The sequence below is a fragment of the Stenella coeruleoalba genome (genome assembly GCF_951394435.1).
Source record: "Stenella coeruleoalba genome assembly, chromosome: 4".
NCBI classification, from domain to species: domain Eukaryota; kingdom Metazoa; phylum Chordata; class Mammalia; order Artiodactyla; family Delphinidae; genus Stenella; species Stenella coeruleoalba.
In genome coordinates, this window is record NC_137149.1 from 59,130,084 (window position 1) to 59,202,172 (window position 72,089).

The 72,089-nt window shown below is 35.2% G+C and overlaps 1 long non-coding RNA gene and 1 pseudogene across 2 annotated transcripts in view; both read right to left on the minus strand.

Moving 5' to 3' along the window:
- The window catches only part of LOC307185915, a 12,008-nt gene extending 11,717 nt beyond the window's left edge, over positions 1–291 (minus strand). The window contains exon 1 of the long non-coding RNA XR_013828208.1: positions 232–291. This is a non-coding gene — a long non-coding RNA (uncharacterized lncRNA). The remainder of the gene's footprint in view (positions 1–231) is intronic.
- Positions 292–7,895: 7,604 nt separating this feature from the next.
- On the minus strand, positions 7,896–41,759 carry LOC307185482 (small nuclear ribonucleoprotein Sm D3-like; annotated as a pseudogene). Its single transcript has 3 exons — positions 41,347–41,759; positions 14,169–14,283; positions 7,896–7,972 (listed from the first exon to the last, which is right to left on the minus strand). The product of its transcript is annotated as a small nuclear ribonucleoprotein Sm D3-like (transcript).
- Positions 41,760–72,089: the final 30,330 nt, after the last annotated feature.

The following is a 72,089-nucleotide window of genomic DNA, read 5'->3' on the forward strand; positions in this document are numbered from 1 at the left end:
TACAGCATACCCTTCATTATATTATCAATGATGTGCTTTTGATTTTTTTTTAAACATCTTTATTGGAGTATAATTGCTTTACACGTGCTTTTGATTTTGAGGATTTGTTAAATACTTTAGGCCAATGATACATTTGTTTAGTTAGGACCGTGTATATCCTGCTTCAATATGCATTTCATGGCTTTGGATTTATAACACAACTCAATGTATAGCACTGAGGCTTTGACTTACCAGAGAGTTGTCCCAGTTATTTACTTTCCATGTTTCACCAGTTTCTTCCACAAAGCTGTTTCTTCTATTACCTAGTTAAAGGAGAGACGATGTAATGAGGATATCCATGAAGACTGCTGATTTTCAGATTTGAAGCTATTCATCAGAATTTTGTTCTCTATACCAAAGTGACTTCTAGGTATAGGGATATGATCAGGAGCCTTTCCACAGTATTTATACTGCCTCATTCATTTCTCTCCTCTCTCTCTCTCTCTCTCTCTCTCTCTCCTACCACCACTGACTGAAGTTGATGTGACCCTTCTTTGTTTAAGTACCAGTGGTGACAAACTCTGTGTGTGTGTGTGTGTGCACGCATGCATAGGTGTTTTAGTTCATTAAGTCTCAAATGAGTACAATTTGCTTCTGTAGTTTCATCCTTTTAAGAATATTCACACGTTATGTTAATCATTATTGGTTGTACCTTAAAGTGTTTTTCAAGTATGCACGTGTATATAATTTTTAATATGCTCGTTTGTTGATGCCAATCATATACAACTACCTTAAGAGATGTATCTGTTACACTTTATATCTTTATGTAGTATTTAATTGAGTTCAGGATATTTTATTTTTTCTCTCAGAATAAGCTATGTTACGTTTTGGTAGCAAGCAATACCAGAATCTCGGTGACATTAGAGCCAAAGTTTATTTCTTGCTCATGCTTTGCCGTGTCAAGTTTGAGTGACTCTCCAGGACAGCTGAATTCCATTTTATGGCACAGAATTCTGGACTGATTTAACCATATGCCAACTCTCTATCAACTACTATGATTACTGCAAAAGTGGAAGAGGGAGGGCTGTAACTTGTAGGCAGACATCATTGCTCAAAGGAAAATATTTGGCAATACTCAAGAATATGGGTATAAGTAATATCCACTTGTGCCCAGGAGGAGAGGAGGATGAGAATTAATGGTGAACAGCATTAAATAACAGAAATATAATATTATTAAATTTTAAAATATATTCATATCATTTTCATCTTATAACTGGAACAACAAAGAAAATGCAGTAGGACTATAGCACTTTCAAATGTACATCTCTTCTCCAAAGGGAAAGAATGAGACTAGTCCAACTTCTTTCTAATACATTTCCTTTGTAAACATGGAAGCTTAAAATACAATCTGAATTTTACTACCCCTGAAAAAGGTAATGCATTTTTCTCAAATGAAAACTGACTAGCTGCTTTATTAAAAAACTGATATTGATTGCTTTATTATTTTCTGAAATTTGCCTTGTTTAGTACAATGAAGGTCAGTAGATGTTAAAGATTTTTTTTCCAGTTTCAAAAAGTTAGTCTTCTCTTAGTTAATAAATCACAAAGTAAAACATGAGGCATGATTTAGAAAGTGCTTAAGTGCTGAGCAAAAATTTAGATTAAAGGTCTATAATTTGGCTGTCTATTAATTATAAATGGAAAAACCTGACAAAATATGTCAAAATTATAAGTAAATTGAAACTAAAAAATTAACAGTGATTTTTCAAGGAGAAACGGATGCTTTATTAAAAAATCTTAGATATGTATATATGTGTCTTCTTCAGGTTTCATGACATGAAATGTAAACTGAAGGGTTAAGCACCACACTAAGAAAGAGAATAGAAATAGAAAGCTAAGGGGAAGAGGAGGAAAAGAAGAGAAGCAAAGGTAATCCCCGGGGATGCAGTGAATGCCAGATGTCATTTTCAGTGTTGTCTTAAAATGCTCTACCTTTTTTGGTTTTCTTTGTTTTAGAAAATATCGTGTACCAGGAGCTGCAGCTTTGTTCTAGTTTCACGGCCTGTCATAGTCACAGTTGACAAACCTGGTCTTTTTACCACCAGTCTGAGTTCAACTATACTGCTGACTTCCTCAGTGAGTATGGAAAATTTATTGCAAAGCTAGGTGCACTTTATGCTTACAGCTATTGCAGCAGTGCTGGTAATAATACACTGACAGAACCCCAAGCAACTGCTATATGTGACAGAGGAGAGTAAATTCCTAAACACAATGTATCCCATATTGTATGTGAGGATACGGTTTAGTAAACAGCCCTGTACTGCTACTGTGAGGTCCTCCATTAGCAGCCATCATTTCCAATGCTTGAATTATTTAGTATTTATTATTCATTCATTTTAACAATGAAGCAAACCAAGATTTTGTGCATGTACCATTTGGAATGCATATCTAGATGTTAAAAACATGATTAGAGTAAAAAATGTCTTCCAAGGTTTAGAGCTTACACAGTAAATGGAAATATCAGGCTTCGATTTTAGGAAGAAAAGAAAGAGTTTGCTTTTATGCAAAGGAGTGAAACTTCTGTTTTTAATTTTAATATTTCAGGGTTTTCATTAACAAAGACAAAGGTAGTTTAAAGTTTCTTCCACTTGCAGCAAGGATCAGGATTCAAAAGTACAGTGTTTTCAGACTCTTCACTTACTACCTGTATGAACTTGAGCCAGTTGCTCATCAGCTGGTACTAAATCTTCTAATCAGTAAAATGGAAGAAATCAAAATACCTATTCCCTAGCACTGTGGGAAGTATGAAAGGAATTAATATGCATAAGATAAGTGAATGCATGTCATGTAGTAAATGCCAAGTAAGCTTAGCTATTGTTACCAGAAGAGTTTATCTTATCTCTTCCTTGAATGCCCTGTAAAGTCTGACCCTATATTTCCTATTCAAAGACATTTGAGTCAAAGTCCATCATTCTGGCACTTAATACCTTCTGTGACTTGACACTATTAATTCTTGAACATTAAAGGATTGAATCACTTTGGGGAAATCTGAGGTCAGTCCCAAACATATCTTCTACCTTGTATCCCACGCCATTAAGAAAAGGAAAGCACCATCTTCCCTTACTTCAGTTCAGTATCTTTATCTCACCACCTGACTGCCCAGATTTATTCAGCCCTGGTTCATTGACCATTAATGCTCACTCCTATCCCTTTTTGCTGTGCCCTCTGGAAACCTCAGCAGTTTTGTAGAAGGCTTTCTCCACTTTATGGATGTATCTGAAACCTAATCACCTTAGAACAGACTACTCAGATACCCTTCTTCTATATTGACTCCTCTTTCTCTAGCAGTTCCTAAACTAAATGTACTCTTTGGTTTGGCACACGGTATCAGTGGTATGCTTCCTATCTTCCTCTCCAGCCTGATCCCTGCCAGAATCTGCCCAGCAAATTATATCTTCTCATCAGAACATGGCTTCAAGTTCTTTGCATATGCTGTCACCTCATTGATTTATTCACTCATCCATGCAGGACTTCGTTCATCACACAGTAATTGAGTATCCTCTATGGAAGATGTCAGCTATTTAGCTCTGAACAGAGGCAGAATTTTACCCTGTACTCATGTTGTTCCTAAGGTATGCTGTCCCAAACTTTCATTCCTTTACTTATGCTTTCTTCTGTCACCTAAAAAAATAATAAGCATCTTTTAAAAATTAGGTAAGGAATTATCCAATCAGGGTACTTTTTCTTACACTTTTCTACCCCTAATCTGAGATAGATACCCCTACTCTTCATGTAAAGACCATGTTTCCCTATATGTCTACTGTTATGTTTATCAAATTATTTTGAATTATTTGTTCCCAGGTTAAAGGATTTCGTCAAGAAGGGATTATATTCATATGTCCAGCTCCTAGAACCGTGGCTGATATAATATCTCCACCTCCTAGCACTGTGGCTGATATATACTAGAAACTCAGTAATTGATTGGGTGCAAATGATATATTAACTAAAGGGAGAGACCCAATGCTCCTTTTATCATAGGAACTCATTAGCCTGAAGCATTTCATATTTGACTCCCTTCTACATCTATCACAACATATAATCCTGTAGTTCAATACTTAATATGTCTTGGATAAGTAAACATTAGCCATTTTTTGAGCACAGTTAAAAGCTTGTAGGAAAAGATCAGTATAAGGTAGAGATTTGTCATTATTTAATATCCCTTAATGTCCTGTATCAGTGCTGGGAACATAATAGGTACTCAGTGAATATTTGATATCTCTCTGTGTAAAAATATAAGATGCCAGGCCTTACACTGGTGCTTTGCAAATTTCAGATTAAAAATACTTCAAGGTAATTTTATTAAATATGACTATTTACAGCCAAAGGTGAAACTGAGGCATTATGACTAATGTAAAATACAAAGTTAGGGCTCAGAGTGCCTCATGGTTTTGTGCAATAGATATTTCTGACAACAAAACAACTGTCACTTGCCATCTGTTTCTGCAAGAATGAAGTCACTAGCCACTGAAGTCACTGACCTTCAACACACCCTGAAATGTGTTCAGGGCAGAGATCACAAATGAAGGACTCGGTGCTCTGGAAAAACTGGCAGAACAGGCCTTCAGTTAGATATTTTCAGGAGAAAATATTATGAACCCAGTTTCTTGCATCTTCTCATAACTAGAAAAGCACTAAAATCATTAACAGAGATATCTTCTCCTGACTAGAAGCAACCTTCTACTGAGATGTGTGCTTGATTGCAAATACCCCCTTCACCAAAAGCACACATATACCAACCTCCCCCCTTACCTCTTTGGAGCAGTTCCTCAGAGCTATCCAATAGGCTGTCTCCCAGGCCATAGTCCTAAGTAAGTCCTCAGATAAAACTGAAACTCACAGCTCTCACATTGTATGTGGGTTTTTTTGTATTTATTTATTTACTTATTTTCAGTTGACAGTTCTGATCTAACCTTGTCTGAAATCTGAAAGTTAAAATCATGGTCTAATTTAGAGTAAAATTTTCCCAGGTATGGAACAACATGCTCATTTATCTTTGAGATTCCTTTGTGAATGATATCTATATTAGGGACTTTTTCTGTAGTGTAACCATTTCTTTTAATTATAAATGTTTATTTTCAAAATTTATGAAGGCTTTAGTTTGTGTCCTTTTAGTGAAATATGTGTCTGCTGTGTTTTCTTGACAAATGGTTTTATCATGAGAGGTTTACTGTAGTGTGTCTTTATTTTTCACATCTATTCATAAACAGCCACCCAAGTAATAAAAAATAGAGGATACTGCTAGAGTTGAGGACACAGGCAGGGTGAGCAAAAGATGATCTGGAAACTTATAAAGGGAAGCTATTTTAGGAGATGGTCTCAAAATGTGGAGAGAGTTAAAATAATATAAAAATATTAAATAGTGGGACTTCCCTGGTGGTCCAGTGGTTAAGACTCCAAGCTTCATCTGCAGGGGGCACAGGTTCTATTCCTGGTGGGGGAACTAAGATCCCACATGCCATGTAGCCAAAAAAAAAATAAAAATTAAATAGTACTTTGAGTATGTGATTGTATGATTATATGCATTTGTTGATTCCTTTTACCCTTCTATTTGTCTGGTTCATCAGAGAAGGAAGGTAAGGCAATGTGAAACCATGAACACTTAGTGTAATATTTAAACACACTACCAGTAGGTCTGACCAAGATAATCTTACAGTCCCCTTGGCTTGACTAAACTTCAGGCAGGCTTCTTCTTGACCTTGCTTTTCTTAGAGTTTTAGAACACTTACAATTATAGATTCTTTTTCTACCTCTTTGAGATATAAATCTTCTGCAGTCCAGAAATGTCTTTCTCAAGGACCTGGGAGCCTTCTCTTTGAAATGTAATCAAGAAAGGTTCCCTGTCTCTAGGTTCTGTGGGAGGGTAGGAGCTTAACTTCAATAAGTGACAATTAGCAAACACAGATGGCCTAAGCACATTGACTAACCTCCCATTTAATATCCTCCAGTACTCTTCCATTATCTCACTCTACCTTTTAAAAATCACTCCGCCTTCTGCTTTAGTGGCTTTGAATGTAATCTCTCTCCCTGATTGCAATAATCTTGAAAAATGTCTTCCTTGTCTGTTTAACTGATCTGATGAAATTTTTCTTTTAGAGTTCTTAGGAGGTACAAGGCCAGTTGTCCAAAGATATGCAAAATTCTGTTACTATTTATATGCTTCTTTTCACTTTATCTTACTTCGTATTTTCCTAATTTGTGATCATTAGTATTCATATTGTCGGTTTCAAGTAAAATAAATGGAGCATCTCTTTCTCTCTCTCTCTCTCTTTCCTTTTTTTTTCTTCACCATTATTTTAAACCAAGTTCTTTTTTTTTAAATTTTTTTTATCTTTAAATAAGGCCATGGGAAGTATAAGTTTATCAGGAAATACATATGAGTGCATGCCTGAAGGCAGTTTAAATGAGGAAAGCAATTTGAGTTCCTCAGACCTGACCTAAAATGTGTTGCATAAAATACAAATTAGTTAACCCACTTAGAAAAGAACTCATTCAAACACTGAGTCTAAGATTCATGAATCTGGAAGTGTATAAGGTGAGGCCTGGCCTTAGAGTCAGATTGGTCAGAGAGTTGCTAACCAAATCCAGGATCTGTTCTAGGTTAAATTGTGAAGTGGTAGAGGTGGTCTTCAAACTCTCTTATCTCAAGATTATTCTTTTACCTTCCTCCCTCTTTTTTTGATCCCTGATTGAAGCCTTTATTTCAAGATCTCTCACATGAGCACCTTTACTGAACTTACCCCTTCATAAACTCACTGCTCTGTATTTTTACCAAGCATCTCTACACCAGATCAAGGCTTGCCTATTCTAAATTCTATTTCTTCTGGGTTCTGCTCACTGACAAGTCAATCTGATAAGTTACGTGAACAAATTAGGTTTCCCCTTACAGGTACCATATTTGTGTTTTAACAGGGACCTCTGGAGAGAGATTTAATCCTAGTGTGACCATACCTTATGCATTGATTTTCCCAGTACAGTTATTCATAATATGCTCCTTTACTCACAAAAGTGCTCCAGTTTGGACATAAAATTAAATAGTCATCCTGTGTGTTAAAATATTAGAATGGTCACCCACTCTAATGATGGAAGTTTCAGATACAACGGCAAATTGTTTTTAGAGAGAAGACTGCCAGATTCTGGGGCCTTAAAAATCATAACATAAGGGGACATCTTCACATGATTTATAGTCCCAGGGAATCCAACATTCTGGTGGTTAATTGCCTTAAAGTCACCAGGCCCTAGGCAGCATTGCTTCTTACCTGGGATGACTGTTCAGGCAGGAGATTTGAGAGGACTTGTCACAAATACTCAGAAATTCCAAATATGTAGGGGAGGATAACAAAACCTGGACAAGCAAATGTGTGAAATAATAATTATAATTAAAATTTTTATAATGCTTATAAGTACCAGGCATTGTTCTAAATATTTTACTAGTATTAACTCATTTAATCACAGCAAGAACCCTATGAGTATGAGATTATCATTCTACCCATTTTATGGATGAGAAAACTGAGGCAAAGAGAGGTTATGTATTTACCCAAGTCACTAAGAAGTAGTCAAACTGGCAACACAGTTTTATATTAAATTTTCATGATCTAATACATAATTCTGTACTTCCTCTCAGGAAAAGAAGAGAGGGAACAAGAAGGAGAGAGAGAGAAGAAGAAAGAGAGAGTGATATATTCTGCTTTCATCCACAGTAGATATTAGGCCTATGCATGATCCTTTGTATCTCGTGATATCTACTCTATTTATGTGCTACACTTCTTCTCCTACCCTTGAGATCCACCAGTCTGTTCTACCCTTGAATTGCCTATTCCCGTTCCCCACTCAACCCTACTTTCTATCTTATCTTGTTCTCAGCCTCCAGGGAAGGATGTTGGACTGTCAATTCCTTCATGTTCCACTGTTGCATGGCAGTCATTGATTCCAGATCCTAAGGAGGAAGAAAGAGAGATAAAGACATCATAAGGAGATAGTATCACAGTAGACTATTATGATGAAAGTGCATGTCAATTATCACTATTTCTGTGCCTTATTTTAATAAGAATTTTGTTATCTGCTCTGCCATAAGTTGCATTTTCAAAGCCCTTTTCTGTCTATCTTGAGAATCTGGAAGCTTCTTGGACAGAGTGGTGTGTGCATGGGTAGGGGGCTGCTATGCAAGGATCTATGTGATGAGAAGCAAAGACACTCAGAGTAAGCATATGACAAATGCAAACCCTTAGAAGCCACTTCATGAACTCTGTGTTGAGCCAAAATATAACAATCTATCTGCTTCTAGAATGAGTGAGCTTGTTTCATGTAGCTCTCCCTATTTGATACTTCTATTGTATTTTCAGTATGTATTAAGAGTCCATTCTATTAATACACTATCAGGATATATCTGGATCTATATAAGATATGCAAATGCTGTACTCTATGAACAAACTGAAGTCAAGGAAACCTCAAGGTAAAATATTCCTAAGAATATACTTCTATAAATCACACATTAGTGGCCTATATTTCTCTAATTTGACATGATTATAAAAATAGATGTGTCACCTCATTCATTGGCATCTTTGCTCTTTAGTTAATCTACCAAAGTGCAAACTGTAAAAGTAGAGAATTTTTGCCCTCTTGTACCTAATTGCAAATGACACCAGAATTTCCAGCCAAATGAATCATGACTGGTCACTGCATGTAACTGCTTCTAAAGTTGTCAGGTTCTCCAAGACACCATGAGGATGCCAGAAAAGTTTGAGGGCAATGCCTGTTAGAAGGAGGGTCACCTATTGAAGGATGGCAGTGATTAGAAGTCTCTCTAATTTTAAAAGTAGAAAAATGATGAACTCTAGAGCAATGATACTGAAATCATAAACTAGTCCAAGAAGTTCAGAAGGAAACAACATTAAGACACAAGAAAAGGAATTATCAATATATAGACCAAAAGCAAACACAAAAATCCTATTGACTTGATGACATTTTTGATGACTTTCTATATTCTCAAAATGTATTTGTGCTCAAAAACGTAGACTGTAGAAATATAATCTGATTTGATAATACTAGAGTTTTACTGATCAGTGAATAACAAATAGAAATTAATTAGAATTTGAGTTTTTCACCTTTGAATTTTAAACTCATCATAAAAAATTTGAATGGAGTCTAATGCAGAGGCAGCAACATAGGAGTTAAGAATTCAAGCTCTGAAAATGTAAAAAATTGGAGGTTGAATTCTAGTTCCATCGTTACTAGCTTGTTAAACACTAATTTTGTATTTTTAGAATAGAGTTAATAATCCTCTTTCACAGCGTCTTTGCAGGCATTAAATAACATACTACCTTCTACTGAGAGTAATATAAGTAATAGTATTTGTATTACTATAATAATGTATTTAAGTATTTTAATGAATAATTTTAAGGTATTGATAAAATAATATTGCTTTTGCTATAAAAATATTTAGGTTTGTAGAACACTGTCATTGACTCAGCCTCAAGGGAGTAATTTGTTCTTTGTGTTTCTATGAATTCTTGCGGCCCCTCTTCAATATATAACATCTTTATCTACACTGTGGTAGTTTCATATTTATTTTATTTTGTTTCTCATCAAAAATTTATAAGTGATTTTTAAACTTGTCTCCCTGACCAACCCCCATGCCCATCTTTCCTCACTAACAGCTTATCCTCATTTTCCTTAAATGATAATTGCATTGCTTTTGATTAGAAAACATGTTTGGTTTACAACTGTAAATTGTGCTAGCATTTTAGTGGCACATACCCAACTTTCTGGTAGAAATTAAATATTTTATCTCTATTTCATTCTCAGAATAATCTTATAAGTTTCATAATATTACCTCCAATATTGATGATAAAATTTGCAAGTAACACCATGGCAACGAGGACCATCGAAATCTGTTCCCACCTCTGACTATTCCAGATCTTCTTATCACTGCTTCCTTCCTTCTTTATTCCCCAAAGCAAGTACTTGCTATAGCTATATGGAATATCTTGCATCTCCTAGAATTTCTTATGGTCCTCTACATTTTTTGTCTTTGAACATCAAATTTCTTCTGTTCAGAATGACCATCTCTAATTTCTGTCTTTGGAAGATTTCACCTTGTATTAGAACCAGAAGAGTTCTCAGTGCTTTTCATAATGTATTTATCTTTACTATAGCATATATACAGTGCATGTGTGTGTGTGTGTTTCTGTGTATCTGCATCTGTGTGTAATTTGTTTGTTTTTTATTTTTCCAGCCTCCTAGAGTAAAATATCTTTGAATAAGTCATATAGTCAAAGGTCCTTATTTTAATTTATTTTTAATTTTTTGGTCAGAGTTTCTAACATAGTTTCAGGCACATTATAGGTGCTCAAAAATGCCTGCTTTAATGATTGAGCAAATGAATAACACTATGATGTTGATATTTGATATCATGAAATCCACATACTATGCAAATTATTGCCACTAGAGAAGATCATTGTGTTTGCATCTAGCAATTGTTATTTGTAACCATAGTTCTGATTTGATATTTTAAATGATCTGACCTGTGACAATTAAGAAAATAATTCAGAACTGTGTTTTCTAAATTTATATTTTAAACTTGACTTTAACCACAAAAAGGTAGGAAACATTAAAATAAAATTTATTTCTTAATAGATTCCAAGTCTCTTTTTCATAACATTACATTTTTGGCAGCTGATACTTATGGAATAAAAATGATGTGAATCTAATAATAAAATGTATGCTAGATAACTCTATTTCCTACAGAACTCTATAAAATAAATTATAATAAACCAAACTCTTCTAGACAGTAATGATGGATAATTCCAATTTATCTTATTTCATGAATAAAAATATACCTATCATAAATCCTTTCTTTTAACATAAATGACTACTGTTAAATTTCTGATGATGCTACCTCCCACAAATTATCACCGGAGAATCCTTAAAAAGAAGCTGAAATATATTATAGATGATTTCATTCTTAGGATTCATACTGATCCATACGCTGCATCTGACTTATTGAAATCATTTGCCTTTCTAAAACATATTTTACTCAATGATTGTGATACTTCATATTAATTCATCATTGTGTTGCAAATACAAACTACATCTAAATATAAAAGAGCTGCATCATCCTTAAACAATACATATCTATTGGTCTTACTAGTATAGAAAATGTATGCACAAAATATAAAGAGCAAGCAAATTTTATTTTAGTTAATACAGAATTCAATAATTATATTTCTCCTCTTTTCCTTTATTTTCCCTGTTTTAACATTTTGTATTCTGTATCCTTAACTTTCTGGTCATTTATATCATTTTCTTTGCTGTCATGAGTAGAAGTGTATAAGATAGAAGAAAGGGTAAATACATTATTTTTTTTCAGTATTTAATATGTTAAAGGCACTGCAGGTATCAATTTACATACACTGTTCCATTGGTAAGATGAATGTTATTTCCCTCATTTTTTACAGATGAGGAAACAGAGATACAATAACAAATACATAATGCCTAGTGTGCTAACCGATAGATGGTATAGTATCTCAAAGGAAAAGCTATTTTAAAAGCCTGACTTAGAGAAGGCATCATTAAAGAAGCAAAGTGATGGAAAAGATATGACATGTTGAGTTTGCATTAGGTAATACCTAATACAGAATGTGTTTAAGGGAAAAGCTGGTGATACACTTGAATTATTTATATTATGGACCATGAAGAGTATCAAATGCCAGATGGGGGTATAAAATTTATTTTATTATAAATGAGATTTTTATTTCTTACATGATGGTTTAACATGTTTTAAACTGTGTTTTAAGAAAGTTATCCAGCCAACAATGTTTCCAATAGAAAATCTATTGGAACAAGAAGAGATGGTCAGGAAATTAATCATTTGGAAAATTTTGCAATAGTCCACAAAAGAGAGTTAATGGAGGGATTAATAAATGGCTGTGACTTTGAGAATAAGAGGAAAATATAAATAAATCTGAGATGAGAAAAATTAAAAATTATAGATTATACACAAAAGTTATCTAGAATTGGAAAGAGAAAGAGGTGGACTCAGAGATGACTTCAGGTTTCAGAAATGGAGGACTGGAAGAATGGTACCTAGGAAATGGTACCTTGCTTTCCTAGGTACATTAGAAGCAAGGTTGGTGATCCCTGTGATATCTCCACTTAATTCACTAGGATGGATCCTACAGTAGAACCACAAACCCTGGATGATACTATTCTTGCACAAACTCAATTTAGTAGCACCAGTTTTATTCAGTATACCAGATGTGATAACTTTACTAGAGAAAATTTACATGATCTCCAGGACATGGTATGTAGACACTGATTTTGTGAATGCATTCTTTTCTATCCCTACCATTAAAAAAAAAAAGATAAGGCACAATTTACATTCACATGGAACTGACAAGAATATATATTATGTATAATAATATTGTTCAAAGGTATTGAGAGCATCTAGACATCCTGCAGAACATTAAATGGTGCATTATAATGATGACATGCTAACTGGGTTACAGGAGAAAGAAATGCCCAGCATGTTAGAGGCCTTGGTTAATACATCCACTCTAGGGGGTGGAGGATGAACCCTATGAAAATCACTACATCACATTACCACTCCATTTACCTCTTTAGGGGTTCTGTGGTTAGGGGCATCTTGACACATGACTTATAAAATATGAGACAAATTATTACATCTTTGCCTGTAATTGTAACAGAACTATAATGCAGTGTACGACTTTTTACATTATAAAGGCAGTGTATTTGACATCTAAGTAATACTGGTCAAGGCCATGTTTACAGTGATATTGAGGCTGCCAGTTTCTAATGAGACACAGAGCAAGAAAGTCCAAGCTGTGGTGTAAGCAGCCCTGCCACTTGGGACTTGTGATCTGCCAAAATTGTATTAGTGGTGGAAAAAGATGTGTGGCATTTATGGCAAAACAACAATACAAGACACCAGAGATCTGGAGTAAGGCCATACCATCTTTTAAAAAACAACCCCTGGCATATTCTGAAAGTTAGCATAGATGAAGCACACAAACACAGGGCTTCAAGTGACCATGATTTGGGAATTCTAATCATGAACAGAATTCCTTCTGCTCATTAAGTCATTAAGGTTGGGCAGGGCAAGCAATAGTCCATTATAGGATGTAACCAGTACATCTGGGGTAGCACAAGCAAGACCAGAGAGAGAAAGCATGAGCACATTGCCCTGAAACCACTATCATCCACCATATTGCACCAGCTCCTCTCTTTTCGTTCACACTCATGGCTCTGTGGAACGTCAGTTAAGATCAACTAACAGAGGAACAAAAAAGCCAAGTGTTCCTTAGACACAGGTTAGCTCAGTAAGTCTGTGCAAAGCTGAAAAATGGAAAGTAGATGCATTACATGCTCACTCAGGCACAACCTTGAAAGACATTGGTGAAAGTATATTTTCCAAAATATACTTTGGTGGTGCACTTGATCACCTACTTGGTGGACAAAGGAGCAGGACAAAGGTTTGAATATATTTGGAATTAAAAAGCATTCCATAAAGAACTATAAAATTCTCAAAGGAGGGATGCCTGTGTCTGAAAATGGAGCAAGAGTCTCATTGAACTATAAGCTCTGGTGGCCAGCTGGTCACTGTAGCTGCTTTATGTACAGAGACCAGCAGGCATGAAGAAGAGCTATTGTGGGAGGAGTAGTCGGCCTGATAACAGGAGGAAATAAGTGCTGCTGTTACATGATGAAGGGCAGGAAAGTGTATGCTAACACACAAGTAACCTGCTCTGGTTTCTCTTGATACTCCCTTACCTGATGATGATGGTAAATGTTTAAGTGAAGCAACCTTAAAAATATGGTGACAAGGGACTCAGACACCTTGAGGATGACTTCAGTGGCATCCCCACAGGTAAGCTAAGACTAACAGGTGTTAGCAGACGGAGAGAGGAATCTGGAATGGATAGTGGAGGAAGGAGGTGATAAGTATAAGTTGTAGCTCAGAGATCAACTGCAGAGTTGGGACTTGTAGCCCATCCCAGTACCCTTCCTTTTCCAAGTTTCTCCCAGAAAGAAAGACTTAACAGAATTATGAAGGAGTTGCTCCTTGAACAAAGAAGTGGATCTGAGTGGCACAAAAGATGGATGGGCTAGGATACCCCCATTAGATGATGAACTTGTTGCTTCAGTTGCTGTTTGTGCTGCAGCTTCAGCTCTTAGCCTCTTCAGGGATGCTCCAGCATAAAAATCTGCCTCTCTCACAGTGACATCCTTCTGGATTGACCAATAGGTGGAAACAGGGATATAAAGTATCTGAACATTTTAACTCAATGGGGGGCTACTTTGAAGTGCTGTTTAACACCAGTTGACTGAGTCTTTTAAGCCTGTATCGAAACACAACTTCTCTCTCTGCCCACTTTTGCTTCCTCCCTTCTCTTCCATTGTGTCCTCCAGTAAATTTCCTGCCCAGTGCACTTAGTATGTCTCCTTCCTCGAGAATCCAAATCGCTAGAATTGCTGTCATATAAGCCATGTAAGTTATGAGAAGTATGAGCATCCTACAAAATGACCACACTCTAGAAAGCATTATTTACCTTTTCTCACAAATGTCATTATTTTGTTTAATATTTCTAAACTACAGTTTTCTTGAAGTCATTATTTGTTTAGTACTTTAAAGTAACTATCCCTCTAGTAACTGCTTCCCAACATTGCTTATAAGATTAAACTAGCGTAGTAGGTTGCTACTTTTACTGCTATCTGCCATCAAGTAAGAGATATACCGTAGATGGGTTAACCAATCTCTCTGGATTCAGTTTCGTTATCCAAGAAGTAATGAACAAAAGTTATAAAGTTACATCCAGAGAACCTTTGTTCTATCAGTACATACTGAAATATTATGCCAAAATCAATGGTAACAGAAGATCTATAAGACTAACAAAGTGATTTTTAATTCAAGTCTGTGATTTAGATAAAGCACTAGGATAGATAGGTTGGATATCTTGGTTTTGAAGTGAGATTTCTCAAGATCAGAAATTTTTATTCACTATCTTCTAATAATGAGGCAATTCAGTCACCTACAGTGCTAGATAAAACAAAGACACTGCTATTAGCCAAAATATACGTATTTGCAAAAACAAATGAAATCTTTGCTTTATTCTTTTTAGGATATTCTTTTTGTTCAACTTAGTTTGAAAACCTCCATTTTTTATTGCAGCCTGCAAAGAGTGACTATAGCTTCTAAAAATTAAATGAGGTTCAGATTATATGAAGATCTTTTATGTGAAGTTTAGAAGCTTAAGATACTGTGTGTGCCCTGAAGAAATCTCGTCATCAGATGCGTTTGAAAACCGTTATTTGTGTTTCACTCTGTCTTGGTATATCTTTAGTTTTTTTAATCAATGAACACAACTGCTACACACAGCCCCAAAGGCAGGAGTTGCCATAAATAGTCAACTTTCAGCGTAAGAAAAAAGCAAACTGAAAGGGTGTTCCAGCGTATCACTGACAGAAGTTTTCAATCACCCTATGGCTACCACACATTGTGAAGGGAAAATGAATCTTTTCAATAGAATCAGTGCCCTTCATATTCTCTGGTAATTACATTTTGGTGTCAATTTAAAAAAGTAAATGGTTGAAGAATTTTTTAAGATATTTGATTGGTTAGGCAAGTATGACAACAAAACTTCTAGTGAAGGAGAGTTCTTTAAAAATGATGTCAATTTGTATAGATTTTCTCTATCCACTGCTTAAATAATAAAACAAATAGCTGAATAAATTTTGAGTTTTTTTAACCTATCCAACAAAACCTAGGAAGGATAGAGGAAGAGCTTAGCATAGAAGACATAATCATAGGCTGGAGAGTAATTCTGTATGTGGCAATGAATGGTTAGCATTATAGCATCTAAGTTAAGAGTATAGCCTGTTTAATTAGGCAGTTCTGGTAATGTCTGAGTTCTACCAGTCACTAATTATGTAACTTGGTTAATGACTGAATTTTGCTAACTTCAGTTATCTCTTTTATAAAATGGGGCTATTAACAGTATTCACCTCCTAGGGTTGTTTAAAGTACAAAAGGAAAATGACATAAAGGAGTTGGCGCAGTTTATATGAAATACATTTTGCACTTCTCTTCCTCCTCTTCTTCTGACTCTTTCTCCTTGGCATTAGGAGTTTATGATGGTACTAGGAATCTGAAAATCTGGCAACATTTAAAAAATCTCCCTGGACCTTGCTTCTTATCCTGATGCATCACCCTCTGAAGAAGACTTCCCATAATACCAATCTAAATTTGTCCCCAAAAGTAATTCTATCTTATTACCATATTTTATTTGTTCTAGCATTTAAAATCACTATCCTGGGCTTCCCTGGTGGCGCAGTGGTTGAGAGTCCGCCTGCCGATGTAGGGGACACGGGTTCGTGCCCCGGTCCGGGAAGATCCCACATGCCATGGAGCAGCTGGGCCCATGAGCCATGGCCACTGAGCCTGCGCGTCTGGAGCCTGTGCTCCGCAACGGAAGAGGCCACAGCAGTGAGAGGCCCGCGTACTGCAAAAAAAAAAAAAAAATCACTATCCTGATTATTTAGCTATTTACTATTTTATAGTTAATTTTCAATCCCAGTGTCTGTCTGTGAGAGGAAAAACATTGTCTTGTCATGCTCTTTTCATCCTGACATGTACTAGGCACACTATAAACAGTCCTTAAATGAAGGAATGAATGCTCTTCCTCTTCTTGCTTCTTCACCAGAAGTGTGAACTATGTACTCCAAAAAAGACCACCAGAAAGACCTGTTGATGACGCATAACTTAGACTTATTGCAGCAAGGGAGAGCATTAGCTTGACAAAGGTCTTATTAATGTCTCAAAATGGAAAATTGGGGTATAGTATAGTCAGGATTTTAAGAGCTTCAGTTGAGTGATTTTGAGGTGAGTCTTACAGGGCTGGAAAGTAGCTGGATTTCTATTATGACATTATAGTTTTTGAACTGATGTGCACAGCAAGAGGAAGGACATGAAAAGAATCGTGATAAGTAAGATGTTTAGTTGTTTTGGTGTCTGACTTTCTAGGAAATGGTATTTCTTGCAGTAAGCATGTGAGTTATTTTTGCTTATTCTCAGTATTGCTTAGCAAAGAACAGGAAATTATGCTTCATTCAAGAATTGTTTAACACAGACCAGAAAGTATTACTACACCAATTATTATTTAACACAGGGACAGAGAATTATTTGGTTTCAGTTATTAAAGCTTTATTTTGCCTTTGACCCATGGATTCCTGTCTTATTTTTGCACTGTTTTTACTTTTGTATATTAGCTTGACTCAATTTTGATTTGTTTTCATTTGTGTTTTTGCATCACGTTATTCTAGAGCTCCTCTTGCAGTTTTTTCTATTTGCTTTACAGAATAAACTTACATGGTTCCCACATGTTCAATGCACATCCAGATTCAGGCCTAGGCTTCCTTGAAATTTTTAATTTGCCCTTATTATTCAGCTATACCACCCATGGTCACATCTTCAAACGTAATCTGTTTGCAGTTGACTTCTAAATATTAAAGTTTTATTATGAACTTTCTCCTAAATTTCAATCCACTCTTACATATAAACTAGTCCACACTTATAAGGTATTGTTCCGTCTTTACAGCTTTGTCTGTATATCTAAATATCAATCAGTGGGAATCCTTTTGTAGTATTTTTTTAAAAAGTTCCATCAGAGATTCTATTATTTGGGTGGACTTGATGCTTTGGAAATAAATTTAACTTTGTTCAATCACTGACTCCTCACCCTCATCCTATTATAATTTTTAGTTGGTATTAGTAAAAATAATTGCCATCTCTCCCATAATAACCTTTCTGTTTCATTCCATGGCCAAGAATATAGTTTAGTTTCATCAACTGAAGTGTGATTTTTAAAAAGAAACTTTCCTACGGTCTCTTAAAAACTTTCTCTTCAACCCCATATTCACATAGTAGCCAGATTAAATTTCCTAAAAATCTGCTTGACCTATTATTTAAAAATCTTCAGTGACATGGAATTTCCAATCATTTAACATCTTTATAACACCACACTAGCTTAATATTTATTGTTGCTTATAATGAGACCTTGGTCAATCTTAGATTTTAGGTAAAAAAATTTCTATATCATTGAACTAGCCATGCTGGACCACTTGCTCTGCTTTGAATATGCTGTGCATTTTTCTCCATTCCTGATCACATGTTCTCCCTTAGAATACTCTTTCTCTCGGTCCTATTCATCTTTTATTTCTCACTTCAAATTCCTCTTCCATGAAACATTCCCGAAGTAGTCTAATCCACAGGGTTAGTTAAATCTTAGAAGTAAATGGACTCAATGACAATGTTCCTCTGTAATGTATAATATATGTTGTCTTGACATTGACTGTCAATTCCCTGTTTTTATTTGTTTGCTTTGTATCCTCATATTCAATACACAAAATCTCATGATTAGAGAGTTCTTCATATACCCTTTTAGACACTCTGAAGACTCTGCACCTTATAGTTTAAAATTAATATCTTCGTTGTTGAGTGTCATCATTTCAGAGATTTGACATTCAGAAAGGCATGGGCATGGTACACAGAAAGCTCTCTAAGGAGCTAGGGCCATGAGGTAGAAATGCAGAGTGATTTGGTTCACTGGGAGTTAACAGAGAGGTAAATGAATAAGCAAGCTAAAGCATCAGAGAATTTTTCTGAAATGAAAAATACCTTCAGGCCTTTCAGGCAGCACTGAAAATATCCTTATTTAATAGGCTATAGTATTGTTCAGCCTTTTCTTACATAATGTATTGTCTTTGTTTCTATCCTATTATACATGTGAAATATATTGAAGTCAATTTGTTTCTAGTCTCTTCATGAAAAAATATATATATATATACTTTATCATCTTCTAGGACTCTTCAAAGTTTTAAAAGAGAAAGAAACTGCATTTTCAAATATTTTGCACATAAGACTATTTCCAAAGTAAAGCCCAGAATATTTTTCTTTAGCTACCCAGTTTCCTTTAGGAAAAATATATAAACATGTTTATTGCTTTATTGCTTCAATTGTTGCTCTTTGAATAAATGCAGCTTAAAAGTAGAAAATAGCACATAGTAAGTCTTCAAGAAGCCCTTATTCATGGAACATAAAGGTATAGGGTAGTCAAATTCAGTTTTTTCTCTTCTGTATTTTTACATATTACTGCTTAGTTAACTAAATAGAAAATTTTTATCCCCAAGTATGTAATTGATTCCCTCTCTAGAAAATGAAACAGGGAATTTCTAGAAGATTCTAACTTCATTTCTTTTTTTTTTGTGGTATGCGGGCCTCTCACTGTTGTGGCCTCTCCCATTGAGGAGCACAGGCTCCGGATGCACAGGCTGAACGGCCATGGCTCACGGGCCCAGCCGCTCCGCGGCATGTGGGATCCTCCCAGGGGACACGAACCCGTGTCCCCTGCATCGGCAGGTGGACTCTCAACCACTGCGCCACCAGGGAAGCCCCCATGGTATAATACTTTTATAAAATATTATAAGTATGTGTCATTATAAACATTAAATAAAAAAATATAAGCTCCAATTTTTATTTTTAGCTTCAACAGAGATAATATAACACTTTCACATTTCTAGAAAATGCAAAATACTTACATTCGATTTCTCTTTTTAGACTGAGCCTGGTTCACAAATCATAGTTTGATTAGCATAGTTATAGTATACAATGTTTGCCAGGATTCTAGATGTTTCTTTAGGTTAGTTATAGAAATAATTGATAATAATATAAAATTAATAACTTTAAATGTTTTCAGTAAACTCTGTTCACTTGGGATATATCATATTCATTATTTTCCATATTAAGAGGAAAACAACCCACGGTCTAGTTGGTTCCTTACCCTTTCTCCAGCCTACTTTTCTTTAGTTTGGCTTTTCCTATACATAAATGTATTTGTGTAAAGTAACATTTTGTTGTTGTTGTTCCTGATACAACTTATAGATTGACCTTTTTGTGTATTGCAGTTTATTAATCTTCTTTCGGTCTAATTCATTATTGAAAGATCAATGGGGTTTGGGCATAAAGGATTAAGGATCTGACAGGAGAGGTTGGAGGATCAAGGATCAGCTAAGGTGAAGGATAAAACAGTGACTATAATAATGTCTTGAGCATCTTCTTCAAGTACTTCTGATGTTCACTTAATGATTCATCACATATTGGCTCTGTTAAAACACATTGATACTGAACTCACTTAATGTCAGAATCCTCGCTGTCTTGACAGTTTGATTTGGACGGAAGAATTATCTACTTCTAGCAGCCAGTCCTTAGCCTTGGCCAGTTCCTTTGTTGTGAACCAGAGGAGTTAGAAGGTCTGCCTCAGTGCTTCCTAAATTCTTGATTGCAGCATGTGACTTGGGCTGACTTTTGGGGGAAGATTTGAAATTATCTGTCTGTCTATCGTCTATCTATCTATTATACATTATCCCTCAGGTCTCACACTAAATCATAGTAGCTCAGGAATCTGAGGTAGAGCCAAGTTTACATCACTACAAACCCCCACTGCCATTCTGATGTGCAGCCAGTTTGGGAAACGAATTCACATGGCATAAACCTTTGGGTAAAGTAGGATTATGTGACACAGGGTACCTTCTTTTTCAATCTAGCTCTCATACTCTCTAAGAGAGTTTTGGGGGTAGGAAATTTTGAGGAGGCCCATATCTATCAAAAGTAGTGGCATTTCAGCCATTACAAGATTAAATACCTCGGTCAGTATGTAGATGATTTTCAAGGTTTGGGCAACCACATGTATGCGTGTGGTCCGTGGAGTTCTCCCAAAGAACATAGGGGTTCTAGAAATAGCTGCTATTATTTAAAAATAAAAATCATTGCAGGGATGTGTGCCAATTATTGAATCATCTGCTTATAACTTTCAGCTCTTCTAGTTCCACATTTGTCTATCTCTAATCTACTAGCTCTAAACTACTTTTAATTAATTAAATAATTTTGCTTTTAATCTTTACCTTCTTAGCCATGTCTGCCTCTGATTTATTGAGCTATTGATGCCTTTCTTAATCAAAACTGACTTCTGGAACCTGTCACTGTGCTGACCCTGGTCTAGTCTCCACCACACACTGCCTCGCCTGCTGACTCTCAGAGTTGCTATCGTCTACTGTAGTTTTCTTAAAGGTATAACTATTGATATAGCAATAATGGATTCTGGAGGAAAAATTAACACTTTGTTACTACCTGGACTCACCAAGAAGACCTTAAGATTCCTCTCAGCTTGACTAAACTTTTAGAGAACATGCTTCCTGCATCTAGACCTCTGACCTCCCTTTTCTTACAGAACTTATTTTAGAAAACTTGTAACTGCAAAGTTCTTCTCTGCCCTTTTGATATTTAAAACTTTTAAAAAACCTTTGGGCATAAAGGAGGCAGGAATGTACAGTGGAGAAAGGACAGCCTCTTCAATAAGTGGTGCTGGGAAAACTGGACAGGTACATGTAAAAGTATGAGATTAGATCACTCCCTAACACCATACACAAAAATAAGCTCAAAATTGATTAAAGACCTAAATGTAAGTCCAGAAACTATCAAACTCTTAGAGGAAAACATAGGCAGAACACTCTATGACATAAATCACAGCAAGATCCTTTTTGACCCACCTCCTAGAGAAATGGAAATAAAAACAAAAATAAACAAATGGGACCTAATGAAACTTAAAAGCTTTTGCACAGCAAAGGAAACCATAAACAAGACCAAAAGACAACCCTCAGAATGGGAGAAAATGTTTGCAAATGAAGCAACTGACAAAGGTTTAATCTCCAAAATTCATAAGCAGCTCATGCAGCTCAATAACAAAAAAACAAGCAACCCAATCCAAAAATGGGCAGAAGACCTAAATAGACATTTCTCCAAAGATGACATACAGACTGCCAACAAACACATGAAAGAATGCTCAACATCATTAATCATTAGAGAAATGCAAATCAAAACTACAATGAGATATCATCTCACACCAGTCAGAATGGCCATCATCAAAAAATCTAGAAACAATAAATGCTGGAGAGGGTGTGGAGAAAAGGGAACACTCTTGCACTGCTGGTGGGAATGTGAATTGGTTCAGCCACTATGGAGAACTGTATGGAGGTTCCTTAAAAAACTACAAATAGAACTACCATATGAGCCAGCAATCCCACTACTGGGCATATACCCTGAGAAAACCAAAATTCAAAAAGAGTCATGTACCAAAATGTTCATTGCAGCTCTATTTACAATAGCCTGGAGATGGAAACAACCTAAGTGTCCATCATCAGATGAATGGATAAAGAAGACGTGGCACATATATACAATGGAATATTACTCAGCTATAAAAAGAAATGAAATTGAGCTATTTGTAATGAGGTGGATGGACCTAGAGTCTGTCATACAGAGTGAAGTAAGTCAGAAAGAGAAAGACAAATACCGTATGCTAACACATATATATGGAATTTAAGGGAAAAAAATGTCATGAAGAACCTAGGGGTAAGACAGGCATAAAGACACAGACCTACTAGATAATGGACTTGAGGATATGGGGAGGGGGAAGGGTAAGCTGTGACAAAGCGAAAGAGTGGCATGGACATACATACACTACCAAAGGTAAAATAGATAGCTAGTGGGAAGCAGCCACATAGCACAGGGAGATGAGCTCGGTGCTTTGTGACATCCTAGAGGGGTAGGATAGGGAGGGTGGGAGGGTGGGAGGGAGGGAGACGTAAGAGGGAAGAGATATGGGAACATATGTATAGGTATAACTGATACACTTCATTATAAAGCAGAAACTAACACATCATTGTAAAGCAATTATACTCCAATAAAGATGTAAAAAAAAAAAAAAAGCCTTTGGACAGTTTTACTACCCAGGACTGTCTTTCTCAAGGACCTGAGCCTTCCTTTTGAAATGTAATCAAGGAAGATGGCACCCTATCTCCCTGAGTCTGAGGGAGGGTAAAAGCCTAACTGCAGTGGCTGCCTTGGTCCAAGCTGTAAAAGGACCTCCAGTCATGAAGATAAAAGAAAGTTTACTTTTCCGTTGTATAAAGCCAATTAGCAGACTCAAATGGCTTATGATCTCCTGGTCCCTCCAATACAATAGCCTTGAATAAAGTCTTCCTTGCCTGTTTTAGCTTTGTCCTGCACACTTTTTGCTTATTTATTTTTCATATGTTAATCTAAACTTTGAGACTAATAAGATATTCTACTACTAATTTAAAAATTATTAAATGACTATGAAAACCTTTTCTTTACAATCATTGTTTATTTTACACTGCCATTACATTATTTTGTATCTGATAACATCAGGCCACCTTGCATCACTGAAATATAAACATATTCCTCATAATTTATATCAAACTGTAGAATATTATTTTAATTGTAGACTATTCTTATTTATACACATGATGAAATAGAATAAAATTTGTATGCCAATTAAGTAATAATCCAGATATTTTTCTAAACACCTATTCTGCCTTTGAAATGCTCAAATGTCTAGCTAAATAGTGCATGTCTTGAGTTTTCCCCTTTCATATTTGCTGTATTATGTTGCATTAGTTTTTACCACATGATTCATCTGAAATGATGGTCATCATCATTCCCTTATATGATGTAATTTTATAAATATATCTGGTTATTTCAATTTTTAATAATTCTGGCTCTATTTTTAAAGACATCTCTCTGAGTATCCTTTTATTATTTTAACTTGCTTTTATAATATTTTCTAAAATGAGACTTGAAGGAAACAGTCAAATATTTTAGACAGTTCTTGTTGATATTTCTTTTCTTTGTAAAAGTTTATATTTTTTATTGGGTTTATTTTTCAAAAGAGTGTTCACTGTAAAATAAAATAGAATTATAGTTTCTGGACTTTTCAATAACCACTTGGTGAATGATAAAAGCCTTTTGTAATATTCAGATTATAACTGCTTATCAGTCATCTTGACATATTCTTACTGTTTTGCCACCAGAATGCATTTAAGGACTATTTCTTACTTTGAATTCCAAATAGTAATATTTAAATGTTATATTTAAAGCATTAAGGATATATTATTTAATGTAATTTCCTGGGCTTTTTTGGTTTTTTCTTCATATTCAAAGACTAGCTGTAGTTTGATCCATGGCTATTAACTCTTGTGGATGCACCTTCACCAAGCTCATGACAAATTAAAGCCTTGGTTTAGAAAGTAGACAGGTAAGATTGGAGATGAGGATTTTTAACTGTATTTTGTCATGTAAGACAATTCAGTTGAATTTGATTTTTTAGGTTAAAGAAATAGAAGCCCTGAGAGGTTAAGTAAGTTGCCCAAAGTTACATTGTCAGTAGGTGCATTAACAAGGCCCTGACTCAGGGCCTCAGGAAGTGAGTGTGTATTTTCCGTCTCTGTTCCCTCAAGCATTATGTGGCACATCTTTGTGATTCAAGGTCCCATTTTCTCTATCCTTTTGATCATCTTCCACTGCTAAAATTCATTGATCTTAGGAAAATCACCCTGTGTGGTAGACAATGCTAAACTAAATGTGAAATACAACAGTTCAGTGGTCTGTAATCAAAATCAGATATTCGGTTTTAAATGTTAGTATTTTGATGTGCTCAGAGGTAACTGTATGCCTGGATTTTGAAGTAATGGATTTCATGTATTTTGAAAACTGTTCTTCTCTAGTCCCAGTTTCCCCTTAATTTTACATTGCTTGATGTGCTTTCTGCAGCCTTCTCGCCCCATCCCAACACAGAGCGGAGGGTAAGCATCCACTGGAGTTACTCGTATTCCCTTTCTTTAAATTAGCTGATTATGGGCTGAGATAGATGTCATTCTCTATGAGATGTGGAACTTCTTTCTCTAAAATGACCAGTCTCTACAGACCAATTAAGCAAAAGAATGCTGAGCCTGCTTCCGACAGGTAAAGCTCTCAAAACACACAGCAACTGCCAGCCTATGTACCTCTAAGCAATTTCTGTGAGAGGATTTTCTGAAAGGTTGAGCTAATGGGTTTGAGTACATCTGTGCACAAGGTTTTGCAGAGCCAGCAAAACTAAGAAAATGTCAGTTTTTGCCAGTTTCCTAGAAGAGCAGTCCTCTGCTTGCATAAACAAGGTTTGTAGAAGTGCAAAGGATTCCTAAAGACCACTTTTCACTTGGGGTAAGCAGCAGGTTTGAACTCAGACCATCCTGTGGCCTTCAGTTGCTTAAACATAAAAGGGCAAGTCAAGTTTTATTGAGTAGATTTGGCTAAGCTTATACTTTCATCCTTTTCCCTAAGCTTTTATCTTCTTTGCAAGGGAAATTTCTCAGCAGCCTTTTCTGCATAATGATATCTGAAATGCTGTCAGCCCTAATCGATCTCGGACTTTTTTGAAGGAGTATCGTATATTACTTAGGAATCAAACTGCATATATTTTCTTTATTTAACATTAAATTTATTTCAGTATAGTAAACAGAATGAACCTAGGCTTCAGAATCCAATAGGCTTGGATCAGAACCCTGAGTTCAATTACCTAATAGTTGAGTGTTCCTGGATAAGTTAGTGAACCCTTTCCTACTAGCCTTATTATTCTCAATCCCCAGCTCACAGATGTGGTAGCCACATCTGCTTGCATACCTGCAATGTATTTAAAGAGTGCCTGACACAATATGTACTGTCAATGAGTATGTCTGCCTTATCCATACTCTGTATACTTCTAAGAACAAAATCAGTCTGATTTTTTTTAAAAAATTATGTTTTTAGTAGAAGACCCTGCTGAGTTTTCCAACCATGCTCCTATGTTTTACTAATATTATGATTTTCCCACTCAGGAAAGAACAGTGTTTTGGACCAATCTGATGAACGAAAAATTTTTCTATGGTCCACGAGCTCAGAGTTATTTTTACATTTTTAAAGGTAAGATAAAAAAACAAAAATAATAGTTTGTGACACAGGAAGATGATATGAAATTGAAATTCTGGTGTCCATAAATAAAATTTAATTGGAACTCAAATATGCTCTTATGTTTAGATATTGTGTATGGCTGTCTTAGTGCCACAAAGGCCTGGTGAGTAATTGCAACAGAAACCAGATAGCTTGCAAAGCCTAAAATATATATTACCTGGTCCTCTATAGATAAAGTTTACAGACCTATGATCTGGAATATTGGGTATGATCATGTCAGTATACTAAGAATGACTTCATTAAGTAGATCATTGCTCAAAAAATATCAACCCAGATAGTAAAATTTAATATGGAACCAAACAAAATATTCATATTGACTTTATCGTTGCTTAGTGTTTGTTTGTTTTCTGGGATGTGAATCACAGAGATGGGGGAATGAAGTCCAGCCACATACTTTATTCCAAAGAACTCAATCTGGAGTCAGGAATTTCTAAAGCCCAAATTTTTTTAGTAAACTTTTCTTGCCATTTGTGTAACCCATTGTCCTGCCTAGGAGTCAAGTTTCCTATTTGTAATCAAATCACCACTAGGCCCAGTCATATCTAAATTTCTAAAATTTAAATTAAGTTCTAACTACCCTTTGTCCCTTATCACTCTTAGTATTTTATTTAATAAAATAAAAATTATGTTAATATTTATATAATATTTTTTGAATAGCCTACTCTTGAACTCTTTAAGTTGGCCTTAATGACTTTTAAATTCAGTTGGCCAGAGTTTGCTTTAGGAAATAATAGAAAACACAGTGCATTAATTTTTTGACACTGTGACTTCCTGGACTATAAAATAATTGAAAAGCACATTCTTTTGTTCTTTGCACTTCAGTTTTCTTTATTATTCTAAATATTTCTAAAGATACTGTACTTTGAGAGCTCTATAAATTTAGTGCCTTTATTTAAATAATAAAATTAGAGAAATGTTGGGGAAAAAAGTAGAGGAAAGGTACACATCATCTTGTATTTTCTTGTGTCCTTGTAACCATTTCATGTTCTTTTCAATTTTTTGATCCCAAAATAAATGTGTTCATGCACCTACACATTCAAATGAAAAGATGGATGAAGGACAAAAGGATTTAGCTCCAAAGAAACAGGACAGTAAAATAAGCTGTTAAAAATTAGGGCAGCATGATAGGCAGGAAACAATTAGGGCACAGCAATTCAGAGATAGGGAGAAGTAGAGGGCAGGAATAACATAATATGACAAGTGAAGAATGAGCTGGGTCTTTACATTATAAAGGAGGAAGATGGAGCACCTAGATAGGGAAGGAAAATCAAATGAACATCTGCTGACTCCAAATAAGGTGTCAATACTCCAAAGGTGAGATATGAAACTAAACAGGAAAAGCAGTAAAGGGCTCCAGATTGTTTATTAGAAATTAGAGATTCCATGAAAATGAAAGAGATTTATCTGTTACTGTAACCAAGTTTTTAATTGCTTTTGTAAGTTTTTAATAGATTTTAAAAATCCTAATATATTGTCCATGTTGGATTTGATTTTAAAATACCACAATTGAAATGATTCTATTTTACTTAAGTATTATTCAAAAATTCAGATGGTGTCTTATATGACTGAATACTTTAAAACTTTATATAACCCACTGATATTCTGCATCATAATTAAAAATTAAAATATTTATAATGTAATAATAAATTTTTTCATATAAGAAAGTAAAATATAAGGTCCATTTTTGTATTCTTCCAATTTCACTGCTGATTTGTTTCCTAAAACTCATATTTCAAAAATGTCTTGACATAATTAAACAAACAAGCAACAATCACTTTTCTTCCCAAAATAACAAGAACAAGAATAGGAATAAGAATTAGAACAACAACAATAAAAAGAAGGGCCAGATGCGCTAGATAACGTAGGATGTTTTTTAACTGAAATTTTTATCTAAATGATATGAGCACTACACGAGGAACAGTAGTTTGAAGGAATATACATACTCTCAGTGTGAGACAAACATCATTTACCAAAATCTCACTGACTTCATAGCTCTTGAGAAGAAAACCAATAGAAACCAGTAAATGTCATCCCATGCCTAACCTGTATCAGTACTCTGTGCCCCGAATGCTGTTACTTACTTAAAAATAATTTCTGCCTGAATCTTTGTGAGCTCCCAGATGATAACAGTAAGGTAGTGATTTTGCCACTAATTCAGCAAGGATGAAATTTATTTGCTAATATCTAGAGGCATTTTGACAGAGTTTAAATGTGAAAAACTGACTCCAAATATTTAGACTCAATTACCCATGTGTGGAGAGGCACTTTTTAAAAAGAACTAATGACAATCACAAGGATATTACGCAGCTAAGATCAAAGAATAATTTACTGTGATGTGAAAAAAAAATAACAAGATTTTGCAGTATCTCTTGTGGAAATGGAAATTCACTTCTTTTTTGTTATTCAAGGATAAGCCCAGAGGGAAATTCATCAGTTTTATATCCTCAGGTGAATCTATGAAATATATTCTGTAAGTAGTAAAAGTAGGTTTGTCTTCAAAGTTTCTTAACTACCATTTGTATTTATTGTTTAATGAAAGCCCTCCTCCCAACCCTTGCCATGATTCATCCTTTTTAATTCTGTTACGACTTCTCTTTTTGTACTAATTTCTTTGATACAATTTATTCTTAAAATACAATCTTAATTGCTTGCCAGAGGACCAAAAGTCTCAAGACAGTACCAACATTCCATAACAGTTTATAACCATTGGAGAACTATGGTGTTTGCTCTGTACTTAAAATTCCCCATAGACTTAGATGTTCAACTTATTGGAAGCTAATATAGGCAATTTTGCCATGAATCAATAAACTCATACACATATTTACAAAGAAAACAAGGAGATTATGTTGCAAGAAAATTAATTCTATTATTCTCTAGAACTTGAAATAACTGTGCTTTAAATCAAATATTTTGCTTTTTATTTACGATCATTCATATTTAGATTACAGGTACCAATGTATAATTTCCTTCAAAAAATAACATAACCTGTCAAAATGATAAATAAGCACTTACATTTTTTCTTAGCTAAATCTTATGCAATCCCTCCCAAGGGTATTTATGTCTTTGCATCCCAGGAGCCCAGCTGTATTCTAAATCAAGTAACAAAGACACCTACACAAACCACCTGTGTGCTACTAAATATCCAGTCTCAACTCTACCCTCTTTTCCTTGCCAAGAAGCTATAGTCCATCTCTTGCTTTGATCAAGATTTTATATTTCTTCTCATTATCATGACCACACATTCCTTTTTGGTCCTAAAATAGGTATCAAAGAACAGATTAAGTAAAATTATGATATACTGATTTCCAATTCAGAATCACCACTTTAGGGAACAAAGACGTTCCATGCAGCTCCCAGGAATAAGGACACAGTGACATGGACCTTCAAGAAACACTATCATTGTCTTTGGTGTCTGATCCTTTAATGATTCCTGGGTTGGGATTTCAGGTCTGATGTCATTCCTTCATTCCTTCATTCAATTGCTTGTTTAAGAAAACTATTTTTAGTGTCCATTATGTGCTAAACACTGCCATGGTAGGGGGCATAATAATAATAATGGCCAACTTTATTGGATGCTTACTATAGTACTGAGTTAAAAGCTTGACACTTATTTGTCATGATATATCTTGCTAAATTGTCTGAGGTATGTGCTAATGTTATGCCCACTCTAGAGGAGAGCACAGTGAGGGTTAAATAAATTAAACAGCTTACTTCAGCAGGGTTACACAGCTAATCAGGAGCAGAGTACAATTTGAATCCAGGCACTAGAACTCCAGAGACTACACTGTTTATAACTTAAAAAAAAAAAAGGATTTCTGGTGTAAGAATTCTCATAATCTAGTGGTAGAGGTGAAGAATTAATCAGATAATGGCACCATAGTTAGACTAGCATAGAGCTATGCATATGTTGTTTTGGTAAAATATAGAAGGTGCAATAGTACATTTAGAGGGAAAATATTTTTTGGATCAGCCACCTAAATTCATTACCATATTGCTTCCGGTGCCTTTAAATAAGTTGTTATGCAAGATAATACATGGAAAAGGTTCAGTGTATCCTATAATTTATATATGTGAAATTATGTTTATTTGTCTTTTCCATATCTATCTATATTCATGACTGGCATTTTCCACTAATTAATTAATTAATCTATTCATTTATTTTACCATTGGCAGCAAACATTCATTTTTTGTTTGCTTGTTTAAAGAACTTTTGTAGATGCAGGAGATTTAATTTTGAACAATTCAGACAAGATCCCTATTCACACAGTGTTTTTTTTCTGGAATATTTTTGCGGAGATGAATCTTCTCTGATTCTTAGGACATTTTGACGGTAACATGAAACTTCTGGCATTAGAGCATTTTAGACTCTCTGAAGGGTACGTCTAATGCAATGTTGCTATATTCTTCTTTGAGGAAAATTGTTTAAATACTGCAAATTTTAAATTGGTAATTTATTATTCTACTCAAAGATACTTCCTTCCAGATATATTTTTAATGATTATGTATTTAAAAATCTATACTGCTCATGCCATATATATAAAATATCTATTGCATTCCAAATACAGGAAGTTATTCAGTCGAAATAAGATTGATAAGTAACTGATGCTTGAATTTATTTCAGACGCTGTAAAGTGATATGCATAGCAACAGAAATAGGCATGGTTTTATCCTCAATGAGCATATAACACAAAATCATATTATCAGCACTGGCAGATAAAAAAGAAAGGGCTAATACCAAGAGACATGTGAAACGCAAACATGAATGGAATACTGCATAGTAGGTACACACATAATATCTGCATATGTGATTGACTGAACATGAAAGTTATACATTGAAAAGATGAGGGACAAAGAAAAACGTGCTGCTGAAATGATATTCAGCCCCAGACACTATCTCGTGTGTCATCTTTTGATAGTAAAATTCTGAACATAACCAGGTGAATTAACTTAATGAATACGAGGCCCAATAGTGACTAACACGTTTAATACTCCCATGCCTTTTAGATTCAATCACTCTTAAAAACATATTTGAGTGCCTGCTACAACATACAGCATATTAATATCTGTTCTATATTATGAAGCGTAGAACCTGCTGAATTTTCATCTTTCTAATAATTAGCTACAATACTTCATGATAAATCTTACCTTTATATTATCTCTCCTGCATATCTGTTGATAATTGACACATTTATATTTACTCAAAGTGACAATAAAGCATGTTTAATGGATAAAATGAATGCCGAGAGAAGGAGGATTTAGATTTCAGGTTTCTCTTCTGAGTTAATATACCAAGGATCTTAGTCTGCTTGAGACTCCAAACTTTAGAGCAAGTTTTCTCAACCCTGATAGTACATAGAGAAACTTTAAAAAGATATCTATATACAAGCCCTACCCTTGGCGATTCTGATTCAATTGGCCTGGAAGTAGGGTTCATCATTTTCTTAATGTAAATTTTAACATCTGTGTTATTTCAAAGCTTCCCAAATGTTCTGAATGGCAACCATGTTTAGGAATCACCCATCCAAGTAAGATGTATTGGTTAAGATACTGATGGGAAATAGATGCCACATTTAAAGAACTAATAGCAAAGATCTTTTACAGGGAAGTGGGCAGAGTTCAAACAACCAGAAGGGATGGGATCAGCAACATCAGGAAGTTGTTAGTTCTCCAAGTTCGTAGGGGCAAGAGGAGGGAGTGATTTTAATAGAACCCAGCAAGCACTATGGCCAGCAGAGAAGGGGCTTCAGGAGAGGAACCTTGGCCATGATTAAATAAAACAGCCATACCAAAAAGTAAGATCATGTGGAGAGGGAAGACTTGGGTGTATATATGACAAGGGAGTGGGATAAACAGCCATTCCCTCACTACTGCTGTTTTGCAATCTCTGGCCAGCACCTCCCTTCAGTAGAATCTGAGCGTTCAAGGACAAGAGAGCTTAAGATTCAGGCCATAGTAGTCAGGTGGATACAGAGAAAGCTCTGAGTACACTAGATGGAAAATAACCAGCACACTGAAGGACTTTCCAATTCAGTATATACATAATTTTTTTAGTTCAATCTTTCTTTTTTTAGTCATGATTCCACATCTTTATTATATCACTTTATTCTTAAGTCCTGGATTTAAATTTGCACAAAATATGCTCTTTGGCTTTATGCAATGTTTTTTAAGTATATAAAATTGAAATTTGAAACATTTATTTTAAAAAATACTGCACTGATTAGTTTAACTCAAAACTGAAAAAATTACTATTATAAATTCTGGGATAATCTCATTAGTAATAGCAATGAAGTTGTAGACACCCCATACCTTAGTCCTGAAAGATATGGTGAGGTTAAAAAATACTTTAAAATATTTTTATATTAAAAGCTTACTGTAGTCACTTAAAAATAACTTGGTAATAAGTATATTACCAAAAGGTTATAAAACCATTTATTGCACATTATTTAATTGACCCCCCAAAGAGTTTTGTCAGTTAGCTTTTAAAATCATTTGAATTCCAATTAAAAATGAGAAATCTAAAGCTAAGAATTATTACAGACACTTGAGTTGTTTTTAGACTGTTTTGTTGGCTTTAGTTTATAATATAATATTTGTGAATGATTTTGCATCCCTTTCAGATGGGTTGGACTATATTTTTCTGCAGAGCATCATATAATTGATGAGGAATTCAACCCCTCAAAAATTCCTAACAAATGATAGTTTCAATAAAATAATTTGTACTGATTGCCTGTGGGCAAGACGCATTGTTAAGTATATAAAGTGATGATATACAAAAACAAAGAACTGATGTTCCCCAGGTCAACTCTTTGAGGTAGAATAGGTTAAAATACATACCAGATAAGAGGCTAATAAATAGTTCTGTGGCTCTAGCTCTGCTCTCAAAATTCAAACCTTCCAGATCTATAAAAAATCCCTTTGTATTGCTAAAAACTTAGGAGACCTGGGGATTTCTTGCAAATGGCCATTTTCTCCATATTCCCTCTGGTTTCCTGGCTTTGAGATTCTGGTTAGGCGCCATGATAGTTTTTCATCTATTTTATCATATCATCTAGTGTGATCCCCTGCTAAAAAAAAAACAAAACCAAGGGCTTCCCTGGTGGTGCAGTGGTTGAGAGTCCGCCTGCCGATGCAGGGGACACGGGTTCGTGCCCCAGTCCGGGAAGATCCCACATGCCGCAGAGCGGCTGGGCCCGTGAGCCATGGCTGCTGGGCCTGCGCATCCGGAGTCTGTGCTCCGCAACGGGAGAGGCCACAACAGTGAGAGGCCCGCGTACCAAAAAAAAAAAAAAAAAAAAATCAAAACACCAACATTGTGGGACAATCATCCTTTTCTTTTTCCTAAGTCCCTTTTAATTACTTTCCATCTTGGTGATTATTTCAGTCACAGTGACCTCTTTGAAATATGCCTGGTATACTCAAGCCTCGGGCCTTTGCACTGTGTTTTTTCTTGATTCAAAAGACCTTCACTCATAGAAACAAATGGCTCACTCTGTCATCGTCACAGATTATATCACATCGTCAGCAAGGTCTACTCTGAGTAATTACAAACCTGTCTTCTTGACCAGCAGGCTCCACCCATTCACCTTATCTATTTGTTTGTCTCATTGAAAGTACTGACTTCTAACAATGATATATTTTATTTCTTTTAGTATTTTTCTTTTGTATCTCTCTCTATTACAATAGTCCCATGAGGGCAGGAATCATTGTCTCCCAGTGTTTGTTCACTGTTGTAGCCCCAGAACCTAGCCCACTGTAAGCACTATAAATGTTTGTTGAATGAAACAGACATATCCACCATGACAGCACAATATTCTCACACTCAGTATAATTTACTTGATTTAGAAATAAATGAAAGCAATTTCTGTAATTGATTTATAAATGAATGTTAAAATAATAGCTATCACAACTTGTGGGATACAGCTGAAGCATTATGTATAGGGAGCTTTTAATGCTAAATGATCAATTTTCAGAGAAGGCAGCATCAAGATAATTAGCGAAACATATGAGCTACAAAGTTCAAATACTTAAGGCAAAATATGCTGACAGAAAGCCAAAAGAAAAAATAATAAAAATTAAGTGAAAATTCATTTATTTCATAAAAGAAATGATATAGGCAATTTTGTCTAAGTGATTAAGGGAAAAAAGAGAGAAGACAAACATACAATTTTTATAAAAAGGGATATGACAATCAATGCTACCAAAATTAAATAGAAAAGTGCATATTGTGAATAATTATAGGCAATATATTAAAAAATGTAAATAAACTAGATGGAAAATTATGATAAATTTACAACTTAACAAACTGACATACCGAGAATTGTAGAATCTGAACAAGCTTATAGTAATTAAACAAATAGAATTAGTAGTTAAAAACTTTTTACCAAGAAAATATCAGGCTCCTAGAAGGATTTACAGGCATATTTCATCAAACATTTAAGGAAATGTTAACTCCACTTGTACACAAACTCTTACAAAGGAAAGTACCACACCTTCCTAAGATAGCCTCAATGAGACTAGTACACATGGTATCAAAACCATTAAAGGACATTATGGGAAAGAAATATTTAAAATTAAATTTACTGATAATCACAGATGTCAAAATCCTTAACAAGTTATTTAACCAAATCTCACAGTTTATACACAGAAGAGAATACATCTCAGCCATATAGATTTTCTCCAAGTATGTAGTAGAATTTCAGCACTAGAAAATCTGTTATTGAAATCACTACATTATCTTTAATTTTATTATATATGGGATTAAAATGTTTTGATAAAATTCAACAACCTATCTTAATAGCAACTATGAATAAAGACTAATCAAATAAAGTACATCTAAAAAATCTCTACCTAATTACATAATAATGGGAATGTCAAAAGCACTTTCTTAAGATTTTGAAAAAGATAATGACATTAATTTATTTATGTTTTTATGTTTTTTTAGGGCTATTTATGTTTTTTCTAGGGCTATGGTTAGTACATTGTAATGGAATAAAAAATGTTAATAATTGAAAAAATATGTAAATAAACATTCATTATTTGCATTTGATAAAATTGTCTACATAGAGTGTCCATAGACAGATGAATCGATAAAGATGTGGCACATATATACAATGGAATATTACTTAGCCATAAAAAGAAATGAAACTGAGTTATTTGTAGTGAGGTGAATGGACCTAGAGTCTGTCATACAGAGTGAAGTAAGTCAGAAAGAGAAAAACAAATACCATATGCTAACACATATATATGGAATCTAAAAAACAAAAAAGGTTCTGAAGAACCTAGGAGCAGGACAAGAATAAAGATGCAGATGTAGAAAACGGACTTGAGGACACGGGGAGGGGGAAGGGTAAGCTGGGATGAAGTGAGAGAGTGGCATGGACATATATACACTACCAAACGTAAAATACATAGCTAGTGAGAAGCAGCCACATAGCACAGGGAGATCAGCTCAGTGCTTTGTGTCCACCTAGAGGGGTGGGATAGGGAGGGTGGGAGGGAGACGCAAGAGGGAGGGGATATGGGGATATATGTATCTGTATAGCTGATTCACTTTGTTATAAAGCAGAAACTAACACACCATTGTAAAGCAATTATACTCCAATAAAGATGTTAAAAAGAAAAGAAAATTAAATGTTTAAAAACTTAAAAAAACTGGAACTAATTTAAAAAATTAAAAATAAATTTTAAAAATCTGGAACTAATAAATTTGTTTAGCAATACTGCTGAATACAAAATTTATAATTAAAATTGAGTTGATTTGCAATTCTATATGCCAGCAATAAGTAGTAAGTAAAGTTTAAAGAATACCATTTGAGAGCTTCCCTGGTGGCTCAGTGGTTGAGGGTCTGCTTGCCGATGCAGGGGACACGGGTTCTTGCCCCGGTCCGGGAGGATCCCACATGCCGCGGAGCAGCTAGGCCCGTGAGCCATGGCCTCTGAGCCTGTGCGTCCGGAGCCTGTGCTCCACAGCGGGAGAGGCCACAACAGTGAGAGGCCCACGTACCGCAAAAAAAAAAAAAAAAAAAAAAAATTGAAAAACATATTTAGATAGATACATACCTACATACATTGTGTGTGTGTGTGTGTGTGTGTGTGTGTGTGTGTGTGTGTGTGTGGAGGGGTATATTTTAGGATATATATCTAAATCTAAGAAAAAAAAGTCATTAAATATGTATAAAAAATTGTAATTCAATACATGCAAGACTATTATGGAGAATACGGTGATTGAAATATAAGCAAATGCAGAAATATACCATGTCTGGATTAGAAGTCTCAGTATTACTAAATGTCTGTTTTGTGAAAACAATCTTTAAATTCATTCTAATTTTGGAACATTCATCGCATTTCGTTTGTCTATTTGTCTATCCTGAGAAAAGACCATTCTTCTATATAAAATTTAGATTTAGTTTTTCTGTTTCTTTAATAATTCCTTTCTGGAGTAAGGAAGAATTGCTTCAATAAGACACACAGAACAAATGATGAAAGGAATAATTGATTTATTAAAATAAGATCTTAAGTTGATCAAAAGTCAAGCCACATACTGGGAGAAGGGGAAATATATTTGTACCTGATTAGTATACCAAATATACTATACCAAATATATAGTATACCAAATATATGTGGAAATTATTTTAAAAAATAAAATATACAATAAGAAAAAAATGACAATAATTAATATAACATTTCTCAGGAGAGAAAAAAGTGGTCCATTAATATTTAAAAATTCACTCAAGCTTATTAATAATCAGAAAATGCAAACTAAATTTACAATGAGAAATCCATTTCACACCTGTAGTCAAGTAAACAGTATAATTTCCAACAATTTCTGAACCTGTATAGGTTGTAGAGTAATCCACATTTTGGCACTAACTAGTAACTTGGAATCTTATAATCTAATAATTACGTTCTTTGGTTGTTTCTTCACTGTATAACAGGGGATAGCAAACTTGTTCAGGAAAAGGTGAAACAAATCCAAATGTTTATGGACAGTAAAATGGATAAACATACTGTATGCACATGTATAATAAAATATAGTGGGTAAAATAAATAAATGGTATTTATATGCATTAATATTAATGAATCTCTTTTTTTAATCAATCTCTTAAATGTGAAAAAGAGTCACAGAATACATATATGTATAATATTATGTAATACATAATATATATAGTAGTTTCCATTTACAAAAAGAGTAAAATTAAACAGTTTATATAGAATGGATTCATAAGTGATAACATCCAAACACCTTTCAGTGTTTGGGAAAAATTAATAACATTCAGTACATTTGTCTTCTTTGGGAGGAGAAAGGCACATGTAATCAAGGAGGGTCATGCAGAAGGAAAGAAGTACTGGCATTGTTCAGTACAGAGGTGTTTATTTACTATTTTTCTTTAAACATATTCTCTTTTAATATATATTTCACCATAATTATAAAAGAGATATGCTTTCCAAAGAGTGGAAGCAAAACTCTTTCAAAATGCATGGACTTTCCCTTCATTGAAGTTTCTGGGAATCCAGCGGTCTGGGGCTTACTGTGACATCCTTCCAAAATGAAAGTAATGAGAGTTTTCTAAACTTTGAATACAGTGTACTGGGCAAAATGTAAAAACATGTTGGGCCTTCGGGATTTTAAAAGAAATAGTTTGGCACATTTAGAAATCACTTCCCCAACCTATTTATTGTAGAAAACTGTAAGGCTGCCTGGTTTAAGCGATCTCAGAGTTGAGAAAGACTCTCCTCTGTCCTGTCTGCATAAAAAACAGCTCTATTGCTTGACATTTGAATCAACAAGTGGAAAATTCAGATTCTCTCTGGAGGAAGTAGCAAGGTTTAATTGGAGAATTACACAGAAGACCACTGTAGTTTTGGAGCACAAACATGTCCTTTTTCTCAAATAACTATTTTCTCTTTGAGGATCACAGTCTCCCTCTTTGATTGATCTCCATAGGGCCTTAAAGTCTAAGCTGCTCTTCAAAAACTGCATTTCTTTGGACGTTTCAAACAATAAAGGTATTTGTGGCTAGCAATATATCATTACCAAGTAGAACTGGCATACTAGTTACATAGAGGGAAAGGCTCCCAGAACTCCTGAATACACGAATACTTGCCTGAGCTGACAACTGATCGTTCCAGTATCTTACTTCTGCTGTATTGCCACCTTCCTTTCAGCTGACATGCACAGCTTTAAAATTTCAAACTTAGTTGGCTCTGCAAGATATACTGTCACCCACCAAAACTACTGCAGTAGACAGCTCCCTCAGATGTAGTCTGAAGGAGAGAGAGAAAAGGATATCTTTCCAATTGCTAAAACTTTAAGTAATGTATGCCTGTTCTCTTTGCCTGGAAGGAGAGACAAGAGGTGTGGATATATGTCAGTATGTGAAGAGTGACTAATCATTTGGCTGGATGATCAGGGATTTCCATATTTAAAAAATGGAAGCTAGGTGACAAGGAGTTCTACAGATCATACTTTGTAATAGAGTATTCTAAAAAGGTCTACTACTGTGAGAATATTTTTTAGTATTTTTGTTTCCAGTTGCACGCTCATATAAAGATTGCAGGGAAGAAGTTGGAAAATAAAATAGAAGTCATTCAGCCTCTTTCTACAACAATATTCTTGGAAAAAAACAAAAGCAGCCATGAAATCACAGAGGGGTTTATTCTGGGGCATCTCACCAAGGCTGAATTGGCTAAGTGATGCATAAACCTTTAGAATTCACTTAAATGCTTTCAGGAAAGCAAGCAATGGAAAGAAGGCTGGAAGGAATGAAGGGAGGGAGGAAGAGAGAGAGAGAAAGAAGGAAGAAAAGAAGAAAGTAAGGAAAGAGGAAGGAAGGAAGGGAGGAAGGGAGGGAGGGAAAGAAGGAGGGAAGGGGGAAGGGAGGAAACATAAACAAACACGTGCAAAAATAAAACAACAAAACCCCAAAGCAAACTGCTGTTAGATACAAGATTGAAAGTAGATCTCTGGCAACAAACTAGGTTTCAGGACATGCCACTTTCACTCAAGTTACTAGAGCCTGGAGAAATTTTTAAAACTCAAAGCATAAAAAAAATCTGGGAGAGAAAGATAACCTGGCTTACACATGTGGATTCTCAGGAAACTGCTCCACCCATTAAATCCTAAAATACCTGAGTACTTAGTTAATTGTCAGGTGCTTCAGTTCTCACAGAGTTACTAAGAACAACTTTTGAATTCCTTGGGCTAAGAGACAGAGGATGTCAGTTGAGTTGGCACACAAAATTAAACATCTTAACTACTATATTGTCAACTTAGCTTCTGATTATTTTCCAGAGTTCACTGACCCACTTTACTTCCAGATGGCTAGCGACATGTGATGTGCAGAAGGGAGAAGGCTAGGTTGAGGAAAGATTAATGCTGGGTTGGCTTAAATTGCTTAAATTCACAGATTTGATTTTTTTGATTTGTTTATACATAATAACGTGTTAGCAAAATTGCTCAAGTAACATAATTATTTATCTCATTTGAGTATGGTATGAAAATAATATATAAACAGTAGGTAGTATTATAGGCATTTATTTCATAGCATTGCATTTTAGTTATAAACGTTTACTTTATTTGTATTGCAATTATATTTATTTTGGGAGAAAACACTTTACTGTGGCGGGTGGATTAAAACAATGGCCACAATACTTCCTCGCATCCCTGTACGCACACCCCTTGGCAAAGTGAGTTTACAGTTCCTTCTATCAAGATCTGGATTCTATTTTCTCACCCCTTGAATGTAGCCTAGTCAGATGGCTTGCTTTGTTGAATAGGACTTTGGCAAACATGATGCTGGCATAAGATTCAAATGTTCTTGAGCATTCGGGCTTGCCCTCTCTTGCTGTGGTAAACATAAGACCATCACTCTGTGAACAAATTACTAGCCATTTAAAATACACAGTTCAGTGACATTTAATACGTTCACAATGTTGTAAAACCACCACCTCTATGTAGGTTGTGTAGGAAATATTTCCATCACCTCCAAAGAAAAACCCATACCTTTTAAGTTCCTCATCGACCACCCCCGCCCGCCCCCTGCCCCAGCCCCTGGCAACACTAATCTGCTTTCTTTTTTAAATTTTTTTTTTAATTTTTTATTTTACTTATTTATTTATTTTGCGGTACGTGGGCCTCTCACTGCTGTGGCCTTTCCCGCTGCGGAGCACAGGCTCCGGACGCGCAGGCTCAGCGGCCATGGCTCACGGGCCCAGGTGCTCCACGGCATGTGGGATCTTCCCGGACCAGGGCACGAACCCGCGTCCCCTGCATCGGCAGGTGGACTCTCAACCACTGCGCCACCAGGGAAGCCCACTAATCTGCTTTCTGTCTCTATCTATGGCTTTACCTATTTTGGATATTTATATAAATGCAATAACACAATATGTGACCTTTTATGTGTGGCTTTTTTTGAGATTAGCAAAATATTTCTGAGGTTCATGTACATTGTTGCATGTATCAGCACTTCATTCTTTTTATGCTGAATAATATTCCATTGGATGTATATACCACATGATCTTTATCCACTCATCTGTAGATGAAGATCTGGATTGTTATCACCTTTTGGCTAAAGCAAATAGTGCCTCCATGAACATTCATGTACAAGTATTTGTTTGACTACCTGTCTTTAATTCTTTTGGTATATAAGCTAAGAGTGGAATTGCAGGGTTAGATGGTAATACTGCATTTAATTTTTTTGAGAAACTGCTAAAAACTGTTTCAACAGTGCCAGCAGTAATGTTTCATTTCTATTATTATTATTATTATAGCTACTCTTGTGGATGTGAAGTGGTATCTCCCTGTCATTTTGATTTGCATTTCACTAATGACAAATAATACTGAGAATCTTTTCATGTTCTTGTTGGCTCTTTGTATATCTTTAAAAAAAAAATGTCTATACAAGTCCTCTGCCTATTTTTTCCAGTTTTATAGAGAAATAATTGACATATATTACTGTGTAAGTTTAAGTCATATAGCATGATAGTTTGATTTACATATACTGTGAAAGGATTACCACAATAGGTTCAGCTAACATCCATCTTCTCATATAGATACAACAAAAAGAAAAGAAAGAAAAAAGAAAAAATGTTTCCCCTGGTGATGAGAAGTCTTAGAAATTACTCTCTTAACAGCTTTCCTATGCATCGTACGTCAGTGTTAGCTATAGTTGTCACATTATTCATTACATACCTAGTCCTTATGTATCTTATAACTGGAATTTTCACTTTTTGACCAACTTCATCTTTTTTTCTCAGAAAAAAAAAACACCCATATTTATTTAGTTAAACATTTCCCCTGACCTAAAGAGAAAGATGTCAAAAACAAACAAACAAACACCTAGGACATATACGTAAGCATGTAGCCCCACCTCCACCCTGGAACCCAGATAACCTACAAGCAAAAATAAGGGCGAAGTTCCATTCCAGAGATAAAATTGTCTTTGCTTCTGGAAGATATTTCCATATCCCCTTCCTCTCTCTTCTTCCCATAGCCACTTGGGCCTTCAGAATAGCAGTTTTTCCCTGGCCAGCCCCAGAGCCTTGGTTTGTATTTTTCATGTTCTTTAACATGGGTGCATTTTTCAGCATGTCAGGCAAAATCGGAAGGCAGATTTTGCTGCCATGGATGTACACCTGCTCCAGCTGTGCCACTAGGCTGTCTTTGGACTGTGATGTTGGACAGCTACCTGTCCATGCTGTGCTTCACCTCAATGAGCTTACCTTTATACACCTTGCTGGTGTTTGTCTCACCTGTCCTGGCGTGGCCCTCGGCCCCATGTAGGGCTTTAAATGGCACAACGATAGACATCTTGGTGGGAAGAGAGTTGACCTACAGTTTTTTGATTGGCTTATTTGTCTTCTTTCGTTGAGATCTAAGAACTCTTTATATATTTTGGACACTAAGCCCTGTTAAAATATTTGATTTGCAAGTATTTTCTGCCAACCTGTATATTGTCTCTTCCCTCTCTTGGGACAGCTAGAATTCTCATACATTGCTGTTTGGAAGGCAAAGCTGTATAGCCATTTTGAAAGTAGATTGGCAGAGTCTTTACCTGTTAAACAATTATTTATTATATAACTCTGCATTTTCACTCTTAGGACATTTTCCAAGAGAAAAGAAAACTTATTTCAACACAAAGACTTTTATGTGAATGCTCATAGAAGCACTATTTATAATTGTTAAGAACTAGATTTAATGCAATATTCATCAAATAGTGACTGGATAAACAAAACAAGTTGTGCTCTATGCATATTAAATATCAAGGACACATAAATATAATTATCTATATACTATTGACTCACTGTGTTTGACCCACTTAATTTCAAGAAGTATTTATGTGGACTGAGACTACTCTTGCAATGTAAGTAGGACTTAATTTCAAAATCATATTTTTAAAATTTATATTTCATAAATCATTTTTATTAAATAATAAATGTTCTACTATTCATTATTTGATATTTTATATTTTATACTTTTCTGGGAAGTTTAATGACATAGTAAGATAATTACAGAGAAATGAAGCAAATACAGTACAATTTATTTTATCTTAAGCTTATTCCCTGAAAAAACAAAGTGGTTTGATGCATTTTAAGCATGTCAAAAGCAGACAGACTAGTATCAAAAAATGCCTAAAATCTTAAAAAGAAAATTTTTTGCCATACTGTCATTTATGTAGTTGTAAATTTATTACTTTAACTTTTTGATTTCTGATAATATGTTTCAAAGAAAACATTTTAATGACAAATTATTAGCTACAAAATCAGCATTTTCAAACTGTCATTGACAGGAAAATGACAAAGACAATCATAATACTTTTATAAGGGGAAAATCCATTTGTGAGTCAATCAGAAAATTAAATAAGAAAATATTTATGGTAATGGCTCATTCACCTGCAGTAGTTATATTAGGTTACAGTTCCCTTTATGAAAAATATTTTCCGGGACAAAAATCACTTAAACATATTTTAAATGAAACTAATTTAATAATAATAGCAAATACTTCTATATTTTTTACTAAATTTCACACACTATTGTATTTGCTTTATATATATTAACTCAATCCATACAACCCTATGTCAAGAGTACTATTATTGTTCCTATTTTAGAAGTAAGAAAATTGAGGTGTAAAAACACAATTTGCAGATACTTATCCAAAGAATACATGATGCAGCTTAGACTCAAATTTAGGGGTCTAATTCAAAGACCTTTTTTTTTAAAAGAAAGAATTATGCTGTGCTGCCTCTCTTAAGATTAAAATGTTAACTTTAATGCAACAAACTTTAACTTTAATGCAACAAACAATACAGCTATGCTTCCAGAATTATGTCTGTGAGGAAATTCCACTTGCAGAAGAAATGCTTCTTGGGTCATCACTTGTTTTACAAATGAAGAGGAGGTTGCCAAGGTCATGCCCTCTCTTAAAATATGAGCTTGAACTACTGCAGTGGGAGCCAAGTTTAGTTCAGAAGAGCTCCCCTGAAGTGAGCTGCCAAGAGTAGTACTAGCCTAGGGGTAAAGCCTGGGGCCAGAAGCAAGGTGAAGAATTCTATCTGAGCACATCAACCTGAAGTTAGGGACCACAAGTCAAAGTGACTCAAGAAAAATGAAAAACCTGAAAGATTCTATAACTATTAAAAAATTCCATTACTCTAGGAGATGGCTCATAAAGGATATTGCTGCGATTTATGTCAAAGAGTGTTCTACCTATGTTTTCCTCTGAGAGTTTTATAGTGTCTGGTCTTACCTTTAGGTCTTTAACCCATTTGGAGTTTATTTTTGTGTATGGTGTTAGAGAATGTTTTAATTTCATTCTTTTATTTGTAGCTGTCCAGTTTTCCCAGCACCATTTATTTAAGAGACTGTCTTTCCTCCATTGTATAGTCTTGTTTCCTTTGTCATAGATTGACCATAGGTGCGTGGGCTTATTCCTGGGCTTTCTATCCTGTTCCATTGATCTATATTTCTGTTTTTGTGCCAGTACCATACGTTTCATGACTGTAGCTTTGTAGTATCAGCCACTATGGAGAACAGTATGGAGGTTCCTTAAAAAACTAAAAATAGAACTACCATATGATCCAGCAATCCCACTCTTGGGCATATATCTGGAGATAAACATGGTTCAAAAGGATACATGTACCCCAGTGCTCATTGTAGTGCTGCTTACCATAGCCAAGACATGGAAGCAACCTAAATGTCCATCAATGGATGAATGGATAAAGAAGATGTGGTACATATATACAATGGAATATTAGTCATTAAAAAGAATGAACTAATGCCATTTGCAGCAACATGGATGGACCTGGAGATTATCATACTGAGTGAAGTAAGTCAGACAAAGACAAGTATCATATGATATTGCTTACATGCAGAATCTTTAAAAAAATGATACAAATGAACTTATTGACAAAACAGAAACAGACTCACAGACTTAGAGAATGATCTTATGGTTACCAGGGGGAAGAGTCGGGGGGAGGGATAAATTGGGAGTTTGGGAGTGACATGTACACACTACTATATAAAAAATAGGTAGCCAACAAGGACCTACTGTATAGCACACAGAACTCTGCTCAATATTCTGTAATAACATAAATAGGAAAATAATTTGAAAAAGAATAAATACATGTATATGTAAAAAAAAATTTTTTTAAACGGTTATAAGAGAAAAAAGTTCCAGTACAAATATAATCTGTGTTTCTAAAACAGTAGCCCACAATTTAAATATTGGAATTTTAAATTACATTAGTAACAATGGCAGTGGAATTAAAATTATTGAGAATAAATCTGAAAACATACATGTAAGACATCTGTGCAGAAATCTGTAAAACTGTTGAAAACTTTGAACAAGGACTAAATTAATGGAGAAATATCCCATGTTCATTCATAGGAAATATCAGTATCATACAGGTATCTGTTATTTTCAAATTGATCTATAGATTTATTATAATTTCAAACAAAATTTCAATAGAGTTGTATGATAAATGTGACAAGCTGAAACTAATAATGAATGAGGAGAGCCAACTTTTCCAGTATGCAATGTAAGCACAAGGATAGAAAACAAATGACCACGAGAAAACTGTAGAGAACCCAGGGACTTACCCCTAGATATTTGAAAATGCTATATATATGACAATGATGAAATCAAAAACTTGTGGAGGAAAACAGAGTATTAAATAAATGAAACAGAAAATTATGTTCATAAGTAAGATAAAAAAAAGTGATGCTTATACCTTACAAAACAATGGATCTCAGATAGATTAAATAGGAAAATATTTTTTTAAAATTTTTAACTAAAAGGGCATTAATATTTCAGCACTGAAGGAGGAAAATGTTTCTTAAGCAAACTCTCAAAATGACTATTTGTAAAGAAAAAATTGATACATTTCACAATATAAAAATTTAAAACGTGTCAATTAAAAAAAAAAACCACTGTAACAGAATTAAAAAGACAAGTCTCTTGGTTGAAGGCAATAGGACTATAAAGAGCTGAGGATGGATTAGTATACAGATTCATTTTTTTAAATTAAAATTTAAAGTAACAAAAATAATGTAATGAGATGTGCAGAAATTTCCCATAAGTCTAAGTACATATGGACAACTAATACAGAGAAGTATACTTTGTTTCATAAAAATCAGGAAAAGACAAATTAAGGACAAAATAAGAAAGTATAAATTAAGGACAAAATGAGAAACTACATTTTACTAAACAGTTGGCAGAAATATGGGCTGGGATGTGGGTCATATGGAACTACCTGCTGATGGCAGCGTACGTTGATAAAACAAAGTTGGAAAGCCTTTGGTTTTGTCTTGTAGGATTGAACATAAAATCCTCTATCTTCTAGCCATTCCTATTAGTATAATCTCTGGAGAAACTTTTGAACTTGGGTGCAGGAATGTACAAGAACATTCATAGAAATTTTATTTTTAAATATTTTTTAAAATAGGCACAAATTGTCTACCTGCATGACAATGGATAATAAGTTGTGATAAGGTCACCATAGTCTGTAGTAGTGTAAATGAATGAATTACAACTATACACAGCAACATGGATAAATTTTAAAAATCACAATGTTGGAAGTCTCAGGATACTACCTGTATGGTGATGTTTTTATGAAATTCAAAAATAAGCAAAACTAAATTGTATGTTTTATAACTTGTATATTTTACATCTATTGTTCACTCTATTAAATATTACTGTGAAAGGATAAAACAATGTATTTTTACTTACATTTTATTTATTTATTTATTTATTTATTCTTTTCTACTGTCTTTTTAAAAAATTTTATTGGAGTATAGTTGATTTACAATGTTGTGTTAGTTTCAGGTGCACAGCAAAGTGATTCAGTTTTACATAAACATATATTCATTCTTTTTTAGATTACTTTCTCATACTGGTTATCAGAGAATATTGAGTAGAGTTCCCTGTGCTATACAGTAAGTCCTTGTTGATTATCTATCTTATATGTAGTAGTGTGTGTATGTTCATACACATACTTTCATCTTACTTAAAAAGTGAATCCAGAAAGTGTTCGCTCATTTCAAATCTGACCACTCTCCACTACAACTCTTTTCACCACTGACTCTCCACTTTAGTTGAGCATTTCTACATTATATCCTCTAAAGCTAATCTGATTATTTTTCTTTTATGATAGTAATTAATGTTTATCCTTTTAGACTGAATTAAGACTTTTTTTTAGTTATAACGTGCTTCAGTTAAAAACCATATCTAAATTTTTGTGGCTAAAATATAATGATAATATACTTTATCTGATTTTAATTTCTAAAACAAATATTTAAGGTAGTTATGTGGATTATTCTAAACTAATTTATGCACATGTAAATAAAAATAAAACTCAACTAGCTTAAAGGGAATAAAAGGAATCTATTGTTTCAGCTCTGAATACCTCTGGGTTATCATTTTTAGGTAAGTTTATCCATATGATGTGTGGGATCTCCATAAACAGATCCAAAACTACATGGTCATTACATCTGTTATTGTGGAAATAAAGACAAAAAAAGACTGCCATGTTCTTTGCAATCTGCATGCTCACGGTTAAAACAGTTTTCCTTGCATTTAGCGGTCTCCGAACCGCCTTTGATTTTTTTTTCTTTTTCTGTGGATAGGGCTTGGTTGGTGGGAGCTGTGCATATGTCTAGCCAAGGAGGAGTGAGTGGTGTCCTCATAGGTAATTTCAAGAAATAGATGCCTTTGCTCTATCCTCACGGATACATCAAACGTCATGAGAGTCTCTGGCCCGAGCAGGACATAGTTGAAACATAAAAAGCAATTTCTTTAGAGGTATGGGAACGGAGCAAGATTCTTTGTAGATATGAGTGCATAAGATGAAGTAAGAACATAAAAAGAGCAGTAGAATGTACCCTTTCAAGGAAAGTGAAATAGAAGAGAAATAACGAGTTAAGTTTAGAGTGGAATGTGGGGTTAAAAACATTGAAAAACAGAGGGGGCACTCCAGAGTTCATTTTGGAAACAATCTGTTTCTTGAGCTATCAAACTGCCAAGTTTTGTGGCTGTATCCAGTGTTTCTTAGTCAGAAGGTAGGAGAGAGAACTGGATACAGAATTCATTTAGGTTTGGGTCAGCAAGGTGTGTTTCAAACAACAACAACAACAAACCCCCAACAAATCAACAAAGCAATGGATTTGAGCATTTTGTCCAGAGAGGTCAAATTTATGGATTTCAGGTTCTTGGGGTTTAGGTACTCCACAAAGAAAGAAAGTAAAAATTGAGATACTGAAAGACAATATGAAATTTAAGAGATGTTATAGTGATTATACAAGATGAGTATTCTAGGATAGACATTTCTTTTCTCATTTAATTACTAGGTCAAGGTAAAAGGGTCATAGGTGAATGGCATGATGCTCAAAGGAGGACGATGTGATGAGTAATTAATTGCAAAATGGTGGAAAGATAATCAGTTAGTATATGAGGGAGATTCCTCATCTTTGCAGATACCATCCCACCAATGGCAATATTTGTCATCTATATATTGTAACGCTCAACTAATTTTCTTAGCCCAGATTTTTCTCCTGCAGTCCAGGCCTGTGTTTTCCAATATCTTCTTGGTATCTGGACAGATTACATAGGCACCTAAAACTCAACATTTGCAACACTGCATAGTATTATATTTTCCCTAAAAATCCCCCTCCATCTTTTTTCACAAGCATGGTGATTGGTACCATAGTCCCTCTCCTTGAACAAATCATATATGTGTGTGTCTTCCCTGACTTCATTTTTCTAACTCCTGCCTCCCGTTTCCAAAACCTTACAATTTCATATGATGAAAATATTGTAAATCATGTATTGTCTTTTCATCTCCATTGGCATTGCAAATATTTATTTATCATTATAATTCTGATCTCTATATCGTACTATTTCTCACTCTAATTTTTCACTTATCTTTTGTGTGTGTGCATACATGTAGAATACCTATTACTACTGAATTATAAACTCTTTTTAAAAAGTAAGGTGTATTCCTAATGTCTAGGTTGTTGATGATTTTCTGGCATTTATTTACAGTGGACCGAGATTTCCAAAAACAGAGTGGAAATGTTTAGGATGGAAGGAAAACCAGTAAAGAAGCACAAAGATGTGTCAGAATGAGATTACAGATGAGGGGAGAAGATAGGAGACTTGCCAGTTTTTAATTAAGTCATTGTTTAATATGTATACCTGTTTTTGTTTCTTGTTTTGTTTCCTAATAAAGAGTCCATAAGATAATTCTGATGAAGATAGGACTTTCTTAATCCTTACTTAATATTCAAAAAATAAATTTTGTAAATATCAGGGTTTTTCCTTTAAAATCACGTGTCCGGAGTGTTGGAGAGATAGGGTTAAGCTAGTTCTGAAGATACTGACTTTTTTTGTTTTTGTTTTGCGGTACACGGGCCTCTCACTCTTGTGGCCTCTCCCATTGCAGAGCTCTGGATGCGCAGGCTCAGCAGCCATGGCTCATGGGCCCAGCCGCTCCGCGGCATGTAGGACCGGGGCACGAACCCGCGTCCCCTGCATCGGCAGGCGGACTCTCAACCACTGCGCCAACAGGGAAGCCCTGATGCTGACCTTTTAAAGGAAACATACGGCTCAAGTGATAAATACCAAGATTTCTAACTTAGGAGGTAAATTCAAGTAAAATGATAAGATTTCCATTTTGAGTAACTGGATAGATGGTGGTGCTCGGGCATCGAGGGAGAGGAAATGGAGAAGGGGCAGGAAGTGGAGGACAAAAATGAGGAGAAGGAGGAAGAGAAGGAGAAGGAAAAAAAGGAGGAGGAGGAGGAACAATTTCCAAATGAAAACAGGGTTGGGTATAATAAAGGTTGACTTTGAAGCAGAATGTGTAAAGAGTGTACAGTAGAATGATGAAAACACGGGGATTTGTTGGAACAAGTCATTACTAAGGATCTATTTTTGAGAATTACTTGCTTAAAATGATTGTTGACATTAAGAGACTATGAAAACATACGGAGGAATTTTTATAGGTTTCATCTTTAATTTCCATTTTCAAAAAAAAGTACATGATGGCAGCTTTTCAAACACTCTCTGGAAGTAGGTAATTCCAGTATACACTCGTTCCTGTAATAATTCTAAACACTGTTAGGTATAAATGAAGTAAACAATATGCACAACATTTCATCATGGTAATAGTAAATTATATTTCTTCCTTTTTTATAGATCTTTATTGGAGTATAATTGCTTCACAAAACTGTGTTAGTTTCTGTTGTACAAGAAAGTGAATCAGCCATATGCATACACATGTATCCCCATATCCCCTCCCTCATGAGCCTCCCTCCCACCCTCCCTATCCCACCCCTCTAGGTCATCGCAAAGCATGGAGCTGACCTCCCTGTGCTATGCAGCAGCTTCCCACTAACTACTTTACATTTGGTAGTGTATATATGTCGCTGCTACTCTCACTTCGCCCAGCTTCCCCCCTCCCCTCACCATGTCCTCAAGTCCATAATCTATGTCTACATCTTTATTCCTGCCCTGCCACTAGGTTCCTCTGTACCATTTTTTTTTTTTAGATTCCATATATATGCGTTAGCATACAGTATTTGTTTTTCTTTTTCTGACTTTCTTCACTCTGTATGACAGACTCTAGGTCCATCCACCTCACTACACATAATGCAATTTGGTTTCTTTTTATGGCTGAGTAATATTCCATTGTATATATGTGCCACATCTTCTTTATCCATTCATCCAATGATGGAACTTAGGTTGTTTCCATATCCGGGCTATTGTAAATAGAGCTGCAATGAACATTTTGGTACATGACTCTTTTTGAATTTTGGTTTTCTCAGGGTATATGCCCAGTAATGGGATTGCTGGGTCATATAGTAGTTCTATTTGTAGTTTTTTAAGGAACCTCCATACTGTTCTCCATAGTGGCTGAACCAATTCACATTCCCACCAGCAGTGCAAGAGTGTTCCCTTTTCTCCACACCCTCTCCAGCATTTATTGTTTCTAGATTTTTGGATAATGGTCATTCTGACTGGTGTGAGGTGACACCTCATTGTAGTTTTGATTTGCATTTCTCTAATAATTAGTGATGTTGAGAAGCTTTTCAGGTGCCTCTTGACCATCTGTATGTCTTTTTTGGTGAAATGTCTATTTAGGCCTTCTGCCCATTTTTTAATTGGGTTGTTTGGTTTTTTTTTTGATATTGAGCAACATGAGCTGTTTGTATATTTTGGAGATTAATCCTTTGTCCGTTGTTTCATTTGTAAATATTTTCTCCCATTCTGAGGATTGTCTTTTTGTCTTGTTTTGTCCTTTGCTGTGCAAAAGCTTTTAAGTTTAATTAGGTTCCATTGTTTATTTTTGTGGTTTTTTTTGGTCTCTAGGAGGTGGGTCATAAAAGATCTTGCTGTGGTTTATATCAGAGTGTTTTTCCTATATTTTCTTCTAAGAGTTTTATAGTGTCTGGTCTTACATTTGGGTCTTTAATCCATTTGGAGTTTATTTTTGTGAATGGTGTTATGTAGTGTTCTAATTTCATTCTTTTACATGTAGCTGTCCAGTTTTCCCAGCACCACTTATTGAAGTGACTGTCTTTCCTCCATTATATAGTCTTGCTTCCTTTGTCATAGATTGACCATAGGTGCATGGGTGTATTCCTGGCTTTCTATCCTGTTCCATTAATCTATATTTCTGTTTTTGTGCCAGTACCATACTATCTTGATTACTGAAGCTTTGTAGTATAGTTTGAAGTTGGAGAGCCTGATTCCTCAAGCTCCATTTTTCTTTCTCAAGATTGCTTTTGCTATCGGGATGTTTTGTGTTTCCATGTGAATTGAAAACTTTTTTGTTCTAATTATGTCAGTCTTTTTTCTTTATTCTGTTCCTCAGCAGTTATTTCCACCATTTTGTCTCCAGCTCACTTATTTGTTCTTCTGCCTCAGTTATTCTGTTATTGATTCCTTCTAGTGTATTTTTCATTTCAGTTATTGTGTTGTTCATCTCTGTTTGTCTGTTCTTTATTTCTTCTCGATCTTTGTTAAACATTTCTTGTATTTTCTCAATCAGTGCTTCCATTTTATTTCTGAGATTCTGGATCATCTTTACTATCATTACTCTGAATTCTTTTTCAGGTAGATTGCCTATTATTTCCTCTCCATTTATTTGGTCTTTTAGTATTTTACGTTGCTTCTTCATGTGTGACCCATTTTTGCCAGCTCATTTTTTTTTTTTTTTTTTTTTTTTGATGCATGGGATAGTGTTCCTGTCTTACTTATTGTGTTGTTTGGCCTGAGGCTTCCAACACTGGAGTTTGTAGGCTGTTGGGTACAGCTGGGTCTTGGTGCTGAGATGACGACCTCTGGGATACCTCACTCTGATGAATATTCTCTGGGGTCTGAGGTTTTCTGTTAGTCCAGTGGTTTGGACTCAGAGCTCCCACTGCAGGAGCTTTGGTCTGAACCCTGGCTCATGAACAAAGATCCCACATGCCATGCAGGATGGCCAAAAGAAAAAAAAAAGAGAATAATAACAAAGTAAAATATAAAATTAGACTAGGAAACTAACACATATGTTAGAAAGAATGTAAAAATAAAATATAGATGAAAAACAAACAGAAAGTAAAACAGAACCCCAATAGTAAAGAAGAGGAGGAGAAAAGAAAGGTGGAAAAGACCTTGGCTGTGGAGGGCGTGGCCTAATGAGGGATGGGGTTTGGGTGGCAGGTGGGGCCTATGCTTAGGACCCACAGGGCTGGAAAAGGCCCTGGAAGTGTGGAGGGTGTGGCTAAGGCTCATCGGAACAGAAGGGGCCCTGGCATGCCTCCTGCCTCTGGTCTCAGAGGGCGGGGGACCCCATCTGGAGCTCAGCAGGCTCTCAGGGCCTGAGTGGGTGGGGCCAATAACCTCCGCTCCTCTCCTGCTCCTCTGGTCCTGGATGGTCCCTCCCACCTGCCTCTACTGGTCTCGCCCCAGCCTCCCTCCTATGCCCCCAGGACCAATACGGCCCAGATGGGACCTCTGAGGGCATAGGACCTGGCCAAGGAGCCGGTCAGACTTTCCCAGCTGATTGGGCAGGGGAAATGCAGGGTGCTCTCCCCCCTGATCCAAGACCCCCCAGGTTCCCTCCAGGTGTGGGAACCCCTGCCCCCTCTCAGCCACGCCTCAGGGGCACCAGTCCTGTCAGGCCTCCACTTCTCCCCCCTCAGTCCCCCACATGTTACTGGTTCGCTTGGGGGTTCCTCTTGTCTCCTTGGGCATTGAGGTCCCCCACCAGCATCTGCCAAGCGCCATAGTTGTGGGGAGAAGCAAACTCCACGTTTTCCCACACCACCACCTTGACTCCGCCCCCTGTAATAGTAAATTATATTTCAAATGTGTGCTATGTGTTGGACATGTGCCACTTACTACTATACATGTTTTACCCTATTTAATCCTCACAAGTCACAACAACCCTTCAATGTACATAGGCACAGAGAAATTATCTAAATAAATGTCCACTGACATAAAGCTAGGGTGTGGTGGAGTGACAATTTGCACCTGGATAAACTGTCTCTAGGGCTGCTAAAGTAACCACATGGACAGTGAATTGTCACTTTTTGACTCCACCTATTCTATATCCAGTTACATTGTTTCCACTGGGCTGAATACCATCAATGTGATAGCAAAAGCAATGATATACCCTCTTAGGTACTAAGTATCTGGGAGAAGAATTACCTTGGAGATATAGAACATATTTAATTCAAAGAAATGACAGGAATTCTTGTAGAAGAATATAATTCAACAACTAGTAAAACAAATGATTTCAATTTTTAAGTGCTCTATTAAAATAGCATTGTGTTGTTGACTAAAATCTTCAGGAAGAATAGAATGAATCCTTAAAAACTCTATTAAAAACAATATTTACCAGATCTGGATTAATGTAAACCCAGGGAATGAGTTGTAAAATAATTTCACTAAAACATACACATTGAAATACAGATGCATCCTATTATTTTTTCTACTTAAAATAATCAATAACAGACTCAGGACACTCATATTACTTTCTTCTATTTATATATTTATTGGCTGCCCTGCGTGGCTTGTGGAATCTTAGTTCCCTGGCCGGGGGTTGAACCGGCCCCTCAGTAGTGAAAGTACAGAGTCCTAACTGCTGGACTGCCAGGGAATTCCTATGCTCATTTTTCTTAAAAGAATGATTGATTAAGTAAGAATATCTCTATAATAGCATCTATCACACTATCTCAAATTTTCTATTTTTAGTTGTAGGGCTATCCAAACAGTTATAACACAACTGATAGACCATGATAAGTCTGTAAATAAGTCTAAATTGGAGAAAAGAGAAAGATGCTTTTACTTGAATATAATTTGTTAGCTAATTCAGGCTGGTGAGAGACAACCTCTCCATTGTTTGTAACTGCACATTCTTTATTTGTAATTCTTAGAAGTTACTAGTTTCACAAAAATGTTGATGAGTTGAATATTTTATAAACATTATTTTTCTCACTAGACTTTCTAGCCTATCATTTATAATAAAGATTATTAAGCTCTGCTAATTTTTCCTCCATTGGTGATAGGCAAAAACAAATACAAGTTCCACTCTTTCCTTAAATTCCATAAAGCATAGTAACACTTCCCTACACACAAAAATAGAAAATGTAATAAAAATCAGTCCTTTTCAAATTTAGAAAATATAATTAAAAGTTAATTTTATTCGTAATTTTAACAACAATAATACATCGTAAAATCTCTTAGAATAAACCTCAGAAAGAATCAAACCAACAGTAAAATTTTACTGAAAGTTGTTTAAAAAAAAGGTCCCCCACATAGGTGAAATTCACCACTTTCCTGTATGGAGTGCCTAACAAATATTTGCTAAATAAATACTCTTTAATAAATGTATAAATTAAAATGTGTTTCTCTAGAGAAAGAAATTACTGACTTATTCTGATCCACTGCAGCCTCCTATGGCAAAATCTGAACTCCCTTGTGAACAGGTACGTATCAATATATCAAAAAGCAGAACTAGGAACTGGGTAGTCCATGTACTCCAATATATTTAAAAGGAAAGGTTTGCCACAGGGATAGTCCATGATATATTATGGATTAACCATTTCAAATTGTTCTATTTCTTATTGGGTGTTTAACCTGGGACAAATTTGTAAGCTTTGACAAATTCTAGATACAGATATAGAGCTAGAGATAAACATATAAATGTAGTTATAGATGACAAGTGTAGATACAGAAAGCCAATGTCAATATCTCATCTACACCTCTCTCTAAATATATTAGACAACTCGTCACATAAATTATTCATGGGGATTAAATTATGCCATGCATAAACTACTCTTTACATTCCCTAGCACATAGTAAAGTCATGATAAATATTATTGTTATAATCATTTTAAACTATGTCTATGTGTGGCATGTTGCAACATCTGATCTGAAAGCCGTTAATTTTGCCAACATCTGAAGTCCTTGGTTTGAGTCTAGGACCCTCCACAAACTGATGTTATGGCACTGGGAAAGGACTTATTTTCCCTAAGTCTCAGTTTACTGATTCTAAATGGGGAAAAAATATTTTTACCTCTTAGTAATTGGAAATGTGTTTTATTCTAGAAAGAAGTATAAAAGAGTTAAAGGAGCATCATTAGTTTGTCATCATTACCATTTTTCAGGAGGTAGTCCCAGTGAAAGTCAATTGGAGAAAGACAAGAAACTGGGTTCTACTACAAAGAAGGTGGTGCTCTCTTTTAGTCATCTGACAATCCTAAATCACAACTGGATATTCTCAGTAAAGTGAAGACAGGTTTGGAGTAGTATTTATGGTGAGAATAAATGCATTTTCCCAAGGGTCTTAGAAATCACTTAATTCTTTTTAAAGTTCAAGAAGAAATGTGACCAAATTCTTCACACTTTCCCTGGATCATCTCTAACAATGCCATTCAGTAATGCTCAATCATTTGAGGTCCTATTACAAAAATTTGTATTATAAAATTTCTTTCAATATTCTACCATTACAAGAATATGTAAAGTTTATTTGTAGTTCTCTGTAGTTTTAGTTGTGCAGAAATGGCTGTGCTTAAGAATAGTTCATGCTAATACTGGTCCCTGATTTTTACTGCTTAAATTCTGTTCACATGTGTGAATGGTGATATCTGATGATACTCATAACATCACTATTGCTTAAATGCCTCTTTTTGCCACCAAAAAAAAAAAAAAAGATAGGAGACGTTGCTTCATTCTCACTGGTAATCAAGGTAAGAAAAATTCAGTCTTAATATAGCAGAAAATATGTAATAATTTTCATAAGTTTTGGACACTTTGAATCAGAAATTCAATTATAGGCATGAATTTGGAGACCAAGAAGTAGATGAAGATGATGTGGCTCTTGTTTCTTTTACCCTTGTTCCTCAAAACTTAAGTGAAATATTGATATGAAAATCATGTTGTAAAGCACTACCAAGTTTTTCCTGTAATAAGGTGAGAATGAACTCAATCACATAAACATTCCTTTAAGAAACAATCTAAAACTTTATTATGATTGAGTGAACTTTTCATCATCTATAAAATTATTGGAAAATCTTTTATTATAATTTATAATTTTCCTCAACCTGTCAATCATCCTTACTTAAAAATTGTTTGGCAGAATATTTTTAAGACAAAAACACAAATTGGAACAAATTCAATGACATTTTCACTGAACAGAAAACTCCTATAATTACGATGATTACATTAACAGAATCTCCGCCTACGAAGAAATTTCAGATCCTAGGCTAAGTTTTTTTCTTGTTGATTTAAAAATAATATGTCTCAGTACATGGTAAAACCAATCCTTCATGTGGGTGCTACTGAATTCTAATCAATAATTAACTTTTTTGCTACAAGTAAGTATGTATCATTTTATGTGGCTGTGTCTTAGCAGGACTATTGAGATGAGTGGGTTATTCCCTGGGGCAAGCTCCAGTTAGGGTACAAATTGATATTTACTTATTTGGATAAGAGAATATTAAACTGGATAGAAAATAATATGGTGAATGCATTAGTCGGGGTCCTATCAGAGGACAGAAATCATATCACAAATTTGAACACAAGAATTTAACAAATAAGAACTATTATCTAATACCTATTCATTTAAAAGGGTTAAAAAGCATGCTAAAGAAAAAAATAATTATAAAAGCTATAAGGATCAGTCACTAATACTGAGGCAGAACGCAGAAAAAGAACAAACTTGCGAGAGCTTTGCTCCACCCCAAGTCTGAGATGCAGACTTCATTGGAAAGCATATGTCCTTAGTCCAATGTCTGATGGAGAAGTTTTCTGGGGTGCTATAGTCCAGGGTTGAAAATTGGGAAACTGCTCAATGGGACACTGGCAAGACTTAGTGAAGAGCTCTCTGGGGTGCTGGGGAGACTCATGGAAAATATTCTCACTGATGTGTCAGCAAGACCTATTGGGAAGCTGCCCACTGGTGTAATACTTTCCTTGCAGGAAAGCTGTCTGCTGGAATGCTACTGCAATTCACTGGGCGATGAGAACCAGTAGGAGTCCAGCCATATTCTGGCAGTCACGCACCACAGGAACAAGAAAGAAAAGCTTACTGGAACCAGGAGGACAAGTTCCTTTCTCCTGCAGTATCCTTCTAGCGCTGTCCACTGACAAATTTAACTATGCAAACTGGTAAAGGAGAGATGTTTCCAAGTTTACTCAGAAAAGTATTGGCCGGCACAGTGGTATTCCAACAATTTCAAAAACTTTATCCCATAAGGATAACAGAGAACTCATTTAGGGCAGAAAAACAGCAGGATGAGCATAGTTGAAGGGGAATAACAGTGCACTGTAACTTTATCAAAACTCATCTAAATTCAAAATGTAAGGCACAATTAAGCTTTAACTAGTTCTTACAGTTACCAGTAAATGGCCATATACATGGTACCATCTGTCAGGAGTCCCAGTGGAAAGCTTGGAGTGTTTAGTGGACTCTTCTGTTATGGTAAGCCTTCAACTCCAGTGTTTCTCTTCCCATTGTGAGGAGACTTTTAATGACTGATCAGCTTGTGCACCTTGTGACCTGGGCAGTTTATGGACTGGTGAAGTTTTTGAGAGAAAGCCAGCTCAGATTGTTGGCTTCATTTCTATGTACTTTGCTTCTCTCTGGTATCTTGACTTCTCAAGTGTTGATTCCTTGGTCATCCTAAATTTCAGCTTTTTTCTTCTAGCACCATGGAAAGATCTGTTAAGATTCTCTGCCTCTTGGAGATAATTCTTGCTCAGCATCTCCATGTTAATATCTTTATTATGTGTGTTTTTTCTGTCTATCATTTTATCCCCTAAGTTCCATAGTCCCATATAATTTATAATCTTTGTCACTCTGTTAAAGAGAACATATCCTTGTTTTATGTTTGGGTTTGTTCCTGTTTTCTAGTTGTTCTCAGCAGGAGTATTGTTCTGCTACATGCTGATTCATCATAGCTGAGAGTAGAAGTCCAAGAAAATATTTTAAAAGAAAATGAATTACTTACAAGATAACAGGGAGTCTATGATTTAGAATAAAAATTATTTGTAGAAAGGGAAAAATGCAACCTCTAAAAAATGTCTATTTCTTCCTCTTCTTTATTTCTGGTGACATTGAAGCAGGCTTTTCATCCATGTGGTTTCATAATTTCTATGAGGAAACATGCTGTGCCACATTCAACCCAAAGTCCTAAATTCAAAGATAATACCATTTATCATTCTCTTAACATCTCTTGTGAAGATCCAACTTGTTCATATGCTGAGGCAAAATGTTAGACTTTACTGAAATATAGCAGTAGAGACAAACTACTTTTTTACTGACTTGAGCATCAAGAGATTTTAGTACATCAAGACTGCTTAAGTCAGGCTAGTCTGTCATAAGAGCATAAAGGCATAAACCACTGCATTTTTATTATTTTAGAGTTTCTGCTTTCCTGAGTGAGATACTGCTGAATTTCAAGGTTGCTTTTCAATTAAATGTGACGTGGAATATAATCATGCATCCATTTAATAATGAATCCCTTATGCCAATGAGTGTCTCTCCTTTTACTAGTTGCATTGTGGTTTCTAATAAAGGATGGAGAAGATTGTTGTACTCTTGTTGCTACACACTGAGCCAGGGAGGTGGATTCTATACAGATGAAACACATAGAGAACAACTAAAGGCAACACTTAGGTGAGGACCAGACAGTATAAGTGATACACTACTTGTGCTGAGAATATGGCCAGAGTGGGCTCCTGTAAAGACGGGTTCCTACTGCAAGCACATAAATATATATTTAATGTGTATTCAACTGGCATATGAGAGAGGCACGGCACATCGCATACATTATTATTAGTTTACTTTTTCCTCTCAAAAACCTGAACTTGGAATTTCTGGTTAAAGGGTTTTCAAGAGAGTTCAAGTAAAACAAATAGCAACATTTATTCATTCAGCAAATATTTTCATGGTAGAATGCAGGCTTCAGGGTCATGCAGGCTCATTATGGATGACCAGTTATGTGATCTTGGTCAACTTTCTCAACGCTCTGAGACTCCATTTTTTCTATAATGTGAGTGCAGCCCTTAGGCCCCTCCCACCCTGGAATGCAATTACTCCTATTGTATTTAGGTTTTCCAATTCAGTGACCACAGTTCTCATTGTAAGGCCTGCCCTGAAGTGGACTATTCAGCCTGTTTCATTCAGGTTCAAACGCAAGCAACGTTAGTGGACACAAACATGCTTCAGGAGCAAATAGTCCTGATTGTCATGTCACTCACAATGATTGTACAGTGTCTCTTCCTCACCACACCCCTATAGTCCTGTTGAAAACACTTCATGGCCTTTTGACAAAAGAGAAAAAAATCTGAGCTTAGTTCATGGATGGGTTATCTCAGTATATGGTGCAGCTGAAAATGGATGGTGGCTCCACTATAGTTCCACTCAGGGATAGCACTGAAAGACAGTGATGAGGGAAATCCTTTAAAGGACAGATATTTTGGTAGTACATCTGTACTTGCTTTGTGTGGAAGATGAAGTAGCCCAAGTTTAGAACATAGGCAGACACACAGACAGTTGCAAATGATTTGCCTATTGGTCAGAGACCTGGAAGAAGAAAGATTGGAAGATTGGAGATGAAGATATGGCATATTAGCTTATGAAAGGACTGAGCAGTAGTGGTCACATAGCATGAAGATTATTTTACTGTGTTCTTTTTTTTTTTTTTTTTGCAGTACGCGGGCCTCTCACTGTTGTGCCCTCTCCCGTCCGGACGCGCAGGCTCAGCGGCCATGGCTCACGGGCCCAGCTGCTCTGCGGCATGTTGGGATCTCCCCGGACCGGGGCACGAACGCGTGTGCCCTGCAACGACAGGCGGACTCTCAACCACTGAGCCACCAGGGAAGCCCTATTTTACTGTATTCTTAATGCCTACCAGAGCTCATCAATCCTGGAAGAGACACTAAATTACCAGACAGAATGACTCAGCCAGTTGATATCAATCAGTCTCTGTCACTGACCATTCCAGGACAGGCGTAATGGCTATGTGAATGGAGTAGCCAAAGGGACAGAGCTTTAGGCTATATACGGGCTTCCACTCTCCAAGTCTGGTCAAACTGCTGATGCCTTTAAATGTCCAATCTTCTAGAATGAGAAATGAACACTGAATGATTAGTATAGTACTTCCTTCAAGGATATTAACCAATCCTTAGTGGTGCATTGATTAAATTGGAACTCTTCCATATTAGAATGGAGCAGCAATTTATTTTCTCTGCAATCACCATTTATTCTGCAGTTGAGTTTACCTTTCCTGCCCACACCTCTTCAACCAGAGGATGAGTCTTGGTCACCCCCCCAGGTGAATCGTCTTGATCTCAGAAGTGCTGATAGCTTAAGGCTGAGGGGGGAATTTAGTCATGTAGAGAAGGGAGAAAATGTGTTGCTTCTGGACCTGGGGCAGGAAGTGGTGCTGTAATTTGTTCCACTAATCTTTCTTTAACTATTTTTACCCAGGAAAAGAGGCCCACTGTACTGATGTAGCTGTTTGCGGGACTCAAACTAAGAAAGTGGATCTAAGTAGCATTACAAGAGGACCCTCGTGCCCTGCTTTGCCGTTCAAGACACAGAGCACACCCTCCTCCTACGCAGAGACTGACAGATTTGTTATTTTCTTGTTCAGAAGGTTATTATTTGAGAGCTCAGGAATTGTTTTTTGCTGAAGAGAGTCACCTCTCCTTTGTTCATGCCTCCTTCCCCATAAGCCCATGTTCAGTGCCTGAACAACAAAAAGGTACAAGGACTCTGCCTTCTGCCTGAAACTTGGGACAGCTGTGAAGGGCACCCCCATTAGTGTCAAAGGTTCTCCCAGAGTTGGCAGGGGTCTTGTTTTAACTGCATTGCTGCCCAGTGTCTCCCTCTGCTTAATTTTGTTTCTTCTGTTTTCCTCCCAATGTCAATAACAAGAGCAATCACTAATAAAATTCTTGCACACATGTCCATCTCAGGATCAAATATCACAAGGTGCATCAAAACAGACAATTATTATTCTGGAATGCTTGTTTAAAGCTGATCCATACAGCATGGCATGGAGATCAATGCCGGGATTAATATATCTGGACCGAAAATAATGAGGCAAAAGGTAAAAGTTTGTATGCTAGACAAGACCTACCTTGACAGCTATGAGAGACGCATAACAAATGATGCTTCTCTAAATACCTTAGTTATAACTATTTCAATATAGACATGTTATAACTTTCCTGGCTAATATTATATTATTTTCTTGCTTCAACTAACATTTGAGTCATTAGATATTGGAATCAGTAGGTATTCTACCAGAAGCTGTTGTGTTATTGCATTTCGACCAACTGTCATGCTTGTCTACTATTGTTATTTACCAATTTTTTTACTTTGGCAATTACATGTTAATTTAAAATTATTTTGAAAAACAAATCCTATTTTTTTATTACAGGTGTATATTTTTGTTTGAGTAATTTATGGAGAAAGGCAGTCATAAATTACTTTAATAAGCTTAAATTAAACTCCAGTGGGTAATTATTCTTTCACCAGGTTATAAAGTACTATTTCATTTTGAAATGGTTTGTGGTCCTATAATATTTATGATGAATACTTGCATTTATGCTAAATATTTTCTACCTGATTTCATATATTTGAAATATTTAACCTAACATTTAAAGTATTTAATATTTATTTTGATCAAAATTGTTGCTTCAGAATTTTATCAATTTGAACTGTTATTTTGTGTTAGTATTTAATATTACGTTGCTGCCCATTACAAAGAAAAATTTATAAGGAGTGCATGCATAGGAGCTATTTTCCTAGGTGTTGGAATTTGTACAGCATAGTTTGAATGTAAATAGTACTTGGAGAAATTATTCAGAATATATTGAATAAAGAAGTGTTTGATTTATCCTTAATCTTTGAATTTATTTGAAAAACCATAAGCTTACTGTGTAGACAGTTTAATTATTAGTTTCAAAATAGTATTAAAATAATATTTGTACATATTTTCCCTTTCTTTCTGCCATAACTATATCCTTTATGCTAACCTCAGTTGTTCACACGATAAAGACTAAGGAGAAAAATAAACCTCTTAAACTTCTGCATATTTCAAAAGCCCTCAGGAGGGTCTACACTGGGGATTTATACTACTTAGAACTTATTAAGAGTATATTTTGTTACTAAATAAACAATCCTCTTGCAGGGCAAGGATTTGTAGAGGAATATAAGCTTCAGGAAAGTGATACTGCTTAAGATCATAAAGTAGAAAGTGGTAGTAATTTGAAAATCTCATTTATCTGATTATGTGCAAGTGTTTCATATTCATTATTTTACATCTTTTCTAGTAGATAAATAAGTTACTTAAATTTCTCCATTTTACACATAAGAAAAATGAAGTTTACAAGTATTATAAGGTACCTTAACTAAGGTGTCTCTAAGTGGCTGCATGGAGGACTGTATCCAATTACCTTGACTTCAAGCAAATAAGTACAGTTTTCAATTTTGTATAAAATAAATCATTGAATGGATAGGAAGAAAAAATTAAAGAAAGAAAATAGGCTGTGGGAGACAGAGAAAGACAGAAAAAGACAGAAGAGAATGGAAAAAGTAAGGGAGAAAACACATGAAAGTCCATGACCAAAACTTTCAGACAAAGATAATTTTGTAAGCTTATAAATGTCTAATGAGAGTACTCTGGCACTAACAATTTGAGATGTATTTTTCACAATCTGAGTGCGTTTTAAAACATGTATGGGATACTGTGGCTTATATATTTAATGTGTTCTTTTCATCATTTCCCATTTATTCGGAAAACATACATTTTTCATGTTCCCAGGACTTTATTAGTTTTGACCTTTTTGTTGAATGTGGTTCTTAGATATTATTTTTGGTGTCATATATTTATAAATATACAGAATCTCAGTGTTCAAGGGTCACAAATTTAACCACCTACTTGCTGCTATGTTCTCTCTTCCACTTCTTGCTAAAATATTTTATAGAATTATTTGTACTATTATTATGATCCTTAGAAAATCCTCATTCATATTGCCACATATTAAATATTTAAAGTCATCTATTATGTCTCACCTGAGTATTCTCTTAAATCCAGCTTATACTTTAAAAAATTTTACTTATAAACATTTTTGTGAGTTTCCAATAGACATAAAACAATGAGTTAATGCTTGCAGAAACCTCATTGCTTCAATCACAGGAAATGTTGGCTAAAATAGGTAGAAAAGATAGATCTCTGCTCAAATGCATGATACAACGTTATGAGATAGTTCAAAGTCTTCAGATTGAGAGGGACTGTATTTAAAGAACTACAAAAGAGTAAATTTATCCATAGGGTCCTGATTTAGATGGTACAATTCTAGACTTTGAACTGATACCATAATGGATCAGACCTTTGGGGTACTTGAAGGAGAGTGTATTTTTATGTGGAAGAGATGTTAATGCTAGGGTTCAGAAAGCAGACTGTGGTAGCCAGCCTCCGAGATTGCCCCCAATGACCCCCTCCTCTTGGTGTTTATACTCTTGAGTTAGTCCCATCTCACACTGTATCAGAGTTTGTCTATGAATGTGGCAGAAATGATGACATACGACGTCCAAGGCTAAGTCATAGAAAACACTGTGGCTTCTGCAACACCTTCTCTTGGATCGTTACTTTGGTGAAAGGCAGCTGCTCTGTCATGAGGACACTCAAGCAACCTATGGAGAGTCCCACGTGGTGAGACTACAACTAGAACTAACTTTGCCAGAAGTATATTAGAGCTACCATGGAGGTGAAGCCTTCAGTCCCATTTAAGCTTTCAGATGACTTCAGCTCTGGCTGACATCTTAACTGCAGCCTTCTGAGACACCCCAAGGCCAAACTACCTAGCTTAACCTTCTCAGAGCCCTGACCCTTGTAACTATTTGAATTAATAAATGTTTGAATTTTTTAAAAAGTGATGGTTTTTATTTCTTCCAGTTTTATTAAGATATAATTGACATACAATGCTGTGTAAGTTTAAGGTATAAATGTAATGATTTGACTTACATACATCATGAAATGATTACCACAATAAGTTTAGTGAACATCCATCATCTCATACAGATACAAACTAAAAGAAAAAAAAATTTTTTCCTTGTCATGAGGTATCTTAGAACTTAAACTCTTAACAACTTTTATATATAACATACAACACAGTGTTACTTATATTAATCATGTTGTATATTACATCCCTAGTACTGTTATCTTATAAGAGGAAGTTTGTACATTTGCCCACCTTCATCCAATTCTCCTCACCCTCCCCCCCCGGTAACCACAAATCTGTTCTTTATCTATGAATTTGTTTGTTGTTTTGAAGTATAATTGACCTAAACACTATGTTAGTTCCTGGTGCACAAAATAGTGATTTGATATTTCTATACATTACAAAATGATCACCATGATAGGTCTAGTTACCTCTGTCACCATTCAAAGATATTATATTATTATTGACTATATTCTGTACATTTCATGACTCATTTATTTTGTAACTGGGAGTTTGTACCTCTTAACCTCCCTCACCTACTTCACTCATCCCCCCACTCTCCTCTCCTCTTGGAACCACCTGTTTGTTCTCTTTCTCTGTGACTCCTTCTATTTTGTTATGTTCGTTAATTTTTTGTTTGTTTTTAGATTCCACATATAAGTAAAATTATATGGTATTTATTTGTCTTTGTCTGACCTATTTCACTTAGCGTAATACCCTCTAGGTATTAAATAAATGTTTGATGTTTTAAACTGCTAGGTTTTGAAATATTTTATTATATAGCAATAGATAACTGAAGTAAATTTGGAAGGTCTAAAGAGGCTGAGGAAGTAGGAACCCTGGATTGGACACAGTATGCAAGGTTAGAACACATCTTTACCTAAGTCATAGGAAATGTACTGGAGAGAGGAGCACTGCTTCTTAGCATCACTAAGAAGTTCACTACTGTATCTTCTCTGCAGGCCAGAGCTGACAGTAGATTACAAATCTTGGCTTATGCATATCCATGAATAACAATACCCTTCTTTCCTCCTCTACTCCACAAGTAATAGCAGCCAAGAGTAGGTACTTAAATGTCAAAAACAGGAGGTGCATTGACCATAGAGACTAAGGAGGCTAGAGAGGCAGTGAAAGTTTCTTGATCCACAGATGGTTTTAAAGATGATAATTAGAGCATGACATATCTAGGAGCAACAGAGTGCTAATAAGGTTCATGCTTAACATCTCTTACCAGAAAAAGAAATAAATGGGGGATCAGCAATCTTACAGTGGTCACCCAAACAATAAATCATAATCCCTTTCTCCGTGTCTGGACTTGAGTCAATTTTCAGGTATGGTATCCATTGACTGAAGAGGAGACCAGGTCCCTAGGAAGTAGGAGTCCACAGCACCATAGTTAATACTGTAAAATCCCTCAAATACTTCTCCAAATCAATTTAGAGCCAATTACATTGGTGAAAGGAAAATACCCAGGAGGTTTTGAGTCTATTGGACACAGGGTGTGTGATGACAGGGAAACCCAGAGAACTAACCATCACCCTGACACTTTCCGACCCACCTCCTGTCCCCATACTAGAGTAGTGGCTTATAGGGCTAGGTAATAATGGAGTCATGGATAAAGATTGGCTTGTACTCTTGCATGGGGGTGAGTAGAACAACCCAACAGTATATATATATATATATATATATATATATATATAATTGGGATTGATATACTTGGTAGTTGCAGTAACTTCCACATTGGATCCTTATCTTATATGGTAATAGATATCATATTGGGAAGGACAAGTGGCAACTTCTGAAACTGCAGAAACAGGATGGATCCTGGGTAATGACTAAAGACCACTACAAACTCAACAATGTAATAATCATAATCACATTTGCTGCATTGGACATGGTATTGGTACTGGAAGAAATTAGTAAGGCCTCTGGCCATCATATGCAGCTATTGATTTAGTGATGTTGTTTTTTTCTATTCTGATTAGGAAAAAGAAAACAGAAGCAGTTCACATTCATGTGGAATGAACAATGTTATTCATTAATGGTTGCCTCAGAGTTCTCCTTTTCTCTGTCAAAATATACTCTAAAGAGATCTAGACTATCTGTCCATCCCACAGAACATCACACTGATACATCATATCAATGAAAGTTGCTGATTAGAGAGGAGGAGAAGCAAGAAGATGCTAATATATTGATGACCTTTATAAGCATCTATCATGGAAGGGGCAGTGAACCACTACATAGAAAAAATGACTTGACAAATGGTGTTTGGCTATTTCTTAGCATTGGCCACTGTGGAACCAGCATGACAGACACAGAAACAAGGTGGCCAAGATTGTAGAAGTGGACGCTATGCATGAGCCCAACAGCATGAACTCCTACTTTCCAAGACTTACTTACCCACCTACTGCTGCTTCTGAATATCCAATCGTCCAATAACAGGGAACACTTATACTTCAATATGGCATTACTCTGTGGGAGATTAACTGATAACTTAGTAAGTTGAGTATGTTGGTACCATTCTATCCTGGAAGGTCCAGCAACTCATCCTTATAAGGAGAGATAGCTATACCTGGTAAGGACTGAACTTTTCTATACACAGAGCCTCATTCAATACCAATTATCTATGTACTTACAGAATACCTGATCCACAGACATGGGGTTCCTCACAACAAATCATGAGACCATTAGACCTCCTTCACAGTGAACCCTGAGATCCCCTTGTGATATCATTTACCATACCAGTCAGAAGCATCTGGCCTCATAGAGTATTGAAATGAACTTCTAAAGCCACAACTGATGCATTTAATAATCTGAAATAGTGGTGTGAAAACCTTTATGATGTAGTCTATGCATTAAATTAGAGACCTCTATATGGAACTGTGTGCCTTATGGATCAACACACACACACACACACACACACACACACACACACACACACTCACACTGGTCCAGGAACGAAGAAGAGGAAGCAGGATTGGATATACTTGTCACCTCTCCCAGTAGCCAACTGGGAGACTTTTTGTATTGGGTCCCTGTAACTCTGGAATCTGAAGGATTAGAGTTGCTAGTCCACAAGGTAGGAATACTCTTACCAGAGGATAGCACAGATACTATTAAACCATAAGCTGTGGCTGTTGTCAGGGTACTTTGGACTTATGATCAGGAGCCATCAGGCAAGAACAGGAATCACTGTCTTGGCAGGGCTACTGAGTCTGAGGAGCAAGAAGAGTGAGGCTGCATGTATACAATGTGAGCATGTAGGGATATGCGTGGAATCCTGGTTAGCCACTTTCCCGTATCTTGATACTCCCTTCTTCAATTGTAATTGTTAGTGGACACATGGAGCAACCTTGCTCTGAAACAGAAAATCCTCTAATAGGTATTTTGACTTGAAGACTTGCCATAAGCATGGCTAAAACATTCTGGCAACTTCACTGCAATAGGAATCTCTTCCTATCCAATTCTCCATTCTTCCCACTCTGGCTTCTCAAGTGTTAGACCTGCATTGTAGTCTGAAGACTCTATCTGACCTCTAATAATTTACTTTTTGAACAATATCTTTTATGAGCACATCATCCATCACTGATCACTATGCTTCTGGATTCTTACAAGAGAACCTATCTAGACCTCTTCTTTCACAATTATCAAGTACGGCTTCATAATTTTATATCACTGACTTCTTATGCATATATCTTCTCTACAGCTTGATTATAACCTTGGTAAGAAGGAAACACAATGCTGAAACTAGTTCCCTACATGTGGTAGGTAAGAAACTAGTGTTTTTCATGTTGCTACTGAATCTACATACCTGAATAGGAATATCATACATCATTAACTTATCTTAACCTCCAAAAACAAACTTCAATTATGCTTGTATCTATGCTTATTATAAAATACCAACTTTAGTAACATACATATCAAAAGTAAAAGTGATACATTTGAAAATAGTGTACACTATTAATTCCACAAATATCATCCAAAATGTTTTTGGCAATAAAATCAACTTATTAGCTATTCATATTCAACAGAATATTATGGGCCATAGCAAAATGAGATCAAGGAGATATTAGAAAATATGGATGTCTACACATGGAGCTATATTTTACGATGACTGTTGAAACATTTAAAAAACATATTTGTGTAAGGCAAATAAAATAAAAAATTTAGAACTGGAAAGAACAAGTGTCTATGGTAATTTTATCATTTATTTTTATTTTGCAGATATCTGTAAAATTAAAAAATTTGCCAAGGCCATAATGCTGCTATACATTCCAATATGTTGTCCAATATTCTTACTATCTCATGGGCAACTCATTGGCCAAGATCAAGGTCTTAATGACACCCCTTGACTCCTTTCATAAACTAATGCTTAACATTCATAGGCACATTGATGGAAAGGAGATGATAGACTTTTAAGCCAGACAGACCGGAAGCTTACATACTAATTTCATGACCTTGAGAAAGGCAAGTAAGCTCTCTCCAGCTCACAGTCATCATCTATAAGAAAACAGAAATGCCCATCTTATGCAGCTGGGTGAGGAATTAGTATAAAGTTCCTCGTATGCTCCAGACAACTAATAGTTATCATTTGTCTCTATTGCTCATATCAACACAGCCATCAACAGCAATGTAAAAACAGTGTTTACAGTAGCTTGCAAAGTACAATCTTTGAGAAAATAATATTAGCAAATGATTTACCTTTGTCTTTAGGAAATAGGCTCAAAAAAGATTATGTTAAATTTGTCATGATAAGACAATTCTAACTTTTTTAGTAAATAATTCAAGTTTAAGTTTTAAAGAAGAAAATTATATTGTCGCATTATTTGTCTCAGCTATTTAGGAGAAAGCTTATACTAAAATATCACTTTGTTCATCCATGAATCTTTAGGACTTCTCACAAACTATTGATTAACTTCTATTAGCACAGAGCTAACTAGTAGCACATGATCTCTGGGATCACCGTCTTGGGCTTTTTTCAGAAGAATGAGAAAATACAGAGAAATTTCAAATCCTAGATGATGACAGAAATAATAACTGTGTCCCAATTGAATTATATATTCCACGTTTTTTTCTTGTTTAAATAAAATAGGTGTACAATTTCATAAATATATGTTTATGAATAATACATCTAAAATGATCCAAGATTGGTTAAAAAGCACTAGAGGATTATTAAAACCACTGACTCACAAACATACAGCATATGTTCTGCAATATCTCTTAGGAGAATGTTTCAAAGTGTTCTTATTTTATTTGTGTATAATCTCTCTTTGGAAAAATTGTGCTATTCTGCATACGTTTGGCTTTGGTTTAGTAATTTATGATTACAAAATGAAACATCTGACTTGGACCAAAAACAAATAAGTACAAAGCATGTTTTCTGTATCATAGCAGTAGTTTTCTTTCATCTCTTCAGAAGCTGGCATGACCTGAACAACCATAACACATTTTAATTCTTTGAAAATGCCTGAACACAAGAAACTGTAGCAGGCAATGACAATGTGCAAAACACATGGAGAATCCACTTAGAGACATCAATGTTTTATTATGTGATCGTTTATCAATGAAATAATGCCAAAATTCACACTTTTATAATCTACAACTTTGCACATCTTAATTTTAGTCTCACAGAATACTTGTGCATGTTATTTTCCTGATTAGAATGCTTAGTTACAAGATGATTTATTAGAATTATTTTAAAGTACTGTGTTACTTTTTGTATATTTCTGTGTATAAAGGTAACAGAGCCTAAGATTTAAAGTCAGAGAGAATATGTTTGAATTCTGACAATGATTTTTAAACTTGAGATTGTATGGATGTCATGGATTTAGATATATTTTATCACATGTGCTCACCAACAGGAATGAATGCATTCAATTAAAATACTAACCTAAGAGTGAATCCATATTTACACACATGAAAAAAGTTAATGCACTGTAGTTTAACAAGCCTATCAAAATCTAGTTTAGTAAAATTTTATATATGTAGGTGTAAGGAGGAGAGGCTAGAGCAGATTAGTACTATTTAAAAGTTAGGGAGAGTTTGGAAGGTGATCCAATAGAGCTTTCTATTTTGAGCTGACCCATGTCTTTATAATTTTAGAGCCCATGCCATGAGAAGAAACTAATGCTTCACATGTACAAAAAGCTCATATTAGAGAGCATATTTTCAAAAGTATGTTTAATAGTATCAAGACATTTGTACTTAATAAAAAATATTATTGAAAGATAGTAGAAAAACATATATACCTATGTATGTATATACATATATGTGTGTGTATATCAAAGTTATTCCTAAGCTTCATGTATTCAGCTATTGTTTAGAAAAATAATATATACTAAATTCAACTTATGAAAACAAGAGCAATAAAACATTATTTTATTATACAGAAAATAAATTAATTAATTTAGTGTGGTTTGTATACAAAGAGGATGTGACAGAATCAAGAGAGAAAATAATAGATCCAACATTTGGAAAGGCTCACACACCTATTATGTGTACAGTCTCAGTTTGATTAGAAAGAAAAATGTAATTATACTGCAGTATTAATAAAGTGCTCATAATAAAATTTAGTCACAAAATTAAAATTTAATAAATTATACTTGATACAAGTTAATTGAACAAGCAAGAGAAAAAGGGTTTAACTTACTAACATATATAAAAAAACCCAAGCAGGTTGATTTAATCAAGCTCATTTTTTGAAAGACTCATATATGATTAAAGGGTAGGGAAATGAACAGAAGGCCATGGATTTTTCATAGCTGTCTGCCCAGAATGGTTAGGGTCATCTTTCACTAATCTATGACTACTTAGGAAATTATCTGTTAGCTACCCTTTGTTCTGTTCAATGTCCTTAGTAGATGTTTAAAGACAGAAACAAATGAAAAAATATACAGTATTAGCTCCTGGAAATCTACACAGAAAAGTATACGTAATTTGCATTTTCCTTAAACATTTGCCAAAAATCCTCAGAAGACCTCACAAGACTTCAGAAGGTTTTTTTTTTTACTTTAGATTTAATAATTTCCTCCTTTTTTTTTTTGTATTTTACCTAAAGCTACCATTGTTGAGCAGTGTCAGAACTCACTCTTTTGAATGCCTCAATGTAGAAAGTTCATCACTATTATACTTTACTCTGACAACTATGAACAACTGGAATTCTTTCCAAAGTAAATATTTTAGTTTTATATATACTCCAAGTATATATAAATGCCTCATGCATGAATACCTCCATTTTATTTATATGTATATATACAAATCATTAGTACGAATCATTAGTAACTGAGCCAAAGGATACACTGGATACTTAATCATCTCACTATTTATGGAACAATATAATAGTGGGAATTTGTTTGGTTTAATTTAATGATTTTATTATACAGATTTGATTCTTTTGAATGGAGAACTGAAGATGTTATCAAAATGATTAATCCAAAATCATTTTTTTCCTCATGTAACAGCTCATCTCTAAGCCCACCTCTGTGTTTTAGAGTATTCCTCTTACTTCAATATCTAGATAACTGCTTTAATAATTCACCATATATTGCATGTGTTTCACAGGTATCATCTTCTTTACATAATCCTCAGAAAAACAACTGCTATAACGGTAATTTTTATGGTAAAGACTAAAGGTGAGAATTCTTCTTAAAATCAGTTTTCTGCTTAAATTACAAGAAAATCAAAATATATTAAGAATTGCATTTTACTTAATATGTTTATGATTGTTGTTTTCATAAGCCATTGAAAAAAGAGATTATAAACTTATGAATGTTTTGTATATTTATCCTCCAGTCCTGACAACTCTACCAAAAATATACACTAAAAATTACATCTAAGAAAAGGTAGTAATATAACATTTTAAGTTAATATCCAGAACATTTTAGATATTAAAAAAATTAATTTTAAAATCTGAATTCATCTTGGAACTATTGGTATGATCCAAATATCTGCTTACTTTTCAAAAAAATGTATTTAAATATATAAATATCTTGAATGTTTTATCCATAGTAACATTACTTTAAGGTTTATACACTACCTAACTGTCAAAATGGAAAGCATTATATGTTAGATCTATTAATGTATATTATATTCTATTATACTTAATTAGGCAATATATAACCGACATCTATTGTTTTGACT